Raw genomic sequence first — 68,233 nt, 5'->3', positions numbered from 1 at the left:
CGAGGGAGAAGTTTCCATATTGTCTTCTTTTGGCTTTTCCCTTCGGACTTCTCCTAAATGTTTTTAAAACCTGTTAGGGAGAGGTTTCCATACTCTTATAAAAAATGTTTCATTCTCATCTCCAACCAATGTGGGATCTCACAATCTGCCCTCTCAGGGCCCAACATTCTCGCTGACACTTGTTCCCTTCTCCAATCGATGTGGGACCCCCCCAATCTACTCCCTTTGAGGTCATGCATCCTTACTGACACACCGCTTTGTGTCCACTCCCTTTTGGAGCTTAGCCTCCTCGCTGGCACATCACCTGGTGTCTGGCTCTGATATCATTTGTAACAGCCCAAGTCCACCTCTAGCAGATATTGTCCTCTTTGGACTTTCCCTTTCGGGTTTCCTCTCAAGGTTGTTAAAACGCGTCTACTAGGAAGAGGTTTTCACACCCTTATAAAGAATGTTTCGTTCTCCTCCTCAACCGATATGGGATCTCACAGCTTTATTTAGATGGGGTGCTTTATTTAGATGGGGGAAGAGAGAGCGAAGATAAGTGACTAAATAAATTATTATTTCTTTAGTCACTCTCGGTTCATTGTATTTCTTTGAAAAGAGACAGAGAAGAATAAGAAGAAATAATGCTTAAGCAATCCTAAACTGATATTTCCTAACATATTAAAGTAAACCATCACAACCAAACAGAGAATAAATGTAAAATTGGATTCTGTTTATCCTCAGTGTCTTGGAATGATTCAATTAGAGAAGTATTAACTTCTGTTTGTTGGCTGTTTCCTACAAAGTCATAATTTGGCTGCGTAGAGCTTCAAAGTTCTTCAAAGCTTTTAGATTTAGTTTGAATGGTTCAACTGCATCACTCTTTTCTTTCTCTATTTGAGCAGGTACCATTGCTTGGTGGAGCATTTTGTGCTTGCACATGGCATTTTTTCTACAATTCTGAGTCTCTCGAGGTACACAGAGTTTCAGTTTTTGCAAGATTTTGCTGGACATAATGAAAGAACTAATAGTGTTTAACAGCCTAGCCTAGCCTAAGTCCACCGCCAGTATATATCATCTTCTTTGGGTTTTCCCGCACGATTTTTAAAACTCGTCTGTTAGGGAGAGGTTTCCACACTCTTATAAAGAATACTCTGTTCCCCTCTTCAACTGATATAGGATCTCACAATCCACCCCCTTTGGGGCCCAACATCCTCGCGGACACTCGTTCCCCTCTCCAATCGACGTGGGACCCCCAGTCCACCGCCCTTCGGGGCTAGCATTCTTGCTAGCACACCGTGTGGTGTCCACCCCCCTTCAGGGTTTAGCCTCCTCGCTGACATATTGACTAATGTTTGACTCTGATATCATTTGTAAGGGCCCAGGCCCACCGCTAGCAGATATTGTTCTGTTTGGGCTTTCTCTTTTGGACTTTCCCTCAAGGTTTTTAAAACGTGCCTGCTAGGGAGAGATCTCCACACCCTTATAAAGAATGTTTTGTTCCCTTCTCCAATCGATGTGAGATAGTCACCCCTTTAGGGTTCAGCCTCCTCGCTGGCATATTGACCAATGTTTGACTCTGATACCATTTGTAACGGCCCAAGCCCACCGCTAGCAGATATTGTTCTCTTTGGGCTTTCTCTTTTGGACTTTCCTTCCAGGTTTTTAAAACGTGCCTGCTAGGGAGAGATCTCCACACCCTTATAAAAAATGTTTTGTTCCTTCTCCAACCGATGTGAGATAGTCATACAAAGTTTTATTCTAGTTCTTTATGATAGTGATTTGTTGAAGTTTTGAAACTACTAAAAGATCCACCTAGCCGAAATAGTTTTCTGTCATTAGTATATTAGCCTCTTTCAATTATTCTCATTATGGATAATTCAGACCATCACTTTTTTAGCTGATTAATCTCTTCAAATGTAGTCCTAAAACAAACCATCGATTAGGAAACTCTGCAGATTGCCCAATTTAGTCCAACTGAATCATATGAACACTGCTCTGGTACTGATATTTAGAGGGGTAATACAATGGTCCAAGTGAGAATTCAATATCTCCCGAATCTCTCTCAAAACCAGACCGTAACAAAATATCTGAAGGATGCCTCCCTTCCTACACGTATATCTATACTGTTCTTAATTGGGAGCCTATCATTCAAGTCCATCGGTTTTCAATTCAAACTTTGAATTCTGAGATCATAAGAGAATCAACTCCTTACTGCCTGTTCTGTTATCAGTCAGGACTCTGAGATCCCATTTATATCTTTTAAATTTGTTAACTAATCATTTTCTTTTAGTTTACTACAATACTTCGGTTCCCTCGTTCCCTTTCACTTTCAGTCAAGTATTGAAGCTGGCATGGATGTCCTTATGTTCTGAATTTTTCATGGTGCACTTATCCAAATGGGTTAATACCTGCTAGATGCCAATATTGTCTTTTCTGGGTTTTTCCTTTAGAGCTTCCTCTCAAGGTTTTTAAAACGGGTCTGTTAGGGAAAAATTTTCACACCTTTATGAAGAATGTTTTGTTCTCCTCTCCAACCGATATGAGATCTCACAATCCACCCCCCTTTGTCGGGGGCCAGCGTCCTTGCATCACCACCTTGTGTCCATCCCCTTTGGGGCTCGACCTCACCTTGGAAAGGTTACGGAAAAACCAAAACCCCCTCCCTCTCAAAGTTGATAAGGTTGTAGGGAAATTGACATTGGTTGGGGTTTGTTTGTTGAAAAGGACACAAAATGACATGGAATTGGTGCTTTGAGTGCAGGTTTTGGTGGCCCTTCAGGCAATACTGACGGCTGTAGGAAATGCCACAATGTGCATTGCTGCATTTCGCATATACAAAGCATCACAAGAACGTTCAAGTAAGTTGTAAAGAAACCATATAATATAACTCAACCTAGTAGGGATTTGATAGTGAACCCCAATGGTGAGGTTAGAAATGTGAAGGACAAACCAATGTTTGGTCATTGCTGTCAATGTCACAGCACATATTGGGTTGAAAAGTCAAATAATTTGGTTTCTATTTTCATTTACCCTTTTGGTGAATGGTCAATTTTTATTTTCATTTACCCAACCACCTCCCTCCCCCTCCCTCTCTCTCTCTCAAACAATTCCATCTATTTTTTTTATTTCAATAAATTTCATTTAATATTTTTAAAAATATCTATGTACATTTTGCACAAAAAAAATTATTATTACGTTAGGCATTGTATTGTACTCGACTCTACTCATGCAAAATAACGTCATTATTGTATTTTCATTCAATAATTTATTAAGAAATTAACTTTTTATTGTGCTTTATTATTTTTTTAAATACTTTTTATTTAATTTTTAGTTACATTTACATAATGGTTAATTATAGTCATGAAATATGATGATGGACTCTCTTTTCGTCTAGAGCTAAGTTTTTTTGTATTTCTATATAATTTAGGTTGCCTATTCAAAGTTATTGAAATTCGAGATTCGAACCTCAACCAAACTAACATCGGTTAAATATTTAGATCTAAAAATTGTGATTGGAAATAAAATCACCGAATCAAATGAGTGCGGTTGGTTGGAGGAAATTTGGATAAAAATAAAACGACATAATTAGGGTGGCTACAGCCTAATTTGGATAAATTATAATATTAATAAAGGAATAATTTCGACAAAGGAAACTAAAATAAATAAATAAAATCAAAGTGGGGCCCACGTATTCAACGCTGTGGATCATTCCATGTTTCTTGGCTTTTGGCACTGTCCAAAGGCTCTCTTTTTTTATTTTATTTTATTATTATCCTCAAAACAATATTACTTTTTTTTTTTTTTTTTTTTTTTAATGTCAAACCAAAACATTTGGAAACCTCGTTTACTCAACAAGATTATAAGTGATAGAAAATCATATTTTGAATTAAAAATTATTCTATTTGAATTCATCAAATACTTTATAAAATTAAATTTTCTTTTTAAGTTAAATGATAATTAATTGATTAAAATTAATTAAATATTGTTAAACTCGGCTTAAGAGTCGTTTCATCTTTTAATATATGTTTTCATATAGCACCAACGTTTAGGACATTTGGCTACTACTACTACTCCTGTCTCAACCCAGTATTAAGTCTAATCTATATAGGGTTAGTCGATGTGGCAATTGAGATTATTTGGGTTATTTCAATGATGAAAGAACTTGTTTTTTTCTACCATCTACAAGTATACATAGGTTGGATTCGAAAAACTTGTTTGACCAACTTGAAAGTTCGGGTTAGTTGGATTCGTAACTTGACCAATTTGAATAGAGTTCATAATCCAACCTTGAACCGTCAAGTTGTTTTTTTTTTAATTATTTAAAAAAAATCATATTTGTCCACAACACATGTTATGCTAAGAAATAGAACCTCGTAAAGTTCAAATATCAAATATTCACAACTCACAATGCACAATTAACATCAATTACAAACGTTAAATGTTTCTAATCTTCACATTGCGTTCTATAATTTTTTTTTTAAATAATTTGTTTTCTATTGAGCTATATTCATGTTGGCGATTAAACATTTTGTTCTATTACATCAATAATATATATACGTTGATATTTGAGATGGTTACAAAGAAAAAAACAAGGATAAAATTAGACAATCAAATAATATTCGTTCCAAAAAGTTTGTCTTAACTTATTATGTGTCATTTGCTAGCGATTAATTAAACCTTAACCGATTTATATTTTTATTTATGAATCTAGTTGACTTAATGATTTTCAATTTTTAGAATATGGTTTATAAAATAAATTCGAATGTTTATATGACTTGAAAATTCGACTAATTCCGACTATCCAACCCAAACCAGGTCATAAAGATTGAGTTGAGTTAGATTTTTTTTTTTCTAGTTTAGGATTGGGTTGAATTCTTCGAAAATAAAAAATTTGGTTTGGTCAACCACAACAATAAAGTTACGATTCAACCCTACAATTCGACAGTTCAATCCAACCCAACATAAAAATAGACGGCTAGATTGAGTTAAGTTGTGAACTTTGTTCGGGTTGTTTAAGACACCAATCTAACCAAAGATTTCTCCGATCAAACCTAAAACAAAAGGAATCATATTATATATATATATATATATATATATATATATATAATAATGTAATGATTAGAAATACAACACAAACAAAAACACAAAATCAAAGTGACAACAAAGTTAGTGTACTCTTTTGGCGTATTATTTGTTTCTTATCAGCTATTATATTAATTAAACCTTTAAAAAAAAATCAATTTTTAATAATAAAATGTAGCCCTAATATAGTTTTATTTAATTTTTTTAAATATATATATACACCATGGTTAATATATTATAATATTGGTTAAAAAGTTATTTTTATTTATTTATATATTGGAAACAGTTTTAACTGTAAACAGTTACTCTGGTGGACGGAGGGGGCAGTTTTTTTTTTGCAGTGATGCCACGTCATTGGCGGTGGGGGGGGCAAAATTAGCCGCCAACTTAGGAACGTGATTTCTGACATACCTTGCACGTGATTTCTCAGACAACTCCAACTCCCCTATGGGCCCCACTGCTTCCTCTTTTTAATATACATATTTAACTAATAATAACAATAATCGTAAATTTTAAGACAACAGAATCTTTAAAAAAACTTATAAAGTTGGTGTTTAAAATAAACCAAATTCATTAAAATATCTTTAAATTTTTTATTCACCTATAAATTTTAAAATTTTTAACATAATACCCTTCCAATTTTAGAAAAATTTAACGTATTTTAAATAGTCTTATTAATACCCTCTATTTTTTAAAAAAATATTTAAAATAAAGTAATTTTAAATTTTAAAAATAAAAGATCATTCATGAAAGTTTTGAAAAATCAATAATATTTTTTAAAATTTAGAGGTATTATTTTTTAATTTTTTTTTTAGTTTAAGGATATTTTTTAATTTTTTAAAAATTGAATATTTTTTTTATAGATAAATGGTATATTTAAGGGTATTTTTTATAATTAATTTGGTGTTTAAAATATTTATGAAATTAAAAAAGGGTATATATTTAAAAATATAAAATAAAATTTAAATTTCAAAGTATTTTCTAAAAAAAAATGAAAATTTAAATTTAAGAAAAATAGTCGAACAAAACAATATATGTCGCCCAAAAAAAGAACAATAATAACAGAATTTTCCTTTTTTCTGCTGACCGTTATTTTTATTATAGACGTCTCCCATCCTTTATTCAATTAATTACAAATATAAATAAATAAAATGGCCAATAATTAATATTTATTTTTCACTTCCAATATTTATGCCCAATTTATTCAATTTTCATTTTCATTTACTACCACCAATAATATTTATTCCAATTATTGTAATAAAAATATTTTTAGGTATAATTTTTTTTTTCATGCTTTCGTTGAGTTCTATTTGTTCGACTTCAGCTCCACGTCAAATCAACTTGAAATATAAGCATAATTCATCCTGCACGAGCAATAGTTTAATAGTCAAGTCAATTAATTTGAAACATGATGGGTCGTGTAAGGGTATCATAAATGGAACGACAATGAAATATAATTTTTTTATTTTTTTTTATTTTTTTTGAAATAATGGGTTTAATAAATAATTAAGACAGCATAATTGGGAGAAAAAGGGAATTAATTATTAATATAAATTTCAATTGATTAGGAGCTGTTGTGAGGCAGGCCGGGGAGATGGGTTGTTTCCTTAGGCAAGCGTGCTTTCCACTACCCACGTCACTTCTACTTCCCCCTATTAATTATTATTTATAATCACTCATTTACCATTTTGCCCCTATGGGACTTTTGGACTTGAATTTACTTATTTACCCTTTTCTTTCTACTAATTGGGGGGCAACCATGGACATGTGGGGAAAAGGTTGTTCCCATGTTGGTGCAAAATGTCATCCAATTCTTGTTTAGAGATGTTGTGTGTTGTTTAAAAATGTTCATTTAATTGAGTTCTCGCTTTGAACGGGATGGAGAATTTCTATTTTGAAGAGATTTCTTTCCGTTAACTGAATGAAGTTATAGACAAAGATTATATTCTCCGTCCCACTCGAGATCTTGCCTGAGACGAGGATTATATTTTTTTTAGGGTTTTTTTAATTTATTTTTAATTAAATTTAAATTTAAAGCCAAATTTATAATTTTTTTAAAAAAAAAGGAAAAAAAAGGAAAAAAAAGATGCGAGTGAGTGGCACGTGCGGAGGCATAATTTTGGTCGGCAAAAACGGAGAGGCATTGTGTTTTCAGGTGGGTAGGACCACGTGCCAGCTGGACCGAACAACTCCGTTTCTCTTGGTGGTAGCTCCGGGAATACTATCGAGTCAATTGCAAGCAAACGTACACGTCATGAACTTACGTGGCATCCTTGCTGGACAGTCCAACTCCCACCAACAAAAATCAATGTTGTCTTGCACTAAAATTTAATTATTGAGGTGTAACCTTTATTTAATTATATTAATAATGTATTACGTAAATTAATATAACTTTGTTGGTTAACCCATTTCTAAATATGTATTTTTAAAAAAAACATATTTGGGAAAAAATTTAAATTTAAAAATCCAAATGTATAAATAATCTATTTTCATTTGACCCGAGAACTCGACCAACCTGATTACCCAACCCAAACCATAAATCTTGGGTTATGCTAGATTTTTTTCATTTTCGGGTGGATTAAATTTTTGGAAACTGAAAAAATTAGGTTAGTTCACGTATTTACATTTTTCTTGTCGAGCCAACCACACAAACCAAAAAATAGAGTTACTGTAACATTTGTGTGAGGCGTGAATATCTAATATTTGAATTTTATGAAATTTTAATTATTAATATAAATGTATTTTAAATAATAATAAAAAGAAACATCCGGACAACCCAACCTAACTAAAAGAAGAAGGTTGGATTGGAGATTTATTCGGGTTACTCGAATAACAAACGTTCAAGTTGGTCCAAATTTTTGTCAAATTATGGACAATTATTTTAAATAGAATATATTATTTGTTTTAATTCTAGTGGTTAAAACTTTTTTTTGTTGTGCCGGAAAAAGAAAATAAATTATTTAAAATTATTTAAAACGAATTAAAAATTGAAAAAATTAATGGACAGCAAAATGGGGTAGCAATTAGTCGTACAAAAAAGGAAAACAGGGGCAGCATAATCCGGGCAGGGTAAGGCCATTTATTATTCACTCCGCGGAGCGACTTCTCAGCTCCAGAAACAATTCCACGCAGACGGTAAACAGTTATTCGCCAAAAAGGAAAAAAAAAAAAAAAAAAAAAAGATTTTGAAGATTTGATACGATATTATATAATCATAAATGTTCATCCCAAGAGTACGGGTGGAGATATAAAGATCGAAGCGCAGGGAAAAGGGATTTGCAGGCCTTTTTCGGAACTGAAACAGCCACTGTTTCTTCCAGAGACGTTGTTTTTGGCGATTTTGTCTATGCCTTTTTTCTCAATTCCCTCGCGGAGATTTTTGAACACCACTTTGTTTTTTCTCTTTTGATTCTTAGTTTCACTCGGCCTTAGATCGTCCTTATCTGTCTCGGTTTCTTTGATTTCTCTTCGTCGCTATTTAAGCAACGGTTTGAAGTTGAAAAATCGCTGTGTCGATTTGAGTTTTTGAAGATGATGATGGAGGTGGAGTGGCCTTCTTGTCTTGATGAATACGAGAAGCTTGTTATTAGGATGAACACTCCCAGGTTTGTTCTTTAATTCCCCTGTTTTTTGTTTGAATTTCTTCGGTGATTCCTGATGATTCCCGGCGTTCTCTCCGAATTGGGGCTTATTTGTTTGTTCTTTATTCAGAGTTGTTATTGACAATGGCGCTTGCTCTACGGCCACTTTGGTTAAGGTATGAAGATCTCCATTGAAACGCTCTGTTTTCTTGCGAAATTGTGTTTGATTCTGTGGCTGAAACTTCTCTTTCCGTGGGTTTGTTTTTGATTTTAAGGTTGATAGTGCTAGAAGATATGGAAATCTCTTGGAGGCTGTACAGATTCTTACTGATTTGAACCTTTCAATCAAGAAGGCTTATGTTTCTTCAGATGGAAGATGGTTCATGGATGGTAAGAAATAAGATTATGAACATGAACAGCTTAATTTTGCTCGTTGCTTCTGCCTTTTGAATGTTTTCTTATGGTTGTTTGTCCTGATTTCATTGCAGTGTTTCATGTTACTGATAAAAACGGTGAGAAATTAACCGATGAGAGCGTAATTAGCTACCTCGAGCAGGTGATTAGTAGTTGATTAATTCATTATTGATTGAATTCTCACGATGAACATTAGGTGTTGTTTCGTTGTGAGCTGAAATTGTTAACATTCTGATGCTTGTTTGTTTATGATGGAAACTCATTAATGGATCTCGGGTGTTTGTTTTATTTGGCAGTCGCTTGGGATGACTAATTATCGGAGCAGCGAAGGGTTTAACGGCACCACCACGGCGTTGGAGCTCACTGGGACCGACCGTGTTGGTCTTCTTTCGGAGGTGTTTGCTGTTCTAGCTGATCTGCAATGTGATGTGGTGGAGGCTAAGGTTTGGACTCACAGTGGCAGGATTGCTTCCTTGATCTATGTCAAGGACTGCAACTCAGGTTCTCCTATTGAAGACCGACAGAAAATCGATATCATTGTTGCACGGTTGAGGAGTGTTCTTAAGGGAGACAATGACATTCGTAGTGCCAAGACTTCGGTATCGATGGCAGTCACACACCCCGAAAGGAGACTGCATCAAATGATGTTTGCTGACCGTGATTACGAGAGGAAGCCTATCTTCAAGTCGAATGCCAACAATTCCCCCGCTGTAACGGTTCAGAACTGCACCGAGCGAGGTTACTCGGTTGTGTATGTTCAATGCAAGGATCGAACAAAACTTTTGTTCGATGTGATATTCACCTTGACAGACATGGAATATGTTGTGTTTCATGCCACAATCAACACTGCAGAAGAAAGAGCATATCTGGTATATGTCATTCTCCACGCTTGAGAGTTCAAACTAACCATTTTCGGTTCGGTTTTTGTATCTTATGGTAACGTTTTCGGTTCGGTTTTTACAGGAATTCTACATTAGGCACAGTGATGGAACCCCAATTAGCTCCGAAGCCGAACGACAGCGAGTTATTCAATGCTTAAAAGCTGCAATTCAAAGAAGAGCATCTGAGGTAAATATTGATTTTGTTTTCTTTCTTATCATTCTTCCCAACCCCAAGCTGATTAACATTGTCTATTGCAGGGTGTGAAGCTAGAACTATGCACAACAGACAGGCCAGGCCTTTTAGCCGACGTGACAAGGACATTTCGAGAGAACGGTCTAAACGTAACGAGAGCTGAGATCTCCACCACAGATGACATGGTTCTAAATACATTCTACGTGACCGATGCAATGGGAAGTGCAGCTGATCCAAAAATCATCGAGTCCGTTAGACAAAGGATCGGATTGAGTAACTTGATAGTGAAGGAACTCCCTTCGAGTTATCATCAAACAATAGAGAGGGAAGAACAGACGCACGGAGTTGGCGGGGCTGTGTTGTTTACTCTTGGAAGCATGGTGAGGAGGAATTTATACAACCTAGGACTGATCAAATCATGTTCGTGAAAGAGTTGGGTTCGATTCGATTCAAAAGAAAAGCCATTGAGAGAAGGATTGAGAAGTATTGTTTGCTTCCTCTGGTTATACGAGTCTGTGTATACAAAGAATTTAGATAAAAGAAAGGAGAAAAGGTTGGTTTTAGGGATAGTTTGGTTTATTTTAGTTTCTTAGGAACATATTTTTTGAAAGCTTAGAAGATTGGGTTTGTTGATGCACAATCACAGAGAGATTATTTTTTAGTACACATTTCATCATAGTCATGTAAATACCAAATTTTATATTAAAAAATAAATGTCTTTTAATCGACCCATTTCCATTGGTCACCTCGATGATTCAAGCTGTCCTTTTGATTATAACTATGGGATCAGGCCCGACCAATGTTCTCCTTTCTCATTCTGAAAACGTGGAATGCTCAATGTGACACGTAACTGGAAAGACAAATCTTAACGGGGGAAAGAGCTAACTTAACCTTCACGTGACAATAATAATTTTAAAGCTATAATAGGAAAAGATCGAACATATCAATTATATATTTTTATTTCTTCCATTGAAAAACACAAGGTCCTAGCTTAGAAACTTTCTTCTTGGCATGTCTCATGCAGCTTAAGTTTTAATTATTCATATTTTTTTGCATCTAATGTCAACTCCTACTAGTTGACTTTTCATTTTTCAACCCCTATTTTACTTTATACATATATAATCATTTATCAAAACTAAAAATGAAAAATTCTATAACTTTCTATTCTATGCTACATTAAGTTCCATAAATGCCTTTTAATAAATTAAAATTAAAAAAAAAATGGAATCCAATGTTTTGTGATATATTTAAATATTAGTAGAGATAATTTTATTTATTTAATTTTCAATTTCATGTTAGAATATAGTTTTAACCCTTATATTTTACCTTTTATAATTAATTAACCTTTAAAAATATACAAAACAAATTAAAAAAAATATTATAAGTAATAATTCAGGCCTTTGAAACAAAAATTAAGAATATAAAAAAGCTAAATAATTATAGAATATATTGGTAAAAAGTTATTAACAATAAAAACACATGGCAATAATATTTAGAACATATTAATAAATTATCTTTTAAGCATTTATTCATTTGCTTTTTTGGAATTTTTGAAATAAAATTAATACCTTCAAGTTAAATTACCCTTTTAAATAATAAAGTAACATGCCATTTATAACTAAAATATATTCCAACTTTAATTGAAATAATACACTTTTAAACTTTGGATAAATAATTTTTAAAGAAAAAAAAGCATCTGGTTTGGATTGGATTCAAAGCCAAAATAATGAAGTGGGTATGATAGACTCATATGAATAAAGCAAGCATTTACCTTTTGTACCCACCTCATTATTTTGGCTTTGAATCTAATCCAAACTTGTAAACCCATTAACCTTCCTTCATATATTAGTGCTAAGTGTGTATCGACGATGTCTTGAATTACATATCGTCACGTGGAGTTAGGTAAAAAGACTAATAAATTGGTTCAATTTTGTAAAATGGGAAATAACTCTATGGAGTCCGTTTATAAGAAATGCTGGTCAAAATTGTACTTGGATAATGTGAATAGTTTACCACTTCATTACATTTATTGTCTTATAGCGGACTGCTTCCGCATGCATGATTTTGTGAACTCTCGTACATAATTGGACTTTATGCTTCACTTAGTAAATATGTTATATTTCTTTATTTATTGTTACACATTGATTTAGGGTTTTGGATAGCTTGTTGTTGCTAGTTTTGCCCAGTTATTAGTTGGACTAATTGTTATGTGTCATATTTTGGTCCTAGCACTTAGTCATGAGTTCCATAGTCTCCTTGGGTTGGCTAGGTACCTTGTAGGGCGGATAGGGTACAACCCTTTTTCGTGAACTAACCAACAAAGATTAGGGTCTACTTGTTACACATGACTTAGTTGTCACTCATAGAGGATATTAGTAGCCACAGAGAGTATACTATTGCAGTTCAAATCGATGGTGTCTAGTGGGGAGAGCCATGGTTTCTTTACTGATCCAACCCGAGTGACGTAGTGATAGGTAATTTACTATTCGAGCTAGAAAATGCGAAGTAACATGTAGTTTTACTGTTCTAACCCAAGAGGGTACATGAGCAGATAGTTATTGTTCCAACATGGAATGAGCATAATGACAAATAGTTTACTGATCTTAGGGATAAAGATGTTGCTCGACACCAATAGAGCTCCATAGGTAGATAGGTATGGAACGGAATCACTATGTAAAGCAAAAAATGGCTCATCTATATTGACGAGCATTACCATAGGGCCTTTTCATGGAGTCACAGTGACTCGAGGCGCTCTTCGCGTAAGACCGATGAAGGACCTAGACATACATGAAAGCTATAGTCTAAGAGAAAGTAAAAAACTCATGGGTTGTGAACCTAGGAGGGATTGAGAACTCCTTGAAAGAGGTATACGGAGAGTTAGTTACACATTGAACTATAAAGTTTGGTACAAACATTAAATCGACATTAAGGAGTGTTTGTATACTTAGCTAGGGGTGTATACTTAGCTCTATATTTTCGTTTTTCAAAGTTTGCCATCAATTTTGCGCTAATTGTGTGTGAGTCAAATTGCCTTTGTACTGGACCATCGAGTAAGTCTCATGTGTATGAGGTAAGCCACGATCTATGGATAGACAAATACTTCAACAGCATGTCCCCCATAAGTATACGTCTACTGGGTGCCCCCCATTAATATACCCAATACGACTCCTAGGATCCTTTGTGGGCAACCACTAAACTTTGTATAACAAGTAGATCCTAACCGTCCTAGGAAAGTTCACAATTAAGGGTTACTCCCCAATTATCTGTACCCGACATACCTATGGGACCTAAATGTAGGTTCTATGGCAAAGGAAATGTGATTCATATATCTTTTGGGGGCATACGTGAGTCTTTAGCATGCTCCTCCGAGTATTTCATACATATATAAATGTCTAACATGCTCAAACAAACGTTTAACAATCATACAAGACATGCTCTGAGTCCTAAAATATGTTTGGACTAATTAAGGAAGCCCCTAAGCTTTGGACCTCTCTTAGGTGCAGATTGATTTAATCAATTAGGATCCAAAGACGACCTTTGAGTTAGAAACCCTTAGCTTTCCTCTACGTTCTTGGTGTAAGTTAAGTTATTAAATTAAAGTCCTAGTTGTTCTTGAGACTAGGATTCACAGATTGTAAGTTGTAACTTGTTTGTTTGGACATAAAAACCAGTTAAGTGACTTTACTGCTGCTATGCCAAGTGCTGAGATGGGAATTCGTGAGCTGACTGAAATGCTATGTTACAAATGAAAAACATGATGAAAAATGCTCATCGTTCGTTATTTTCTTTCTCCTTTTGTAAGTTTGAAGGTGTACATTTTGATTCTCTTGTTTCAACTTCGATTTCATTGATTTAATTATGCTCTTCTGATGCCCACTTCCTATTGTGCATGATATTATAGGTTGATTATTCAGCATTGTTTTGGGTTTGGTCCAAATTAGATATTATAGGTTCACATACTTCCTATTGTGCATGGTATTCGTGATCGTTCGTTTTTGAACTTACAAATATCTAATTGTAGTTCAAGTTTTTTTTTAAGCTTACCACCGTTTATTCAATCTTTCTGTTCTTGTGTTTTATAGATTGATGATGATGAGAAGGTCACAATGATCGATTTTCCACAAATGGTTTCTGTCTCGCATCGTAATGCACAAATGTAAGAAGTGCAATATGGAGATTCTATTTTGAATCAAATATTGATTTTTCGGGTTACAATGTTTCTCGTATCATATGAATCCTAAAGTTCATGTTTCTATTAGCTTATGCTTTACGTGACGATCTTTTTAAGTTTCGTTTTTCAATTTCAGGTATTTTGATCGTGATGTTGAATGCATCTTCAAATTTTTTAGGAAAAGGTCAGTGATGTTGTAAGAAACAATAAGAATATTTGATGTTACAAGAAGTTGAAGCTTTCATGTTACATACTTCTCATGGAATTTCTCTTCAGCTAATTTGCATGCAAGATTGAAAATTCTAAAGAACAATATAATACTGCTTTTCGAGATCGTGCAGTTATGGTCTCTGTGTTCTGGTTGCAACTTTTTACGTTCCGTTCTTAACTGGAGTTGGTTAGCATCACGAGCTACACGATTTGTGAGGTGTAGATTAAATCGTAGCAAGTTTAATCGAAGTATGTGAACAACATGTTAGAACTCGACTAGTAGGTTTGCATGTTATCTTGAGGTGTAGCACATTATTGATATGCTAAAGACTTTCAGTTCCTTTCTCTTACAGGTTTAACATGTCATTCCATGAGACTGTGGATGACGAAAATGATGTAGAGATCGACAATGATGAAGGTGCGAGGCCTTGCTTTTCTTCGATATCAAAAGGTGCTGGAAGTCTAGACAAGGAGCTTGCTGCCAGTGGTTTCACACTAAAGGATCAGGAAGACATTGAAAAGGTATAGAAAACCATTTGGACTTAATTGGTTAACCAGTTCATTCTAAACTTATTGGCGATTGTACGACATGCAGTTTTTTGAAGGTGGAATCGAGGGAGATGCAGATTCAGGCGATGAAGAAGCTGAAAGCTTCAAGTTTGATGAAATGGACACCAATGTGGTGGAACAACATCTACACATGTCAGACGAGGTATTCATTTTATCATTTTGATTCCAACGGATCTAATCATATCATTTTATCATTTTGATTCGAACGGATCTAATCATAGTTCAAAATTTAGGATCATCTTTGTAACAGCCCGTTCTTCCTTGGGCTTTCCCTTCCGGGTTTTCCCTTTTGGGCTTTCCCTTAAGGTTTTTAAAACGCGTCTGCTAGGGAGATGTTCCCACACCCTTATGAAATGTTTTGTTCTTCTCCCCACCGTTGTGGGGTCTCACAATCCACCCCCTCCCCCCTAGAGGCCAGCGCCCTCTCGTTGGTATTCGTTCCCTTCTCCAATTGATGTGAGACCTCTCAATCCACCCCCTTCGGGGCGCAACATCCTTGCTGGCACACCGCCTTGTGTCCACTCCTTCATGGCTCAGCCTCCTCGTTGGCGCATCGCCCGGTGTCTGGCTCCAATACCATCTGCTTGGTTGGAAGAATTATTTTATGTATGATGACATGTTTCCGTGACCCTTGCACGTGTCATGTATAATGTTATGCTATGATATGCTATGTTATACTATGATATGTTGTGTTATGCTAAGTGATGTGTTAAGATATGTCTATTCTACCGTATGCCAAGTAAAGCTATGTATGTTATGTTATGTCATGTGATGTTAAATTACTTGAACACGTTAAGTAGAGTTATGATACGTCATGCTATCATATATGAGTAAATAGATGAGTAGTTTACGTTAGGGGTTAATTTCGAGACTTGAACAATGGGACCCTACCTTTTCACTGGCTCGGGAGAGATTTAATTGATGATAAAATTGTTAAATAAAGTTGAGTAAAACTGATTTTGAAGTTATTAATTGAGATTTATTTTATGAAGGCTCTTAATTAATGATTTAATTTTTGTAATAATTTTAATTATTTCCGTTCTAATTTAACACAATAAAAAATTCAAATGTATGAGTACAATACCCTAATTTTGACTTGGACCAAGTCAAAATTTTCAATTATTGACAAAAATAAAAATAAAAATAATAATAATAAAAAAACTTCTCCCACATTGATTTGACGAGTTGAACAACCTTAAATTAATCATAGGTGTATCAAATGATATTAAAATTTAAAATTAATTATCTTAATATAATTCACTTAAATGTAATTTACTCACATTAAATCTCCAAATTAGCTCATTCAAATTCAAATTAATCACCTAAAATTAAAATAATTTATCTAAAAAAAAGAGTAGAACATTGCCTTTATTTCTATTTCCTTATTCATATTATTTTACCCTTAATTTATTTAAGTTGAAAATACAAATAAACACCCATTTATTAATAAATAAACAATTTTAAAACATTCACACGAGGGGCAAAATTGGCAAAAAAAAAAAAAAAGTTATTTCAACCATATAAATTATAATAAGCCTTTAATAAAATAAAAAATTAAAATTGTGTGAAATTACCAAAATACCCATTTTTAAAGGATGATTCATGACAAAAAGTTAGTCAATGCATAAATTATGTTACAAATATTTTATTCTGATTTATTATTTTCAAGAAATTAGATTAAAAAAAGTGAAAAGTATAATACATATTATAATGTAAACCATTATTAGTTGTGGAAAAAACAAATAAAAAAAGAAAAGAAAATGGTGTAAATGTGCATTGAAATTCTCACCCATATGCTAATGCTATTAAAATTTTCAAAAATTAATTAATTAATTAAATAAATAAATAAATAAAATAAAAAACTCTTTGGTTCTTATCTCTACTTTGTTTTATCTTAATGCCTTTTTTGGACTAAAATATTAAATTTAATTTTTTAAAACAAGATGCTTTCTAAGTTTTTTATGCAATTACTTGGTCAATTATTATTATTATATATTTATAATAATTTTTTTATAATTTTGTATTTGAAGATGATGGAGGAGGAAACAAGTGGGTACAAAAATAATAATTAAAATATTTCAATATTCAAAAAGACCAAACAGTAAAAAAAATATTTTTGAGTAAATAAATAAATTTACTTTTATAATTTTTTTATTACAAAAAGACAGCTGATTCCATACAAAACCCTAATTATTAAATTATTTTATCATGCTTTAAATATTACAAGAATTGAATTTCTTCCTCTCTCTCTCTCTCTCATGATTTAACTATTATTAAAATTTTAAATCTTACTTTACACCCTAAACCCTAACCATTAAAAATTTATTTTAATTATTAAATTTTGTATTTACATAAAGTTATTTTAATCATATAATTCAATTTTTTTTTTTTTAATTATTGAACCAGATCTATATTCATTTAAAAATAACGCTCTGTAATTTAAGTAGTTAAGGTTCTCTTAGAAATAATTTATTTAAAAATTAATTGCAAATAATAAAACAATTTATATTAAAATTAAATCTCTCTGTTTTTGGTCATAAATTGTGATAGCAAAGCACGGAGGAGAGGTTTGAGTGGAACACTCTCAGTGTTTTTCTTTGCAGGTGAAATCATAATCCCTCCATTAATGGAGCTTCTAATTTCTTCTCTTTTAATTTTTAATTTTTTTTTATTGTGTTCGGAGGAATTGAGGTTGGAAAAGAAATGGGGTTTTGTTTTGATTACAGAAAATTCTGTATGGAGGTACGAGAAGGGGATGCCGGAAATGGGGTTACGGCGTCGGCTGAGTCAGATCCTTTAAGACCCGACACGACGGCTCCGGTACCGGAAGGTGGTGGTCCTGTAGGTTCTGCGGCTGTGGCGGCGAAGAAGAAGAGGGGGAGGCCGAGGAAGTATGGGCCGGATGGAAAGTTGAATGTGGCGGCGCTGTCACGGAAGACAATATCAGGGTCGGCGGCACTAGCACTGGTAGTGGCACCGGCGGCGGTGATTGATTTCTCGGCTGCAAAACGGGGGAAAGTGCGGCCGGCGAGTTGGTTGAGCAAAACCAAATATGAAGCAGAGAGTTTAGGTAATGAAATTTGATTTAATCTTCGGTTCACTTTCAGCATAACCTCCTCTTAATCGAGATTGCGTTTAGGGCATAGTTCGATACTATGTTAGTTGAACACGACCCTCTACAATGATATGATATTGTTCCCTTTAAGTATAAGTTCTGGTGACTTTGTTTTGGACTCTTTCAAATGTCAGATAATATTCTTGGATTATAAACCAGGATCATTCCTAAGCTTTTATCCGGTCCACCTAATTTTGAATGTAGGACACAAATGAGTTTAAAATAAATGAAAGTAGTGTGCGATTTGGGTTGTGAGATAGAAACTGAGTGCGATAGAAACGTTTGCGATAAATGATTACAGGGAAGAATGAAGCACTCAGTTTAGAAACGTTTTTATAGCAAACGAGTTTGTGTGCGATTTGAGTTGTTACTAATCATTAAATTGAAAATTATAGAAGTTATTAGGTATTTTTAAAAAAATTAGAACTTAGGGCTAATAATAAATTTTGAATTTAAGCAAAGAAATTAAAAAAAAAAAAAAAGTGATTTTGATGTCATTAATTATTGACTTTGATTATTTTTGCTTTGGTAGCCGAATGGGTACCTTTCTCTGTTGGTGGTAATTTTACACCTCATATCATCACTGTCAACTCTGGTGAGGTAACTTAATTATGTTAATTTTTTAGGGTTTAAAAGGTTAATGTTACTTTTTATATTTCATATTTCGATGTAACGATCATATGTTTACTATGTCGTTTTAGGACTTAATGATGAAGATTCTCTCATTTTCTCAACAAGGGTCTCGAGCCATATGCATTCTCTCTGCTAATGGTGTGATTTCGAGCGTCACACTTCGTCAACCGAATTCTTCCGGAGGAACATTAACATATGAGGTTGTCCTTTTTTTCATTTTATAATTTGCAATTGTTTTAGGAAGTGCAAATATGATTATAGGTCAAAAGACTCCTTGTTCCTTCACAGGGTCGGTTCGAGATATTGTCGTTGTCAGGATCGTTCATGCCGAGTGACAATGCAGGAGCTAGGAGTCGAAATGGTGGAATGAGTGTTTCCTTAGCGAGCTCAGACGGACGTGTCTTTGGTGGTGGAGTTGTTGGTTTGTTAGTAGCTGCAAGTTCTATTCAAGTATAAATATCTCCTTTTCTATCGGCTTGTTTTATGATGAACACTTGTAAATTTCTTGAACCTAACAACTTTGGAAAATGTAGGTGGTAGTAGGAAGCTTTATATCTGGGAACCAACATGAACAAAAATCAAAGAAACCGAAACAAGACATGGTATTGCCAGTTTCAGCTCTTCCAATTTCCCCTGTTGAACTGAAGTCATACATAGCAACAACATCATCATTCCGTGCTGAAACTTGGTCACCTTTAGGGCTAGATTTGAGAAGTCAGCCAACGGATATGAACGTAAGTTAATTATTTTTTTAGTACCAAGATCTCTCTTCGTCTTCTCGTTCATCTTGTTTGATATTTCAAGCTCCTATGTCCTATTTTATTTATTTTTTTCCGGTTTATTATAGATATACGGGATCACATAATTTTGTACGTTATTTTTCTATTGCATGTACGTTTCTATAAAGTTGGTGTTAGGAGTAGGGGTTTTAGAGCCTTTTTCCGCCCAAAGGCTGCTACGCTAAACTAATAGTTTCGAAAGTAAATGGATCCTTATCATGGTCTTACGAATCTACAACTCCTTTTAACAAGCCCGACTCTACTTAAATCTAAAATAATATGCCAAAGAGGTTTTGATTCCTGTGTAGACACTGCAAGACCAATATATTTCATAGCAGCAGAACGAGTTCGATCCATTAGGTCGTACGATTTATTCGAAAAAGAAATGAGAGGCAAAAAAACATCTCTTTTGCATGGACACATTTAATAAAGACAAAATACACAATAATTTTATAAAAGAAAACGAGTCTTCATATGTAACAGATCTTGTTTGCTTTAACCCGTTACGTATCGTCTTCAGCCTCATAGTATGCGTGTACTAGGGAGAGGTTTCCACACTTTATAAGAAATGTTTCGTTTCCTCTACTTTGAACCGAAACTCACAAAGACATTATATCACCGACAATATAGTATGAACCTAAGACCTCTCTCGTTTTCCGTCGACATAAAACGGATAATGATGTTTAACACAAAAAAACAGCAAGGTTTTAAGTGGGGTTTCTTATAACCCAAGGCACACGGTTTTAAAAGAAAGTTGTTTGTTTAGGAAAAGTCTTTAAGGCCAAGATTATATATAAAACACTTCTTCCCTTATGTTAATGCAAGAACAATGGCTTCTATTTTACTTTAAATGACAAATCCTCCCTCATATTATGCTTCCAACCTTTCATTACTTCACAAACTCTCCTAATAATTTATTCCCAAAATACCCTCTACGTGAATAAAACGTCCATTTCATTTTTTAGGGCATCCATGATCTTTTAAAACTTTATGATAATCGAATTTTTATAGCAAGTTGTATCAAGTTATAAGGTATTACACTATAAATTGATGCATAAAACGCGTCTACGAGGGAAAATGTTTTCACACCCTAATAATAAATGTTTCGTTCGCCTCTCCAACCGATATGGGATCTCACAATCCACTCCCCTAGAGACTCAGTGTCCTCGCTGGAGATCCACCCCTTGAGAGCCAGCATCCTCACTGACACACCTCCCGGTGTCTAGCACTGTTACCGCCCAAGCCCACTATTAGCATTTTTAGATTTTCACTTCTAGGCTTCTCCTCAAGTTTTTATAACGCGTCTACTAGGGAGATATTTTCACACCCTTGTAAAAAAATGTTTTGTTCTCCTCTACGACTGACGTAAGATTTCACAATTATGGACTTGAATTCTTTTCCTCAATACTACTATGTACCTTAAAAAAAATATTCATAATTTAATAAATGAAAACTAATGATTGAGGGCAAAATAATAATTATAAAAACATTAGGGATCAATTTATAAACTTAGCGAAGTATAAATAGAAATAGGAGGAAGGGTTTGAGGAGGGGAGTGAATGGCAAAATGGGAATGAGAATTATGGTGGGATTGGTGGCTGTCATGGCGGCGGCGGCGGCGGCGGCGGTGGTTTTGTTGGCAACTTCAAAATCATCTCAAGTTTTTCTAAGTAGTAAGCTTCTTGGGAGTCCTCATTTCATGTTCTCAATCTTCAACTCTATAATTCTTCTCATAATTGTGACATACCATCGGCCACCACTTCATCAATCTCCCTATCATATACGAAAAGGGTCGTGCTACCTAGAGTCGTATCAAGGGTACTATACCCCTTGTCAAAACATTGAATTCTATGCTTGTGACGATGAACATGACAGTGACGATGAATATGAAGATGACAGTCAAAATGAGAAAGACGAAATCGAGCAATTAAATGAAGATGAAACCGAGCAATGTGATGAAGAAGATGAAGACGTTGATGATGAGGATGATACTGAGCGATGTGATGAAAAAGACAACGACGATGAACTGGAGAAGAGGATAGAAGAATTCATAGCTAAAGTGAACAAGCGATGGAGAGAAGAGAAGTTACGAGACAATTTGTTTAATCAATTTTGTTCGAGTAATGTTTGTATTTGAAATTAAATTGAAGTGATAAAAATTTATTATTTATGTTTTTTTGGTTTTAATAATAAAAAAAAAAATGATGTTTTTGTTGTTTAATTTGGTTTATTGGTTAAGTAAAATTATAACAATATTTAAAATCAATTTCAAATATCTATTTAAATTCATTTTATTTTTATTTAAATTAAAATGATAAAAGGGTATATTTTATTAATTTACCTTCTTTTTTTTACTTAGTTTTTGAGTTGCAGTCCTTTGAGCGTCCTCGTACGGATCTTCTTCTTCCTTCTTTTCTCGTCCGCTGAAGAACAAACACATCGGTAAGTTCATGCCACTGATTACGCCGATGCCTTATCTCGATCTAGGGTTTTGCGATGTTCTACTATGTATTCGTTTCTCCTAACTTAATTTTACGTTTTGATCGATTTCCTGGATAAATTTTGCTTTGACGTGCTCCGAAATCAGCATCCTTTTGTTTTATTCCCTTATGGAAGTTCAAATTTGTTCTTCTGGGCCACTTTTCGATGATAATCGAATCGGTTAGCCTCTGAGAATTCAATATTCTTGATTAATCACTTGGAAATCGGAATGTAGGGGCTTTCAGTTTTCGTTGCTTGCTGCTTCCCTTTGAGCGTGGACGTTTTGACATCATGGTTAATGCCATTAAAGGACTATTCATCTCCTGGTAATACTTCAAAGATAGATATCGATTTTTTGGGCTGCACTTTCTCTTGTTTGATTATTGAGTGAAATCTAGTTTTCTTCCGTTGGTTGTTTCATCTTCTCTTTGGAATTGTTTTGACATTTGAATAACACTGCTTCTTAGAGATTAGAAACTGCCATTGTGATATTTTCCATTAATCTTTGTGATAGCTATGACATTTGAAATGACAAAGCTTAGAAAGACTAGACTGTGATGTTGTCTTCTAATACTTGGGGTCATGTTCGCTTCTTCTTCTTCTTCTTCTTTTTTTAATCCCTATTTGCTTTGATGATCTCTTGAAACACTGGGACAGAGTCTTTGAGATTATTTTGACATTTGAATTGAGAAAGCTTCTTTAAATACTAGAAAGTTTTACTGTCATGTTGTCTACTTTGGAGTCATGTTGTCTACTTTGGAGTCATGTTCTACGTTTCTTTCATCCCTTTTTACTTGATGATCTCTTTTGGACACTGGGTTAGAGTGTGAGATCCCACGTCGGTTAGAGAAGGAACAAAGTATTCCTTATAAGGGTGTGGAAATCTCTCTCAAACCGACACGTTTTAAAACCTTGAGGGGAAGCCTAGAAGGGAAAGTCCAAAGAAGACAATATCTGCTAGCGGTGAGCTTGGACTGCTACAAATGGTATCAGAGCCAGATACCGAGCGGTGTGCCAGCAAGGGCGCTGGGTCCCAATGAGGGTGGATTGTGAGATCCCACATCGATTAGAGAGGGGAACGAAGCATTCCTTAGAAGGGTGTGAAAACCTCTCCCTAGCAAACTTGTTTTAAAACTTTGAGAGAAAGCTCGGAAGGGAAAGCTCAAAGAGGACAATATCTGCTAGCGGTGGGCATGAGTTGTTACATAGAGTCTTCAGAATTAGTATGGCATTGGAAACTACAGCGCTTTTGATTGACTAGAAACTGTCATAGTGATATTGTAGATTACTTGGGATCTTGTTCATTTCATTTCTTTTCTCCCTGTTTTCTTGATGATTTCTTATAAACACTGGGATAGATTCATTGGAATGTTGCTATGAGTTTTTGTTTCTCCTTGAATGTAAAGAGGTTTTGAAGAATTATGACCTTGGCAGATTCCTTGGTTCATAAAATTTGTTATTTGCAATTGTTTGCAAAGCTTAATATATGTTTGCAACTGCTATTACTTTTCTTTCCCATCTTGAATTGGGGATCCTTGATACAACTTTATCCTAGTTTTACTGAGGGAGTTTTAAACTGAAATTCTAGGGATTTTTTTTTTTTTTTTTCCTATTGAGATAAATTTTATTTTCTAAGAGAAATGATTTTCTTCCTTGGTGCAGTGACATACCTATGGGACAATTTATCATCAATTACAATGCTTCCCTACCTGCATCCCATAGATTTATCATCCATATTTTGGACAATACTCACATGTTTGTGCAACCCAATGTAGCTGATATGATTCGAAATGCCATGTCTGAATTTCGAGATCAGAATTCGTATGAGAAACCTACTTGAACCCCACTGCCCCTCACTGTGTTGGTAGTGAATGACTTTGAAGTTATAGATTTTACTTCTAAAACTTATCTTTCGTCCCAACTGTTTTACTTGTATTAGTGCAATATATCTCAACAAACTTGAAGATCTAGAGTGGTGGAGACTATGAGCTGCCATTGGTTCTCAATCTAAGGACTGATTTTGTTTTCATAAAATATTTGTGAATATTTGATAAGTTTGTGCGTACTTCGACTATGTTTAAATAACAATTGCTTGGCATACTATATTTGGTCATTAAGAAAATATGTAATGTTATATTATAGATAGATGATCATCATGACTTGCACTCATTTTCTCCGGGTCTTCTATTATTCACCATAAAGTCATTAGGTTAACCTAGAGGGGGCACTAAATTTGGTAGCTAGTTTTTTGCTTTGTTTTGCTTTTAAAATGAGTTCAACATGTTGTTAACTAGGTTTGATAAATTAGTTTTTGGGCTGTTCTTGTGGAAGGATTGAATGAACTTTCTGGAGCCCATAGCAAGAGTTAGTGAAAGAAAGTGTTCAATATTTTGATAAATTTCTGGTTGGTTTGATTTGATTGATCTTTTGACAAATGAAAATCAACATATTTTGATAAATTACGGTCTTGTTTTTCATTTTTGCCTTTTGATTTTTCCCTAACTATGAACATTTGTTCTGTAGTTTTTGAAAAGAGAGTTAAAAATGAAATCATAGTTTCTTTTGTTTAAATCTCAACAAAGAACACAGTTTGCAGAGCTAAACAAAATCAATCATTCGGTTCAATTTCTTAATTTTTTGTTACTATCTCCGGTAATTGTAATTAATATATGATATCACTTTAAGTTATGAAATATTTCACGTTATGTCATGAAGCACCATGTATTGTAATAAAAAAAGCTAGAAGACCATTTGATCGATGATATAATATCTTAATTAATAATCCTCAAATTGGCAATACAATTTTTTACCGATTCATCTATCCTTTCATATCCATAGTTGGACAAACATAATGCTCGCAAGTCAAATTTTGTCCAATATATGTTATTTCATCAACTAAACAACCTATGTTGCAAGAAAAATGTTCGAGCTTTTTTTTTTTTGTTCTAGATAACTAAATGTCATACTGGAGTGTTCATTTCCAGCTGCAAATGAAACATATTCATTAAGAATCAATCTCTTTTTCTTGTCTACAGAAAAAAACCCAAAAAAAAATGATCTCAAAGAAAATCACAAGAAATAATAAGTAAAGAATGTGAGTCTTAAACACTTGTTCCCTTTAGACTCAAATTCCTCCATAATTATAAATCGAGTTCATGGTCACATAGGAATTGCCATTGCCTAAAATGTCTGTGCTAGCTTGTGTGTGGGAGGGAGACATCATTCATCATAGTTATTTCAACCATGAAAAGTAACTAACAGAATGTATTGACAAGCCTGATTTGAAGTGGGGAAGGTGCAAATTAGAGCCAGTCAGCGCTAAACCTCTCTCCAAAATAGAACCCAAGTTCCTAGCCCAACAAGAATGTCATTGAAATCTGCAAGGTGCGGGAGCTTCAGAAAGAGATACTGAAGGGTAGAAATTAAACTCACAAGCCGTTAAGTTACAATCAACTGCATGCAAGCAATTATTTCTACTTATTCATCATCTTCCAAAGCATAATATATCATCCTGCAATCACAAATCAGGCAAACTCGGTCAGAGGCATTTAACATTAGAAAAGGCAACAAAACAATAACATGAAAAGGCTTTCCCATCTTGAAGTACCAAAATACAGATAGGAAGAGGAGGAAAACTAGATAGGCTAGTTTGAAAAGCCGTTGCTTCTTTTCCCAGTTTAGCATATTGAATATCTCTGTAACATCTATCAGGTGCTGTCTTCGTAGATACCTGATCACGACAAAAAACTGCTGAGTATAGTGATATGCATATCATATCAAGGTGTGTTTTAGGGGGACGGTAATTTTAGGAAAGCCATTTGGGGTAACTTCCAGGGTTATAATTAGGATAGTAAGAATGTACTAGTGCTTCCTTAGTTCTTTGAGATCAAAAGTTCAAATCCTCACACCATTCAAATCCTCACCCCACATTTATTATACTCAATTAGTAACGGAGTTGAGTTACAATTAAAAGAAGTGAAAAGGGATGGAGGTAGGGAATAGTTTAGTTGATTTAGGCTTGAAAATGCTCAAGAGGGATGTTCCAAGTACCTTAGATACTTGGACGTACTCGGAGAGTTAATTGTATTCCTATTCCTTTATCCTTCTATCTTATAATATAACTTCAAGTCTTTTATTTCTATCAAAATGCTGCGGAGCTGCAAACACGACCACCCAACTATACAGGTAACTGCGAACGCAATAGCTGGGAGGTGAATCACCAAAATATCATAATTGTCATAATGCTTACTTTTCCTTCAACTTTGAGCCAAAGAAGGATTCTTCCTTTGAATGGTGCCTTAACCACTCAATCCGACAGAGTCATGCCATAGTCCAATTCCAAACAACATAAATTGAGTAAACATTTTCATTCTTAGTTATATTTCAAAAACAAAAACAACTGTTCAAAAAATACTTTTAAATGGTATTATCAAGACATTTAGAAATAGTTTTATACTTGAGGATACAAACTAATAGACCTAAAATCCATAAGAAAACTTTATCCTTATTTTCCAAGAAACAGAAATGTTTATGGCCATAGAGAGGGACATGTCCTGGCCAACAAGATCCTGATTCTTTTGTTAGAAAGTGTGGACCAAGGGCTTTAGTGACCAAAGGCACTTTGAGAACAATGAGGACATGTTATATATATGATGAAAAAAGAAAAGGGGAATAGGAGCTCTCTCTTTCTTACCTTCCAAAACTCTCTAGAAATCTTTCAAAGACCCTGTTTGATGACCCATTTGACTTGGCTTTCGAAAAATATATAAAAGGTAGATAACAAAACCATGGAACTCATACGTAGAAACAGTATTAATAGGCTTAATGTTTTTTAAAGCAAATGATTGAAAGGCATAGTATATTAGTTTTTCAATCAATGAAGTTCTGCCACCATTCTACGCTACCACAAGCATTTTCAGAGATGGAAGCCAAGCAAGCTCCAACCCTATACCTTGTAAACACATCAAGGGTAAGTCATATTCCTTGGTCCAGTAAAATGTATTCTACTCAATTAGCACCGATGCATATTCTCCAAACTCCAAATGTACTCTACTTACAACCATGTATCAATATGATCTAAGCCTATCAAGCACCAGCAATTGTAAAATGGCCAAGTGTCAGACATGTCAACACGTGTTCAACACACTGTTTTGCGTGTCTATCATTCTTTTTTCCTTTCATTTTCCGACACGATGAGAACACACTTGGACACAGCTGGGGACACACAAAGACATGACTGACACACAAAGACATGACTGAGACAAGTGATGTTACAAATCTTCAAGTTTTAAGTCTTTTAAGCTCATTTAAAAAAAAGCACAATACCCAACAATTAAAGCCACACATATAAACCTCAAAATACTAAGGTTTCTTTTCAATATCTTCAAACCTTCAATTCACGATTGCATCCATGAAGTGGGGGAAAAAACTCACAGCTGCTCATCAATGACAACAACCAACAACCATTGTCAGTTGTTGTCAACTACCAGTGAAGAGGACAAAGATGGGGAAAATATGTAATCTGTAGAAGGATTGTTTTGTTTGATTCTACCTTGTAGTTTTTTTTACAAGACTTATTGGATATTGCATAATGTTGATGTTGTAGTCTTTTCTTTTTTTTGTGTGTGTGTGTGTGTGAGACTTACTGGATATTGTTGACATTGTTTGTTAATTGTTATCTTATCGTTGTCTATAAATGTTCTTTTGATGTTTAAAGATAGAAATTTATATTAAAAGTATTAGATATTCATAATATGTCCAAATATACACAAATGTATTTTTTAAAAATTAAAAATAACATTAACATGTTACCAACGAGTTATGTCCTACTTTTTTTTGGAAATCAACGTATTGCCATGTTCATGTTGTCTTGTATCTGTGTTGCATGGCCGTATTTGTGCGTCTTAGATCTAAGCTATGCCCTGACAGTAAGCCCAACCCTACAAGGTAGATCTAGCTTTGAGGACAATCATCAAATTTAACATCTGTCAAATCAATGGGAGGCTATGGTTTTTCTGAATGCTCAAAATCAGAAGCAAATAGCCTATATATTCATATTCATGCGTTTCTTTGGTTAAACAGTATAGTACATTACAAATCATGCAAAAACGCTTATCTCTAGGCATCTTTGTAACTTTGTGCATAAAAATTGTAACAGATATTACTTGATTTAGATAATAAGTTCAATTAAAGGTGAGGGATGAGAACACTTACATTCTCACATTGTAATATATGTAGGGCCCACAAAGTATTGACATACCCCAATGCCCCGTTAAAAGATAGAAGAGGCACAAAACTCCCATAGAAATGAACTCCGGAAAAATCACTTTATTAATTCGAGAAGCAGAGTCATAAGGGTTGATATAATCAAACTCGAGATCTGCCAAGCACATGAGCTACACAAAAGATAATGATAATAAATTACTAAACAAGAAGTTGATTTTTATCTTTCATACTTCAAATGTTCAAAGAGAAGCAATTGATTCGTTTAGTTACAAAAGGAAAACTCGATTTGAATAACTTCTAAATATAAATTTAAAATCTATGAATTGTTTCAATACAAGCTCACTACCAGCTTCTTTCAAATTGAGCTTCTACCAATAGATATTCTAACGATCAATATTAGAATACTCAAACTAAGAATCAGCCAACATGCTGTATTGATCCACGGTATCCATATCTATCACATCCATAAGCCAGAGGGGAGATGACCATATGTTCATAAATCTGAACTTTAATTGTCCTCATCATAACAAATGAGATCAAAACTTCAAGAAATTGGGGAAAAGCAATAAAAAGTTCAAATTATTAATACAAGAACACCAGAGAGCATGGAAAAAAGTTAATAATTCGACGTGAAATCCGAAGAAAGTAATAATAACAACAAGTAAACAAACAAAAAACAAGGATTGACAGCCGCTACTGGAACACTCAATACAAATCTAATCCAAGGTGCACTCGAGATTTACGCTTTCTATAAAAGTACTTCCAAATTGACAAGCGAAGACGAATATGTGAACATAATTGTGCAAAACACTAATCCCTCCGAGCTGAACAAAACGTGAATCGAAATACTAATTTACTTCAAATTAACGATCAGAAATGGTAAGCAATGTATCCGCCTACGAAATTTTGACATAAACCGTCTTTGATTCAAACAGATTCTACTTTACCAACTTGAACTGAAGATAATTCGAGAAAAACAGACGAGATAGGGTTTCAAATTTACCTGATATATAAGGACAATCAGAAGAGCTATGAGAAAGAAGAATGAAACGAGCCACACATATAGATCCCCCATGCTACTCCTCTCCTCTTCCGCTGTCTCAGGCTATATTACCAGTGATTTTTGGTTAAAGGCGAACAGAGTGATTGAAGCAACACCATTTCCGAGCAAGATGGCAGCTGAGTGAAGATGCAGTAGAGAGAGATTAGGGCTGAACTGGAAAGTGGGTTAGGATGACCGGAAGAACTCGACGTTGCCGAACGCCGTCGCCGATCGGTTAGCGAGTCAAATTTCAAACGATCCTTTTGGACGGAAATGTTTTCCGGCCTCTTTAGAAATCAAATACTTAAATTATAAATTGATTGATATACTGTTTCGATAAAATATATACTAGATATTAAATAATGAATGTAATACCATGTACTATTATTACAATGATACACGAATGATCTAAAATATATATATATATATATATATATATATATATATAATATATATATACTCTCGTAATTCTTTAAATATTAAATAAGTATATAAATTCTTCGTATATCCACAAATTCATGTATCTAGAAGTGCATGAAACAAATTTAATATCTAATAGAAAATGCTCGATTGTGTATCGACATTGCATGATTTTACAATGAAACTGTCACCATACAAATTGCCATGTTAGAATTCAATAAAAGTTATGGTTATAGAAAGAAGTGCGGGTAATGATGTTTCGACCTCTTGACACATTCATACTTAAACGTTGTAATTGGTATCCCACTTCTAGCAATGGGCACACTGAATTAAAGGTTGTTCTTCAGGTTCTTCGTGTTCTTAAATTCAATAATTTGAGCTAATCATTGGAATTTTTAAATATATAAGAATTTAACCATTTATAAACCATTGGAATTTGTATGAAGAAAGAAAAATATTAAGAAGAGGAGTGATAGTGAGAGTGAGAGTTGTAGAGGCATGTGAAAAAGCTTTGGAAGGCGTGGCCATGGTGGATACCATTTATAACCAAACATTCCATCTCCCTACCATTTCATGTTCTTCCTCTTCTTTTCAAAATTCCCGCATTAATTTAACTCCCTCTCTCTCTCTCTCTCTCTCACCCCTTTTCGCCGCTTCGGTGGATTCCTCCACCCAATGTTGCCTTTTCACTCCCTCTCCGCCGCCCAGGCCGCACTCGGCCGGAATCTCACCTACTTCGAAACCCTCTGGTTTAATTACTCCCATGACAAATCCAATTACTTCCTCTATTGCCACAACATTCTCTTCCTCTTCTTGATTTTCTCTCTTATTCCTCTTCCCCTCATCTTCCTCGAGCTCTTCCATGTCTCTGGGATTCATAAATACAAAATTCAGCCCAAAGTTCGATTACCCTCCGCCGAGATCTTCCGCTGCTACAAGGATGTCATGCGTATGTTCTTCCTTGTTGTTGGCCCTCTTCAGCTCGTTTCATACCCTTCCATTAATGTAAATCCTGGGTTTCGATTTTGCGATTTCCCCCACTTATTTATTTATTTATTTATTTTATTTGAGATTTTGATTGACGATGATTGTTCTTCTTTGTTTTGGATCATTAGATGATTGGGATCAGGACGGGCTTGCCATTGCCTTCTGGAGGGGAAATCGTTTCCCAGTTGGTAGTTTATTTCATGGTGGAGGATTATACCAATTATTGGGTTCATAGATTCCTCCATTGCGAATGGGGGTATGAGAAAATCCATCGAGTTCATCATGAATACACTGCTCCAATTGGATTTGCAGCTCCTTATGCTCATTGGGCTGAGGTTTTGATCCTTGGAATTCCCTCTTTTCTTGGTCCGGCTATGGTTCCTGGTCATATGATCACCTTCTGGTTATGGATTGCTTTAAGGCAGATTGAAGCAATTGAAACGCATAGTGGGTATGAATGCTAAACCTATTATCTCTCTGTTCTGCTTTTATTCGACTGCGACAGAATGATGCCGCCTTTAAATTTTCTGCGTTCTTTTATCTCTTTGCCAATGCCCCTTTGTGTTAAAGTACTTTTAATCTCAAGGATCTTGGATGATGAACATGCCTTTTGTTGACTAGGACTGGAATCTGCTCTATTGCTTTCTTCTTTTTTTAAATCTTCCTTGCCCTTTTTCTTATTATATATATTTATCTATAGACATAGGTATATGTTTACCCTATCATTACTGCATGAACTTATTGCATACTGAATCATTGCTCCTACTAACTTGATATAATGAAAGTTTGAAGTTGTTGAGATACATTGAAAAGATTAAATTTGCCCTTCTTTGAATTTTCTAGTTTCAACTTTCTTAGCTTTCACATTCTTCATAAAGTTATGGGAAAGGCCAAGCCACCGCTGCGGGTAGATTTTGTCCTTTTTGAGACTTTCCCTCAAGGTTTTTTCTCCTCTCCAATGATGTGGGATCGTGTGAGATTCCTTACTTAGCTTAAGAGGATGTATAAATCTTCTATGAGAATCCCAGCCTATGAAGCTTGATTCTTATTTACTAAACTAATAAGGTCCCACTACCTCTTTATGCTTTAAGGTTATGGACATAGACTATAGATGTTAGAGTAGAATGAAGTTAGTGTATGAGGAAAGGAAAAACAAAAAGTGGTTTTATGAGTGTAATTGCATATAGAGTAGGTAATTACAATGAAATGAAGGGAGGAATGCTGCAAGGATATCGACGAGCAAAGATCATGAACAAGATCATAATTGATCCAGTTCAAACATTCTTTGCTTTAAGGGAACTTTTAGCTCACACCCATTCTTAATCCTCCTGATCTCACACTCCATTGTGGTTGTTTGTGAAGCTTCAGGTTTACCCCTTGTGGAAGTGTGTTCTTCAAACTTAATGTTCAAATTTTGTAGCCTTGGGATTGTTGGGAAAAGGGGGGAAAAGGGAGGAAAAGGAACAAGGAGCTGATTTGTAGAAAGACATCTCTAGAGAACTGCATCTGGCACAATGGAATAGGTTATTCCTTATCAGAGCTCGACATCGGGTGATGTGTTAGCAAGGACGCTGGGACATCAAGGGGGTTCATTCTGAGATCCCACATCTGTTGGAGAGGGGAACAAAACATTCCTTATAAGGGTGTGGAAATCCCTCTCTAGGAGACGCGTTTTAAAACCGTGAGACTGACAACGATACGTTACGGGCCAAAACTGACAATATTTGCTAGCGATGGGCTTGGACTTAACGGAAGCTCTGTTTTTCATGTTGACTGTCCTCGTTAGTAAATTTAGACGAGTGAAGGGAAAGAAAAGTAAATTGACATTTGAAAGGGGCCAAGCTTACTCAAATAAGAATCCTTTGACTTGACCTCCAAATAGTTCAGTCGGGATAGAAATGAAAAGTAATTGATGGCAAGGCTTATGGCTGGGAATAAATGCGGTGTCAGATAATCATTTTCTTTGGTCATGTAGGACATAGCTTCCCTCTTGGTGGGTGTCCTGTGGCTGAACATTCCCCGACCCTTTGGTTGAACATGAATAGCTTTATGTACTAATATTTCATATTCTCTGGAGTTTCTTTCTTTCGTCTCTTTCATACAAAGACTGAGATAACTAGATGTTCATAGCTTTCTTCCGTGCCATGTTTTCTATAGACATGATAGAGAGGAGTGGTAAACTGATATTTAGTGTAAAACCATATGGGAAGGTCACTATTTCTATCTCTACCATGTCCACGAAAACATACTACAAGAGAACGCTAACATCCAATAAACAAGAACATAGATGTAACGGCTCAAGTCCATCGCTAGTAGATATTGTCCATTTCAGTCCATTACCTATCGTCGCTAGCTTCATAGTTTTAAAACACGTCTTCTAGTGAGAGGTTTCTGCACCCTTGTAAGAAAATCTCATAATCCACCTCCCTTGGAGGTCAGCGTCCTTGTTGATACACTGTCCTATGTCTGGCTCTAATACTATTTGTAACCGTCCAAGTCCACCGCTAGAATTTTGAGATCTTACATTCGTTGAAGAGGGGAACGAAACCTTACTTGAAAGGGTGTGGAATTGTGAGATTTCCTTATAAGGGCGTGGAAACCTCTCTTAGAAGATGGCATTTTAGGAAAATATGAATATGAATGAAGTGTTGTTTCTTTTCGTTCGGATTGTGCTTTTATAATGAGGGTAGAGATCATCCCTGGTTTCATGAATTGAATATTATTATATTCAGGTATGATTTCCCCTGGAGTGTAACCAAACTCATACCATTTTACGGTGGTGCGGACCATCATGATTACCATCACTATGTTGGAGGACAAAGCCAAAGCAACTTTGCTTCAGTATTTACCTACTGTGATTATATTTACGGAACTGACAAGGTAGTTATGCAATGCTGCTCTTCTTATAATTTTACCTCCCACTTGTTCTTCCAGTAAAATCCTCCTCATAAAAGTTACTCATTTGTTTACTTCCTCAGGGGTACCGCTACCAAAAGAAGATCCTTAAGAAGGTAAGCCTTTTCTTAAGGATCATATATGTTACTGCTATTTTTCTCATGTTCCTGATCGATATAATGTCTGCTTTGCGGTCGGTGACTCGTTCGTGCTAATTGTTTTTTGTTCATGTTATCAGTTGAAGGAAGAAGCGAAGATCAGTGAAGCATCATACTACAGCACAGCCCAAGATGTTAAATCAGACTAGACAATGAAAAGGGATTCATATGTTGAAAGACAGGTTTTTCCGGTTGGTATCGATGTTACGTAATCTCCGATTTGAAGATGACTTAATCGGGATCCATATATCGTCGTCAAGGTAGTTAGGGAACCGACTGGGGTGGGATGGGAAGGGAATTAGCTAGGGGTGTGTGTGGTTTAACCTTGTTGTGCAGACAATACTCTTAATATAAATATGTATTTTGCTTGTGAAGCTTGTTATGTTATATATCGATTTTGTTTTGATGGGGTGTTCGTAAAAATTAAGCTTATAAATTTTACTCGTTTGAAAATTTGAAAATGGTCTAGTAAAAGGAATCTAAAAATTAAAAATAAATATATACAACTAGTTAAATGTGATGTCATATTAGTTGGAGAGGAGAACAAAACACCTTTATAAGGGTATGGAAACCACGGATGCGTTTTAAAGCCTGAAAGTGAAAGCCCAAAGAGGACAATATTTGCTAGCGGTGGGCTTGGGCTTGGGCCATTATAAATTATATTAGAGTCGGACACCGGACGATGTGTCAGCCTTTTCGCTGTTCTCCGAAGGGGGTAGACGCGAGGTGGTGTGCCAGTAAGAACGTTGGGCCCTGAAGAGGGTGGATTGTGATGCCTCACATTGGTTGGAGAGGAGAAAACACATTATAAGAGTGTGAAAACCTGGGCATGAAGGGGGTGGATTGTGATGTCGCGTTGTTTTAAAGCTTTGAGGGAAAGGTCGAAAGGGAAAGTCCAAAGAGGACAATATCTCGGAAAGCTCAAAGAGGACAATATTATGTTAGCGGTGGACTTGGGCTTGGGCCATTACAGATGTCATGGTCATGCTTGTTTAGGGCGTGTTGCTTATGACTGTATGCTCGTTCCAACTTCCTTTACTTGCTTTTATGTTAGCTAGTTCATTATTGTTTAAGTCGTGACAATTCAGGGGTGTATGACCACTAACCAAAATCATGTGTACTGCTCAAGACTAAAATATTTTAAAATGTATTATAAGGGATGCTACTAATTGTCTATTTTTTCCTATCCGAATTATATGTTATCAAAGTTTAGCCTTTGTGTTGCTTATGTGTTATTTGTGCATTAAACATTCATCCAATCTAGCCTTTTAGGCATTTCAACTGTACGTCCACTTACTTTGATAGACTTAATTTGATAATTATCTATTTTTATGAGGTAACCGAAGCTTAAGTCAACCTTAGCAAAGTCTAATTTCATCTACGACATTAGAAAAAAAAATGATCTTAAAGCTCGTTCATAAAACTACAACTACTAAATTTTCCTAAAATCATCTATATGAGAAACACTACTCCCAACTCGCTTAAACCAAGGTTTTGCACCTCTTCTTCCAGCAAAGGTCGATGACGAGGATGTGCAACGACGAACCTTTTTCAATGGTAGATGATGAAATGAATCTCGAAAGGAGCTAAATCTTCCAATTTTGCTAACATTTTTATTCTAGTTTTGTTAGGTCTCTAAGGGATCTCGAGCACTTTTTCTTCTACCTTTTTTTTGAAATTTATCCTCTAAAATTCTCAATAAAATTTCGAAAGTTTTATAAATAAAGCGAGAAGTTAAGACAATTTCATACTTGATGGACTCGGATGTTACAGTTCACAATCCATAAAATGGAAGTGGTAACCGGGATCGGTAGATATTTGTCTATTCTAATTCTTCTTTTGAGTGAACAATAATGGATGGTTCTTTAAGTTTGAAAGCTGTAAAAGGCTAAAAGAAAGTTAGATTTGACTTAAAAAAGACAACTTTTATTCATAAAGGCGTTTCTTTTCTTCCTCTAGCTTTAATGCTATAACTTCGAACCAACGGATCAAAAAAGCTTTTCAATGTTTTAAGTGCTCAAAAACGCTATACATCATGCACTAATTAACAAAGTGCACAATATAAAGATATTCTACGACTTTATTATTATATTCAAATAGCTATTTGAAAATAAAATTGTTTTCATGACTGAGAAGCAATTATCAAGTGCGAATTTATTAAAAGTAACATAAAGATATTATAAAATAATTGATAACGATGAAATCTTAAGTAAACAATGAATTCAAATTCTTTGTGTTAACCTAAATGTCGGAGCGGGTGTGTCAAGCACCACTCTAATGTGTAGTTTTTCTTCTTCTTTTACAAGTCATGTTCTTCTCCCGGCTGCTATCATGTGAAGGTTAGTAGTATTTCTTATTCATATTTTGACAACTAGCTAAGAGCATTGTGGGGAGGAAAAAATTTGCTAACGAAAGCTGCACATCGTATTCAATGATGAACAAAAATAGAAAAGTAAAATTGAAACCTAAACGAGAAAACGATTCGAATAGAAAATTAGGATTCGAAAACTAAAAAGAAGTCACTTTGTAATTGGTGGTTGAGACGACCATGCTACCTTAGTTGCAAGGCAGCTTGAATTAGAAAAATTGCATGTCATAATAATAAAAAACGAGGTCAACCAATACCTCGGCCGACCTGAAGAGCTAGAGGTTGTCCAAACTATTGTATCTACAAGATACTTAAACTAGAAGGGCAACATGGTGGAGTAATCAATAAGGAGATCATCTCCTCAACCCATTCGAGCAACTCGAAATCAACCGAAGCATGACTAGTAAAATAAGTAAAGTTAGATTCATCGAGTATAGAATGTCGAAGAAGATAGAACAAAATTACTCGACACATTGAAAAATTATATTATAAATAAAATTTAATATTATGTAAAACTAGAAACTACTAATTAATTTTTTATGAGATTAGAAAATCTAAATTGAAAATTCTAATAATTAAACTATAGAAGAAAATGAAATTAAAAATTAAATAAAAGTAGAGAGAAAAATGAAAAAATAAAAAAACAAAAATTAGAAAAATTAGAAAATAAATAATTTCATTTTGAAGACTAATTATCAAGATTAGCGTGGTACCTACACAGAACCTTACACTTAATCAAATTATCAAACACATAAAATCCCGGCGACACCATGATTCTTACCGTCGCCGGAGCTACTTCTCTGGTTTTATCTCCGGCGATGTCCTCCATGTAAACGCTGTCGAATTTCACGCCGGTCTCCACTCTGAAGATAGGCAAGCTCGGATGAGCGGCGGTGGAGATAAGATGAACAAGCCAAACGCTCTTCGCCGCCGCGAAGAACGCCTGCAGCAGCGGCTCCGGCCAGGCTCTGTTCCACTCGAGTATTGCAACAATGTCGCTCATCTTTCGATCGCAGAATCTACTGAACTCCTCACTGAAATGCCTCGTTCCTTTGCTAAGAACCTCCTCCCAACTCAGCCGGTGGAGCCGATTGAACGACGCGATGTTCGATTCAGTCCGATTCGAAGGGTTTAGAATCTGATTCGGTGAGTTCTTCTGAAACCCTATCGATTCAAAGTCCTCGAAGAATGCTCTGTTTAAAATCGCTTCGAGATGGAACAAAAGTGAGGTTCTAGGGCTTTTCGATTTGAGGAGAATTTGAATCCTCTCGTAGGTTTTTCCTCCGACGTGACGGAGTTGCATTGCCAGTGATCGACTTAACTGCCGCATTGACGATCGCGACTCGGAAACTGACGACAAGAAATTCGGAATTAGTTTATCTGGAATCGGATCGCTGTTTGTTGAAATTTCTTGTTTAGGTGTTCGCGGATTTGAAGCGCATTCATCGAGTCCGGATTTCAAGGTATGGCAATAAATTTCGAGTTTATTTAGTTTCTTCTCCAATTCCGCCATGGAATTTTTCAACCTCGAAGCTTCAAGAATCGCTTCATCTCTTCTCCTCGTCGCATGAATCAGTCTATGCGAAATTTCCCCTAACGCAATCTTCCACTGCTCTTCTCTCGCCGCCCAATCCGTTTCTTCCTTCATAGATTTAGGGCTTTTTCTTGTCAACGATGTCACAATCGATTTCAACATTCCACTAGGGCTCGCCATTGAGAAAATTTGTTTGGCGACACCATTGCTATCCAACGGAACCACAGAGAACTTTTCTCGAACATGTGGCCGGCACTTGGTACAGGACACCGAACCACCGCCGTTGACGGAAGCCGCCAACTCCTGCCGTTTCTTGGTGCTGCGTTTGGGAAGAATCCCGTCGCTACCACAGCCGTCGAGAGAATAGTGGTGGAGAGGCGTCAGGGAGGCCGGACGACTTCTTGGAGTGGCTCTGTTGAACTCATCTTCTTCCTCTGTTCTCTCACTGTTGTGAGTGATCTGCAAAACAAACAGAGAAACAAAAATCACAGAGATTATCACTCAATTTGGTTAGTCATCCTCAAAGATTTGAAGAAGAAATGAAAATGAATTTAAGGTTAAATCGACACAGAGAGATTTACAGAGGAGAGAACTGAAGACCGGCAATGGTGGAGAGGTGAGGGAGAAGGAGCGATATTTTTCATATTTTTTTTAGTTTTTTTTTTCTTTTTATTTTTCTGAACTTGGGTCTTATATACATCTAGAGTTCGAATCTGTTTATTTTATTATTTTTTTAAAAATTGTTTTTTCATTATTTTAGACATTTTTTCTTACTCTTAATATTATTATATATTCAATAATATTATATATTTATAATAAATGAAAATCTTATTTTTTTCCAAAATTTTTTTATTAAAAAAATATCTTATTAGATTGAAAATTAAAAGTTAAATATATTTTATGGGATATTAAAAAAATAAATGAAGTCAATAAAGTAGTAATCCAAAATGATTATTTATTGAAAATTTAAAAGTCTTCTCAAAAAGTTCAAAATGAAATTATATTTTGGTCTTTCAAAAAAAGCAATTGAATTATTTATTATTTGTGTTCCCTTTTATACTTATATTCTCTTTTTTATGAGTATATTCCGTTTTTTTATAACATAAAAAAGAGAAGTATATTCTGTATTTTAGAGTTTTGTTGTTAACGGTAAAAATTATTTTAAAATATAATTCAAAGTTTAAGGATGCAATTATTTTTAAATAAACACAGAATATGTTATTTAATTTGTTTTATTTATTTAAATTTTTTAATAATTAATTAGAAATTAAATAAAATTGTGGGTGAAGGAAAAAGAGCAAGTTGGTCAAAAGAAAGAAATAATGTAAAGAAATGCTTTCATTTTTTATGCAATTTTTTTTTTTTGTCTTTTTTGGTTTAGGGTTTTGAATTTATTCAAATATGTTTATAATTGCATTTTGACCTTTTTATTTTCAGCTCCTTCTCACTTTATTTTAGTCAATTTTGTTGAGGTCAAGTCTTAGCTACCATCATGAAAATTCGTATTAATTCCATGAAATTGAAACTTTACCGTAAAATATAGCTCATATATCAAATTTATGGATAAGCATCAGTTCAAGAAAATAAATAGTTGTTGTCTCTAAAAAAGATGCTTTGTGAGATTCCACATTGATTGTAGGTGGAAACCGAGTGCCAACGAGGATGCTGGGCATCGAAGAGGTAGATTGTGAGATCCCACATCGTTTGGAGAAGAGAACGAAACATTTTTTATAAGAGTATGGAAACCTCTCCCTCAAAGACAAGTTTTAAAAACCTTGAACAGAATTCTAAACGAGAAAGTCTAAAGAGAACAATATCTACTAGCAGTGGACTTGGGTTGTTACATATTCAACTAAAGCAGCATAGACTACCGAATCTAAATTGTAAATTTTGGGTTGTGTTGGATTTTTGGAGAACAAAACAATTTTGATTTGGTTTTTCGGGTTGAAATTTTTTATAGTGCATTCAACCCGACCAACTAAAATTTTTGGGTATATCCAAAAGATTTTCTAACTCGATCCAATCTATGTATATTCTTAATTCTATAATTGTTATGAAAATTAAGACTATTTTACCTCAATATTAAAGGGCTAATTTATGAAGTAATAACAAATATTATTGTTTTATAAAAAATAATAAAAAATGGGTGAAAAGATATTTTTACTGAATTTTAGTAACATAAATTAAAATATATATATATAGAAAAAGAAGCCAAAGGGAGTTAAAAATATATTCATAAATGGTTGAGTATGTGAAACATTGTATTTTGTGGCCAATATTTATGACTTTGATAGCAACTCACCAACCCTATTTATTTCTCCATGTCTCTCCTCCATATACTCCCTTAAAAAACACCCACTATTTATTAGGATCCGTTCAATATAGGTTTAAAATTTCACTTATTACTGATGATCTTCTTCTTAATTAGTCAATGTGAGACTCTAACCATCCTCGAACAAAATACATCCTTCGTTCTCTATTGCTCTCGAACAGTCTGGCATGACATGTGAAAATAATAAATGGGACAATGAGATGGGGAAGGAGAATAAGAGTGGCCCATAAATGCAATACAAGAAATGATTGTGATGTATAGAGGGGGTAATTTCAAATTTTGATCCCAAAAGTTTCGGTTTCGGAGAAATGACCCTTTTTTGAACTGTTAATGTGATGACCGTTTATAACCTTAAAAATAAATGTTAGAACTTATGATCAATTGAAAGATTGTAACTTTTATGTCCATCGATTTGCTAATTAATTGTAACTTAAAACCTTAAAAATAATACTGAAACATGGAATTTTGTTATAACATCTTTCTGACATGATTAAAACACTTTATTTCGACCATATCTTATTTCATATATTACGATATTCTATATTTTGGGAGCCCAAAATAAATTTCATTGACGTCCACATCCACGTCCTTCTCATATAATGAAGAGAAACGTATTTTCTCCACATTTTTTTCATATATTCTCTCCATGTTAACATATTCTAGTGAGCCACCTTCAGTTATTCTAATGTTTAATGATGTGGTGGCATATAATTTAGGAGACGATGTGGACCATGTGTGGTATCATTTTGTAAGACTGATTTTTCTGCCGCTTCCGTTATTGTTGCTGGATTGGCCGTTGGGCTTGCTTCTATTGGACCTGGGGTTAGTCAAGGTACTGCTGCGGGCCAAGTCGGAGTTCATGATTGAGGTGAAAGAGATAATGAGTCGGATGAATATGACAATGGAGTACTTGAATGTGTCGAACAAGAGAAAAACAACAAGGAAATAATGGCCCCCGAACATGTGCATAACACTAAGGTTCCTTCTACACTGATGAATTAACAAATCATGCGTTGGAAAATTTAACACCAATTCTTGTTGTCGCAAATCTTATTCATTAATTCAATCATCATGTCATGTACTAATTCAATCATTATGTCTGGTAAGTATTAAGTCTCGACTCCTCAAATTTTGCTCGATTTTTAGAACTTTGTTTTGTTTTAATCTTTTTGGATTGTTTCGGAGTTATTTCTTACGTAATTAAGATTAGTATAGCTATGGTTGTTTAGGATTGATTTAGGCGAATTAGGTGAAATTAACTCCATGAATAAGTTCTAAATTTGATAATTTGAATGACACAGGAGAAGTTAGACTATGTCAAGCAAAATTAGATCACACCGAGCTAAAGAAAAATTAGGGATTTAGGCATAGAAATTGTAAGGGAGCTTATTATTGTCACGTCTAGAACTAGGTTGGATGAACAACAATAACTCACTACTCTACTAATGTCAATATAAGTATGAAAGGATTATATGCATCATCTTAAGATGATTTTTAGTACAATACCTCATGCATGTTGCTTGTCATATGAACATGGATCACTTTTCTAATATGTTACATTCGAACATGTACATCATGCTATTAGTATGCTCCTTTCTTTTTCATTTTCAACAAAGTGAGCATTCGCTAACCCATAATTAGACCTAGGTGGTACGTTAACAAGCTTAGTGGCTTCATGCGCATGTGGGAAATGAGACGAGAATGTTGATTGAGCAAGCTAGGGGTGTACATTCAACCCGGCAACCCGACAACCTGAACCAACCCAACTCGAACTATAAAGGTAGAGTTGGGTTCATTTTTCTGAACCCGAACTGAATCGTTTCGGTTTTGGGTTCATGAGTAAAATCTTCGGATTGACCCGAGCCAAATAAAAATATATAAAATATATTAAGAATACTCCTGTATTAATGGGTTTACCAGAGTGGTACTGAGTTCAGTTCAGTTTAAGGATATGTATTTATTTTTAATTTCTTTGTTTTGTTTATATTATTTTTTTTATTTTTAATTTCTTATATATAATACATTTTGTATAAATTTTTTTATATTATTTTTTTATTTTTAATTTCTTTATTTAGTTTCTTTTATATACATATATTTTAATTTCTTTATTTAGTTTCTTTCATATATATATATATATATATATATAGAATGGTACTCGAATCCATTTACGATCCCGAGTTTCCAGACACATCGCACTTCCACTCGGGGCGAGGCCGCCACTCGGCCCTGGGGGTTCATTACGAGTGGGCATGAACTGTAACCAAACAAAGAAAAGTCAACCAAGGAAAGTTCAGTAGGTTTTCTTTTCCTTCCAGGACCGGAGAAGGTCAAACTCTGGGCGGGCTGCCAGGTTTCGCCTACGCTATGGTTGAACAAGATTGAACCTTTTTTCTTCAACCGATGTAAAGGAGTTCCCACGAGGGAATGGGCTTTCATTCCTATTTTTGGACTGACCAGATCGGTCACCCCTCAGCCCCCTATCACAACAAGGCAGAGCTAAAGGAAGATATAAAGGTCTCAACTCCACTACAACAAGAAGATTGGTTGCTCGCCCGGGTACATATTCACCGCGGCATGTTGATCCGCGATTACTAGCGATTCCAACTTCATGTTCCCGAGTTGCAGAGAACAATCCTAGTGGAACAAGGGCGGTTGAAGAAAGTCGTCCGGAGATTCGAAGCCTATATATTTTAAAAATACCATAATATTTCAACTATTTTTAAAACAATTTAGAATAAACTAACATATAACTTATTAATAAATTTTATACCTATATATTTATTAATTATAATTTATACATATATTTAAGAAAATATTCTAAATATTTTTATTTTTGGTTTAGGTAAGGTATAAATAAGTATATTTCAATTAAAATATTTTTATATATTTTTTATTTTTGTTATATATAAATACTATTAAACTAATCATTTTTATTATTGTTTACTTAATTTCATGATCTATATTTTTATTATTTTAACCAATGTTTAAAAGAAATATGTTGGTAACCAATTTTTAAAAGAAATGTCGGTAACCAATTTTTAAAAGAAATGTTTGTCTCGTTTAAGACAATATTGAACTATGTTATAATTTGCTATGTTACAATTTTCGCTTGTTTTTTTTTAATTTATTATTTTTTTTTTGTCAATAATCATAGATCAATTTATATTTGTTTGTGAATTTTTAATATATTTTAGATTCTATCTAAATAATGATAAATAAAACTTAAATTTTTTTTTTGACAACACGAACCCAACCCGAAAAGTTTCGGGTTGGGTTAGGTCGTGAAAGGGTTGGGTTGAGTCAGTGAAAAGTTTCGAGTTGGGTTATCAATCCAACTAACCCGAACTTTTGTGTTGGGTCGAAAAAAATCTTCAAACTCAATTCAATCGGAACCATGTACCAACATGGGAGGAAAGAAGTTTGGAATTTCAATTTTGGACCCACCTACAAATTGAAGAAAAATTCAAAAGGGTTTAAAATAAGTATTACCATTTTTTGAAAGAGTATTTTTTTCCAAAAAGAAAACATTGGAAGGCTATTGCTCAAAATACCATTTGGTATTACCGCTGACCAATGGCATCTAAAATTGTCTTTTTTTTTGTTCTTTATTAACATTCACGTGTACTTTGTATCTTCCTTGCTTCATTTCCCTTTCAAATAACCGACTTTCACTACAATTTAATATTCATTTTGAATTTGGTGGCTGTGAAGAATTCGCACTGAATATAGACAGTATCATCTTCATTCAATTTCTAAGAATGCCATTTTTCTAACACAACTACTCAGTTTCATCAAACTGCAATATGAGAAACTATTTAGTAAAATGGATTCAACAAAAGATGCAGAGCATAGACCACCTTCCATATCAGGCCTGTACTTGCGATTCCACAAGTTTAGGCACTCATGTACCTTGCATCTTTCCTGCTTCTGTTCGCTTGCTGTGCGCGGGAGGATCTCGGGTTACTGCTGCCTTCCCCGGCTGTCCTTCCAGCCACTTGAGGATGCTGAGCGGAGAGAACTGCCAACCCACCTTGGTTAGTTTGGCCATTTAGACCCATGCCACCAGCTGTCGACGGGAAATGAAGTTAGCAGACACTTCAGTATCCATAAAATTTTAGTAGTAGCAATCTGGAGTTCGATAGTAATAGTTTTGAACATTAGCTTCTTAAGAATTCCCTAGACTAAACTTTAAAAAAATTATCCAAAGAATAATTTGGTCACTACGCGAGTTTTAGTGTAACATCCTCTTTGAGCTATCACTCAAGGTTTTAAAACGCATGTCAACTAGAGAGAGGTTTTCACACCCTCGTAAGGAATGTTTAGTTCCCCTCTCCAACCGATGTGATCTCACATTTAGTACTCAAGTTTCCAAAATAAAAATAAAGGTGGGACTGTGGGAGGAGGCAGACAAAAGAATCAGATCATAGAAGTAAAGTTTAATTAAATAGTAAAGTAAAAATAATAAAGAATGATTATAATAATTACCAATATTATCAAAGCCATTTGAACAACCAGGCCAGCCAGGCAAACTTCTTGAATTCCTTGCCCAAGCATTTTCAAAACTTTCAAGCTCATCTGCATATTTACAACAAAAATGTTTGACATTGTAGGCATCCAGCTTACAGGCAAACCCGAAAAATAGTTCAGTATGAATAGTTACATACCTCCATTAAGATTATGCAAAGTTTGCATGGTATTCACCTTACCATCAGGATTTAGTTTCCTTGTAAATGAATGGCCCTAAAAGGAATATCAAACAAGATTTTCAACATGAATTAGTAATTAATAGATACAACTACAGAAAGGCATTATGAATCTCAAGGGATCAAATTTTCTTTGTCCATACCTTATTATGAAGTCCTCTTGAAACTTTATGGGTTGCTTGTCTGGTTGCGGTATCAGCTTCCTTGCTTTCTTCGAAAACCACCTATTTACAGAAGATAGATAAATGAGGAAAGAAGTCAATTTAAGAGAATCAACTCCTTGGTGGCATTAAAGCTCACTTACACCATCACTTCCAGCCCTCCTCGTTCTTGATGAAGTATAATATGTCCCATTCGAACTTCCATAAGTTACAGAGGAGCTCTGAAATGTGAAGCTATTAGCTTGGGGTCGAACATGCCTCTGATTTGGTCTACTATGATGATCCACGAGCTGCAAATGTTGGTTCCCCTTCTCTGAAACAACAAAGAAGGAAACACCCTTTGATACTGCAACACAGATTGCACTGAATGTGCATAAAAGCAAGAATACAAACATAATATTGCGGACAAGTTGACTCTCACCTTCATCATCAGGGCCTTCAACAATAGGCTCTTTGGAAGAACTCTTTGTATTTTTACTTTCTTTTTCTGCTTCTTTTTCATCATCTGAATTTATTTCCTCAATAATTAGACCCCTTGGTCTTTTAGGCTCGGGGGGCTGATGATCAAGGAATCCAGACGCATGCATGTTAGCAAAAGGAATTCCAGAACCACCAAAGAAGCTTGATTCAAACATGCTTCCAAATGGACTTCTGAAGAAAGGATCATCAAATGGATCCCTTCCACCAAAAAAATCAGAAATTAAGCTTCTTTGACCCGGAAATCCTCCAAACCCAGCAAAGGGATCGTCAAAATCAAAAAAAGCCTCCCCACCACCTCTGCTCCTTCTATGCATCGTTACAGTTCAAAAAAAATGCTCTGGAAAAAAGACAAGACACGTCAATGAAAAACTTACACAATGCCAACAAATAAAATACAGCATGATCCGCTTGATCACGTAAACTGAAACTTCATAATCAAGTAACTCAAACACGAGGAAAACTATTTCATGATTTTCACGAATCGAACATCAACAAAAAAAGAATACAAAAATCACCAAAGATAATATCAAGAACAGTAATGCAAGAAGCCAGAAATCCATAACAAAGTATAATCAAAGATTCAAAATAACAAAGAAATTATAAAATCCACCATTTACATAACATGCAACCAAACCATTTACATAACATGCAACCAAACTAGCATGAGCAATGCTAGAAACCAAGTTCCACATAAAAAAATAAATAAATAAAAAAAACGACGGCATAACACAGTGATATAAAAGAAGTGCTCGAACTACAAGAAACAAAGCCCAAAAAAAAAGTACAGACGAAAAAATAAACATCATCAAAATTCTTGAAACATAACACAAACCCTAGCTGATCCGTTCCTGTTAGAGAGAGACGCGGTACCTTAAGCGAACAAGATAGGGAGAAATTCGCCAGAATCCTACGATCGTTTCAAAGAAATTTCAGAATTTCGCAGGGAACGAAAGGGAATTCCGGAATTTCACCCGCGGAAAAAGAAGACGAAAGGTGTGGGACGTTCGTCTTGAAATAGAAGCTTCCAGATATGTAATGCGTGACACGTGTCAAGTACTGATTGGTATCCTAACAAAACCAGAATAATTGGTTTGTTAGTTTGGGCCTTCCTCTTATATTAACCCATTAAATATTAAATTATTTTCAGCTTTATTTACACTAAATTTTATTTAGAATATTTTTTATAGTGTTTAATATTTTTAAGAAAATCACTCTTGAATTTATTATTAACTATAAATACCATATTTAAAGTATATAAAATATATAAAATAATATATACAATAACATGAATACAAGTTTGGTTGTGAAATGTAAATTCAAAAAATTAAATAATGAACTCAACTCCGACTAATAAAGTTGGTATTATGATAAAAAATTTACATGTAAAAACCTTCATTTAAGAAAATTTAAAGAACCATAACCATGTTATGGACTTACGGTAATAATAAAATATTTAAAATAACGTACCAAAAAATAAATAATGTGTAGTTTAAATAACATAATAAAAAATAAATAAAATAATGCCCTAATCTAAGTTAAGGGCTACAAACATGTGCATGTACCCTAACTTCAATTTCATGGTCACAGTGTCGTGAGCGTTCATGTAATGTCTTATAGCGGGAGTATTTCAAATAATACTTACTAATTAACTCCACTTCTAAGTCGGAAAATATAATCACATGTAATCATGTTTGGAACCTATCATTTTATAAAAACATCATAACATGGTACTAGTCTCTACTTGAATTAGATGTGTAATACTTCTCTACACATGACCCACCTATGCGTACATGGACTCCCAAACGAGCTCGTATAAGTAGCCTTAAACCTAGCCTTCAACTAACGTACACTAATGCAATCGATATACTACGAAAGGATGAGATTGCATATAGTATCATGAAGAGAAAGAAACAAAGGTATACAAGTTGAGACAGTCATTGTACGGGTTAAAGCAGACATACTTACGAAGGCCTTGTCAAAAGAAGAACTCTGTACTTGGCATTTGCAACTTTGAATCAAGGGGAGCGTTGAGATATGATTCAAAGTATTCAAAAGTACGAAGATCTTAGAGGATTGTGAGTAGATTTTTTTTGAATCAAAGGGAATGTTGAGATATGATTGAAAGTATTCAAACTAGCAAGATTCTATAGATTTTAGGAGGTTGTTAGTAAATTTGAATTTATCTAGATTTCCATAATTTACTATTTATAGTCGAGTGTATAAGCCTATTTATCTACATTTCCATAATTTACTAGTAGTGTATAAGCCTATAAATACTAGAATTATGTAACCCAGTCAGAAATTAATAATAAAGCACTGAAGCTTTGATTTATTTTATCTATTCCTATTTCTTTCACTACTGCCGCTTTGATTTATTTTATCTCTTTCCCTATCAACCATGTCTTTTGCGGATTCGGCCACATTCCGCTGCAATCTCCATCGCTATGACGGTCCCGATCAGCTTCTCCAAATTCGAATAGGTCATTCAAGCCGTCTGCTCACCGGATCGCCATTCTCCGGATATCCTTTCAATATCGTCTATGAAACTCTCCCTACTACAATAGCGGATGCTCAGTTCCCCTTTCCTCTGCGAGAGCTCGAAGATCCGTTGTTTTGTCAAGCTTACATCGAGGAATTTCTGAGCTCTTACAACCTTGGCGCCACAATCAACAACGCCATTGCTCGGAGGATTGCCTCGTTCGTCGTTCAAATGGCATGCGGAAACTACGAGAAGACGTTCTACATCGTTGCGGAAATCGATTACATCCAGATATTTTGGTTGGACCAGAGTGCGATTGCAGCGGAGGAGGATGAGGATGAGGAGGAGGAGGAAGAGGACGAGGTGATGGAGATTTTTTACGACTTTTCGGGGAGGAGAGGGGCACCGGAGACAGCGATAGAGAGGCTGAAGAAGGAGAAATTTGATGGGGTTGGGGGAGAAGATTTGGGGAATTGCAGTGTGTGTTATGATGAGATGAAGGACGGCCGGGAAGAAGTGAGCAGAATCCCCTGCGGACATGTGTATCATAAATCTTGTGTTCTCACTTGGCTTCAAAGGAATAACTCATGTCCTCTGTGCAGAAAAAAACTAGCTTAGATTCAAAGTTTTTTTTTTTTTTTTTATAGGGTAATGTAATTTTTTGGGGTAAAAATTTAACTTTTGTATCATTTTTTTATCCACAAACTTTTATTTTAAGAAATTATAATTGAAATTTAGTCCCGATGTCATTTTTTAAATAATTTGGGCTTTAAGTCAAATTTGACGGGTTGTTGTTTTAAAATAGTTTGTTTGGAGATTTCTATATTCTTGTAAAAAAAAAATATTTTGTTCCCTTCTTCCATCCATGTTTTGGTTCGTTACATGTTTTTGTCTTTTTAATTTATAATATTTTAAATATTATTGGAGTAAATATATATTTGTGTGCACGAAAATTACTGTCTTATTATTTATCTGTATCTGTATGCATGAAAACTACTCAGGTGAGAATTAAATTAAATTGTATGATATGAAACCGTCATGCTTTTATTACATTTTTTAATTATTTACTTTCAAATTTTAGTAGACCCTTTCATTCATTTATTTATGGAGTTTTTTTTTATTTTAAAATAATTTTGTAGGAATTTTATGATTTGCTTTTAAATGGATACCTTTAGTTATTTCTTTGAAATGTATGAGTTTATGATTTGCATGTTTTTACTTTAAAATGACGTCAATATGCATTTGGTAACAAATTCATGACGATCTAGAGCTTAAGAAAGTCGGGTGGATACAAAATGTGTTTCTAAAATTTATGAAAAGACTTTGGATGTATATCTTGAAAAAGATAAATGCCTTTAACTAAGCATGAAGGTTTGAAAATAAGATAACTGTTCCACAGAAAATAATATCTGAATTTCATATGAATAAATGGTATCTGAATCTGCCATTTGATGTCTCGCTCCGTCATTCGATTTCGAGGGTCCGACACCGTCAAGTTACTCCACGGCTTATTGACCAATGATGAGCGGCGGTTTGGGGAACCTCTGATTGACAGAACGTCGTCATTTCCAACCCAATTTGGTGCCGGTCTCGGTTCTGCCTATGTGTGCCGCGATGTTGTGGCCACAGGGGAGGCTTTTGTATAGGGCGCCTAGGGTGGAGGAGAAGCTTGGTCGGCCGAAGAAGTGAGCTCTTTGTTAGTTCCTCTACATAAACGGTTCTTTCTTGCTTTGGTTGAAACTATTTGTTTGTTTGATTGATTTTGGTGTTTGTGAAGAAATTCATTTCGAGTTTGGTGATTTGATCGTGTTGGGTTAAGTTGAATGAATGATCTCACTGCTATTGTAGAGAGTTGGGAAACTTCTTTGATCAACAATATATTTCTGTGAGATTTCATTGGAGATGGGAACAAAACATTATTTTGAAGGGTGTGTAAACATCTCCATAGCATACGGGTTTTAAAAACCCTTTACGGGAGGTCCGAAAGAAAAAGCCTAAAGAGGACAATATCTGCTAGTGGTGAGTTTAGACGGTTATAAATGGTATCAGAGCTAGACATTGGGCCCGTGTGTGTTGATATATGATTCAAAGTATTCAAACTATCAAGATTTTAGAAGATTTTAGGAAATTGTTAGTAGATTTAATTTATGTACATTTCCATAATTTACTATTTCTAGTCTAGTGCATAAGCCTATAAATACTGAAATTGTGTAACCCTTTATACATTGAGTCATAAAATAATAATAAAGCGCTGCAGCTTTGATCTATTTTATCTATTTCTATCTCTTTCACTATCCCTTTTCCCAACAAATTTGGTATCAGAGCCAAGGTCCTTTAACACGAGGGTGAGTGATTATTTTCTTTCACAAAACAAAAAATGGCAGTAGCTGGTTTTACCAATTTTTAATGGTGAGAAATATGAGTGATGGAGCAATAAGATGAAGACCTTGCTCAGATCGCAGGAGCTATGTGACTTGGTGGAGCACGGGTTTGTTGATATATTAGAACCCACAATAGAAGAAAAGGAGAGACTAAGAGAAACCAAGAAAAACGATGCCAAGGCTCTATTCACTATTTAGCTAAGCAGTTCATGAGACTATCTTTTCACGAATTGCAGCATCAACCACATCAAAGCAGACATGGTCAATTCTACATAAGGAGTTTCTAGGAGATTCAAAGGTCATAATAGTGAAATTGCAATTCTTAAGACGTGATTTTGAAACTCTACTCATGACGAATGGTGAATCAATTACTGACTTTTGGTCAAGAGCAATGACAATAGTCAGTCAGATGCGTATCTATGGAGAGAAAATTTCAGACGACACAATTGTTGCAAAGGTGTTCAGAAGCTTGACTCCAAAGTTTGACCATGTGGTGGCTGCCATAGAAGAAGCTAACGATCTATCCATACTCTCCGTTGGTTAACTGATGGGCTCGCTTTAGGCTCATGAGACAAGAATCAATAGAGCATCAGAAAGAAACGAAGAAAAGGTACTACAAGTGAAGGAGACAACCAACAACGAAAACAACGAAAGAGAAAATATTCATTTAGCAGGTAGAAGTCGTGGAAGAGGAGGATTTTGCAGCTTCCATTGTGGTCATGGTAACCAGGGTAGATGGAGAAGTAATGAACAGAGACAATTCAATGAACAAAGGAATGTCATACAATGTTACCATTGCAGAAGGTATGGGCTGTTGTTTTCAGAGAAATTCGGTGAGAGGAAATTGGTTGTTGGAAGAAAAATGCGTAAAAAAAGAGAGAGAATGATGAAAACTTTGACTGCGTTTAATAATCAGGTAGTTAGATATTCTCAACAAATTTCCTATTTAAATATAAATTTTCCTAAAAATGGCTGGAGAGTGACCAACTAAATTTGTGCCACTCCCTACAAAATTTCCGTCTAAAATTTTGGTGATCCATTCGACGTGTTTTGTCAAATGGTCAAACGGAGATTCTGAAATCATGTAAATAACGAAAAACTGTAAAAACTCAGGTTTTATCTAACAATCTCCTCCTAAAACCTGTAGTATATCTACCTTATTATTTGAACTCCGATCTTTGAGCGTAGTTCTTCAAATTTCACCCGCGCCAGGGATTTGGTGAAAATGTCCAAGTTGTTCCTCTGTTTGGATGTAATCAATCTGGGAGATCGTAGCTTTGTTGTTTACGTATAGCATTGGTGGATCACTTTCTCTCCCGATGAGTTCTTCCATTAGTCGCGCAAGCCAGATTCCTTGTGTTGCTGCCATCGAAGCGGCGATGTATTCTTCTTCGCAAGAAGACAAAGCAACTACCTTCTGTTTTGTTGATTGCCAGCAGATTGCGCCGCCTGAGAGAAAGTAGATCATTCCGCTAGTGCTCTTACGATCATCAACTTCACCGGCCATGTCACTATGACTGTAGTCGACCAGCTTGAGTTTCTCCTTTCCGCTCCCTGCGCATTATCTTACACCCCAGCCTCTGGTTCCGGCTACATAGCGCAGGATGCGCTTGACAGCCACTAGATGCTCCTCTCTAGGTGCTTCCATAAACCGGCTCACATATCCAACAGAATAAGCAAGATCAGGACGAGAGTTTACCAGATAGCGCAGACTCCCGACAATGCTGCGGTAATTGGTGGAGTCGACTGTCATCGTAGTGTCGGCCTTCCTTAGTTGGAGTCGGGCCTCCATTGGCGTCCTTGTAGGATTACTGTCCACAAGCCCAGTTGTGTCTAGCAGCTTCTTCGCGTATGCACTTTGGCAGATGGAGATGCCGATAGAATTCTGTTGCACTTCGATGTCGAGATAGTAGCTGAGCACGCCGAGATCGCTCATTTCGAAGTTTTTCGACATCTCCTCCTTGAACCTTCCGAGGACTTCCACGTCACCTCCAGTGATTATGAGGTCGTCGACGTACACTCCCACGATCAGTCGCTTCTTGCCATGGCCGTGCGTGTACAGTAAAATACTGTCGAGCTTTGCGTTCCAGGCTCGTGGAGCTTGTCGAAGCCCTTAGAGTGCCTTGTGCAGGCGCAGTACTTTACGTTCATATGGTGAACCTCCCAAGAGTAATGTGCCGCAATTGCCAGCAAGAAACGAACGGATTCTAACCTTGCCACTGGCGCAAATACCTCTTCGAAGTCCACTCCTTGCTTCTGGACGTAGCCCTTTGCCATCAGACAGGCCTTGTGCTTCACAACTTCCTTTTTCGTTGCGCTTCAATTTGAAGACCCATTTGAGCCCCCTATGGCTTGGTGTCCCGGCGGCACATCCTCCAGACTCCACCGTCTGGTTCTCGGTGATGGATGTCACCTCCTCCTGCATTGCCTTCAACCAGCACGGGTTCTTTTCTGCTTCGGCGAAGGTGTTCGGTTCATCTGGCACTGATGGCATGTAGTTCGGCCACTTCTTCATCCGGTACCTGGCCTCTAAATCAGTATTGTCCAGGTGGTTGTTGCTCGTCGTCCCGCTCGACGATTTGAGCGAACACTCGCACCTCCTCCAATTGAATTGGCTCCATCTCCGTAGATAATGGGGACACATGCACTTACCATGAAGAGAGCTGGGCTCGTCCTCCTCAGATTGAGCCACATGAGCCTTTTCGGCCTTCTCCCTGTTCCTAAGCTTGCTCGTGAAAGAGTGAGTGATCCTGCCAGAGATGGGCCCCACGATGTGAGATCTGTGTATTGTTAGATCGATGTTCTAACCACTTGAGCTATTCAACTTGTTTGTTGATAGATTGGCTCCTCTGCAATGATATACACCGATGGCTTCAACCTGGCTCTCATACCACTTGTTGTTTTCAGAGAAATTCGGTGAGAGGAAATTGGTTATTGGAAGAAAAATGCGTAAAAAAAAAGAGAGAGAATGATGAAAACTTTGACTGCGTTTAATAATCAGTTAGTTTGATATTCTCAACAAATTTCCTATCTAAATATAAATTATCCTAAAAATGGCTCGAGAGTGGCCAACTAAATCTGTGCCACTCCCTTGCAAAGTTGCGGTCTAAAATTTTGGTGATCCATTCTACATGTTTTGTCAAATGGTCAAACGGAGATTCTGAAATCGTGTGAATAAGGAAAAACTCAGATTTTATCTAACATGGGCACACAAATTCTAATTGTTGGTACAAAAATCAACGAATGAATTTTCCAGCAGAGAACGAAGAAGAAAAAGAAAAATTGTTTATGGCGTGCATGGATACGAATTCGAAAAATGGTGACTTATGGTTTGTTGATAGCGGATGCCCGAACCATATGACAGGCACCAAATCCTTATTCAAAGAGCTTGATAAGACGCAAAAAATTAAGGTGCAACTTGGAAATACAAAAAAGATGCAAGTTGAAAGAAAATGTACAGTGAAAGTCGAAACCAGTCATGGTAAGATAAAACAATTAGATCATGTTCAATTTGTATCTGATTTATGGTACAATTTATTGAGTGTTGGACAATTGATGACCAGAGGACATTCAACATGTGTCATTACACATAAGAAATCAGGCCATAAACTTCAAATTGCCATGACTTCAAATAAGATGTTTCTAGATCTTTCTAACATGGAGGATTTTGCTCTTACTGCTAGCACGAAAGATGACTCAACATTATGGCATCTCAAATATGGACATCTTCATATGAACAGCCTGAAAATACTCAGGGATAAAGTATGGTTTTCGATTTATGTGAAGGATGCATTTATGGCAAGTAGACTAGGAAGTCCTTTCCTGTTGGAAAAGCTAAAAGAGCTTCACATTGTCTAGAACTAATTCATGCTGATTTATGTGGGCCGATGCAAACGAAGTCCTTAGGTGAGAGTATATACTTTTTACTATTCATTGATGACTATAGTCGCATGGGCTGGGTTTACTTCCTACAACATAAGTTAGAAACTTTTCAGAAGTTCCAGATTTTTAAAGCTATGGTGGTGAACCAAAGTGGCTGTCACATTAAAGTTCTTCGCACAGACAGAGGTGGCGAGTTAATATCTAAAGAGTTCAATCTGTTTTGTGAAGAAGAGAGCATCCAAAGGGAGTTAACAGCTCCCTACACTCCAAAACAGACTTCCAAACCAATTTTGGGCAGAAGCTGTAGTAACATCTGTTTATCTATTAAGGTTTCTCACCAACAAAGGCTGTTATGAATCGAACTCCTTATGAAGCATGGCATGGAAGGAAACCATATGCAAGTCATTTACGAATCTTTGGTAGTGTTGCTTATGCTTTGAAACATCCTCAAATTCGTCAGAAGCTTGATGAAAAATTTGAAAAATGCATTTTCATTGGCTATTGTACTCAATCAAAGGCATACAAATTATACAACCCCTTAGTGAAAAGATTTTAGTTAGAAGGGAGGTAATATTTAATGAAAACGTGAGTTGGGATTAGAGTAAAGAACAGGAGCAGCAAAAGATTACCGTTGAAGTTTCCCCAAATGAAGAGACAAGGGTCAACTCCAGTGCACCTCCCAGTGCATCCACTACAACACAAAATGTGTCAAATTCATCATCTTCGGCATCACTAACAACAATTCTTCTCTTGAAGAACTTCCGGATAAGACACCTCCAAGGAAGTATAAATCTTTAGCTGACATATATGCATTATGTCAATTTGCTCTTACTATTTCAGACCCTATGAATTATGAAGGAGCAACTGAAAAAGAGGACGGGAAGAAAGCCATGACAGTAGAGATGCAGTCCATTGAGAAAAATGGAACATGGGATATGGTTGACTTGCCAAACGAAAAGTTCTATGGATATTTACATGGGACATGCAGCCCATTGCGGTGGCCTGTTTATCAGTTTGATGGAGATTTACAAGAAGAGGTTTATGTAACACTGCCAGGGGGATTCATAAAGGAAGACAAAGAAACAAAGGTATACAAGTTGAGACAGCCATTGTACGGGTTAAAGCAGACATACTTACGAAGGCCTTGTCAAAAGAAGAACTCTATACTTGGCATCTGCAACTTTGAATCAAGGGGAGCGTTGAGATATGATTCAAAGTATTTAAAAGTACGAAGATTTTAGAGAATTGTTAGTAGATTTTTTGAATCAAAGGAGAATGTTGAGATATGATTCAAAGTATTCAAACTACCAAGATTCTCCAAGATTTTAGAAGGTTGTTAGTAAATTGGAATTTATCTACATTTCCATAATTTATTATTTTTAGTCTAGTGTATAAGCCTATAAATACTAAATTGTGTAACCCTTATGCATTGAGTCAGAAAATAATAATAAAGCACTTCAGCTTTGATTTATTTTATCTATTCCTATCTCTTTCACTACTGGAGCTTTGATTTATTTTATCTATTCGTATCTCTTTCCCTATCAACCATGTCTTTTGCAGATTCGGCGACATTCCGTTGCAATCTCCACCACTACGACGGTCCCGATCAGCTTCTCCAAATTCGAATAGGTCATTCAAGTCGTCTGCTCACCGGATCGCCATTCTCCGAATATCCTTTCAATATCGTCTATGAAACTCTCCCTGCTACAATAGCGGATGCTCAGTTCCCCTTTCCTCTGCGAGAGCTCGAAAATCCGTTGTTCTATCGAGCTTACATCGAGGAATTTTTGAGCTCTTACAACCTTGACGCCACAATCAACAACGCCATTGCTCGGAGGATTGCCTCGTTCGTCGTTCAAATGGCGTGCAAAAACTACGAGATGACGTTCTACATTGTTGCGGAAATCGATTACATCCAGATGTTTTGGTTGGACTAGAGTGCGATTGCAGCGAAGGAGGACGAGGATGAGGAGGAGGAGGAGGAGGAGGAGGAGGAAGAGGACGAGGTGACGGAGATTTTTGACGACTTTGTTGTATTGTTCGGTGAGCGGAAATTGGTTGGAAGAAAAATGTGTAAAAAAAGAGAGAGAGGATAACTGAATTCTGATTGCGTTCAAAATCAGGTTGTTTATTCTAAACAATCTCCTACTTAAAATATAAATTATTCTAAATATGGCTTGAGAGTGGCCGACTAAATCTGTGCCACTCCCTACAAAATTTCCGTCTAAAATTTTGGTGATCCATTCGACGTGATTTGTCAAATGGTCAAACGGAGATTTTCTGAAATCGTGTGAATAAGGAAAAGCTATAAAAACTCAGGTTTTATCTAACAATCTCCTCCTAAAACCTGTAGTATATCTACCTTACTATTTGAACTCCGATCTTTGAGCGTAGTTCTTCAAATTTCACCCGCGCCAGGGACTTGGTGAAGATGTCTCCAAGTTGTTCCTCTGTTCGGATGTAATCAATTTTGATGAGCCCTCGATCTGCACATTCTCGAATGTAGTGGAATCTGATTTCTATGTGCTTGCTTCGTTCATGCAAAACTGGATTTTTGATCAGGGAGATCGTAGCTTTGTTGTCTACGTATAGCATTGGTGGATCACTTTCTCTCCCGATGAGTTCTTCCATTAGTCGCGCAAGCCAGATCCCTTGTGTTGCTGCCATCGAAGCGGCGATGTATTCTGCTTCGCAGGAAGACAAAGCAACTACCTTCTGTTTTGTTGATTGCCAGCAGATTGCGCCGCATGAGAGAAAGTAGATCATTCCGCTAGTGCTCTTACGATCATCAACGTCACCGGCCATGTCACTATCACTGTAGCTGACTAGCTTGAGTTTCTCCTTTCCGCTCCCTGCGCAGTATCTTACACCCCAGCCTCTGGTTCCGGCTACATAGCGCAGGATGCGCTTGACAGCCACTAAATGTTCCTCCCTAGGTGCTTCCATAAACCGGCTCACATATCCAACAGAGTAAGCAAGATCAGGACAAGAGTTTACCAGATAGCGCAGACTCCCGACAATGCTGCGGTAATTGGTGGAGTCGACTGTCGTCGTAGTGCCGGCCTTCCTTAGTTGGAGTCCGGCCTCCATTGGCGTCCTTGTAGGATTACTGTCCACAAGTCCAGTTGTGTTCAGTTGTGTCCAGCAGCTTCTTTGCGTATGCACTTTGGCAGATGGAGATGCCGGTAGAATTCTGTTGCACTTCGATGCCGAGATAGTAGCTGAGCACGCCGAGATTGCTCATCTCGAAGTTTTTCGACATCTCCTTCTTGAACCTTCCGAGGACTTCCATGTCACCTCCAGTGATTATGAGGTCGTCGACGTACACTCCCACGATTAGTCGCTTCTTGTCATGGCCGTGCGTGTACATGCCATGCTTAGAGGCGCAACGTTTGAATTTCAGTGACAGTAAGGTACTGTCAAGTTTCGCGTTCCAGGCTCGTGGAGCTTGTCGAAGCCCGTAGAGTGCCTTGTACAGGCGCAATACTTTATTGGGGTTGTTGTTGTCCAGGAAGCCAGGTGGTTGTCGGACATAAACAGTCTCCTTCAGCTCTCCGTTAAGGAAAGCAAACTTTACGTCCATATGGTGAATATGCTGCAATTGCCAGCAAGAAATGAACGGATTCTAACCTTGCCACTAGCGCAAATACCTCTTCGAAGTCCACTCCTTGCTTCTGGACGTAGCCCTTCTCCTTTTTTGTTGCGCTTCAGTTTGAAGACCCATTTGAGCCCTATGGCTTGGTGTCCCGGCGGCATATCCTCCAGACTCCACGTCTGGTTTTCGGTGATGGATGTCATCTCCTCCTGCATTGCCTTCAGCCAGCACGGGTTCTTTTCTGCTTCGGCGAAGGTGTTCGGTTCATCTGGCACTGATGGCATGTAGTTCGGCCACTTCTTCGAGCTCGCGCACTGCCAGTTCAGGTGGTTCACCTCCTCCTACTAGGTCGTCCATCCTCCGGTACCTGGCCTCTAGATCAGTATCGTGATCGGCATCCAGCGTCGAATCCGCAGTCCGTGGTGTTGCGAATTTCACTAGTTCAGGGGTTGCACCTGCTGGCGGCAGTGACGGCTGCTGATGCTGGGCTTCTCCTTCTTCTGGCTTGGTGACGAGGTACTCCACCGTAAATTGATTTGGATTATGGTCTGCCTCGATCACGTCATTCCACTTCCAGAAGGTGCTTTCGCCGAAGACGACGTCGCGAGACATGTGAGCTCGCCCCCCTACAGGATCATATAGTCCGTACGCCTTGCTCCCGGGTTCATAGCCGATGAAGACGACCTTCAGCCCCCTGGGATCGAGCTTGGCGAGGTGGGGACGTGTTACCTTCATGTATGCGACGCAGCCGAACACGCGAAAATGATGTACCGCTGGTTTTTTGTTGTACCAGGCCTCATATGGCGTCTTCCCGTCAAGGCTTCGGGTTGGTGACCGATTGAGGAGATAGACGGCCGTCATTACTGCCTCTCCCCAGAATCTCCCAGGCATCTCGGCCGTCACCAACAATGACCTTGCTGTCCCGACGATGGTCTAATTCCGGCGCTCCACCACTCCGTTCTGTTGGGGGGAGTAGGGTGTCGTTAGGTGCCGTTGTATGCCGATTTCGTCACAGTACTTACCGAAACTTGTCGAGGTGAATTCTTCGCCTCGGTCAGTGCGCAGCACTCGCATCTTCTTCTCACATTCGGCCTCCGCTCGCGCTTTAATGCACTTAACCGCCTCTGCCGCCTCACTTTTCGCTTGCAGCAGGGTCAGCCACATGAAGCAGCTTTTGTCATCGACTAACAGGAGGAAGAGACTCTTACCACCTGGGGTCGCCGGCTTGATGGGCCCGCAGATATCGCCGTGTACAAGCTCCAACGGCTCATCGGCTCGATAGGATGTTCGAGATGGAAAGGGTGTGCGCCTCGTTTAAATGCCCGTACCTTGCGTGCCACCTCCAAGATACCTCTTCAGTCTTGGCCGAGAGACTGACAGGTTGCTCTATCTCTAAGTCCAGGATGTAAAGACGGTTTGTCGTGCGCCTTGCCTGCGTGAGCAGCCGTTGATGGAGATGAAGCAGCCTGTCTCATCGAGTTGACCCAGGCTCACAAGGTTAGCCTTGAGCCCGGGATGAAATAGACATCAGTCAGCTTGCGATACTCGCCTCCCTTGCTGGCGAACAGGATGGTGCCGCGTCCTTCGATCTCGACGACTGAGCCATCGCCAAATTTCACCGTCCCACGGATCCTCGGAGTCGAGCTCAGAGAATGCAGATCTAGCCCCGGTCATATGGTTTGTTGCCCCTGTGTTTAGGATCCATCGTCGGTCCTTGTGTTGCTCGTCCCGAATTGGGTCCCTAGCTGGTGCCACCTTTGCTACGCCCAGCTGGAGCTCTTTCTCGAGTTCAACATCGTTGTCGATTACCTCCATCTTCGTGGATTTGGAATCGACCATGGGGACACATGCAGTTACCATGAAGAGAGCTGGCTCGTCCTCCTCGGATTGAGCCACATGGGCCTTTTCGGCCTTTTCCTTGTTCCTAAGCTTGCTCCAGCAATTCCTGCTTAAGTGTTCTCTCTTCCCACAGTTCGAGCAGATCGGCCTGCCATTGGTCAACTCCTTCTTTTGATTCCCATCTTTCCCGCGCATGCGCCCGTGGGAGATCCATGGCTTCTTACCGTCTTTGCGGCAGGAGGAGGACCCATTGCTCTCGCCGGTGTTGTCACGGAGCGTTAGGCGTGCAAGCCATTCCTCCTCAGTGAGGAGTAGACGACCCTCCTTGTCGACAGCTGAAATGTTAGGTCAAAGCTCTAACCACTTGAGCTATTCAACTTGTTTGTTGATAGGTTGGCTCCTCTGCAATGATATACACCGATCTTCAACTTGGATCTGCTACCACTTGTTGTATTGTTCGGTAAGAGGAAATTGGTTGGAAGAAAAATGCGTAAAAAAGGAGAGAGAGGATAACTGAATTCTGACTGCGTTCAAAATCAAGTTGTTTATTCTGAACAAATCTCCTATTTAAAATATAAATNATTCTAAATATGGCTGGAGAGTGGCCAACTAAATCTGTGCCACTCCCTACAAAATTTTCGTCTAAAATTTTGGTGATCCATTCGACGTGATTTGTCAAATGGTCAAACGAAGATTTTCTGAAATCGTGTGAATAAGAAAAAGCTATAAGAACTCAGGTTTTATCTAACAGACTTTTCGGGGAGGAGAGGGGCGTCGGAGACGGCGATAGAGAGGCTGAAGAAGGAGAAATTTGATGGGTTTGAGGGAGAAGATTTGGGGAATTGCAGTGTGTGTTATGATGAGATGAAGGACGGCGGGGAAGAAGTGAGCAGAATCCCCTGCGGACATGTGTATCAAATCTTGTGTTCTCACTTGGCTTCAAAGGAACAACTCATGTCCTTTGTGCAGAAAAAAGTTTTTTTTTTTTTTTTTTTTTTTTTTTTGATAGGGTAATGTAATTTTTTGGGTAAAAATTCAACTTTTGTATTATTTTTTTATCCACAAACTTTTATTTTAAGAAATTATAATCGAAATTTAGTCCAGATGTTATTTTCTAAATAATTTGGGCTTTAAGTCAAATTTGACGGGTTGTTGTTTTAAAATAGTTTGTTTGGAGATTTCTATATTCTTGTAAAAAAAAATATTTCGTTCCCTTCTTCCATCCAATTTTTGGTTCGTTACTTATTATTTTGAAACACTCTATTTGCTGGGATAAGTTAATTAATTAATTCAGTGGTTTTGTCTTTTTAATTTATAATATTTTAAATATCATTAGAGTAAATATATATTTGTGTGCACGAAAATTACATTAAAATGGAAGATAATTATTATTTATCTGCATGCATGAAAATATATAGTTGGAATTGGAGTAAAGAACAGGGACAGTAAAAGATTAGAATTGAAGTTTCCCAAAGGAAGAGACAAGGGTTAACTCCAGTGCATCCACTGCAACACAAACTATGTCAAATTCATCTAACTCTAGTGCATCCACTGCAACACAAAATGTGTCAAATTTAACATTTTCAGCATCACTAAAGTACAATTTTCTCTTGAAGAACTTTTGGATGAGACACCTCCAAGGAAGTATAAATCTTTAGCTGACATATACGCATCATGTCAATTTGCTCTTACTGTTTCAACCCTATGAATTATGAAGGAGCAACTGAAAAAGAAGACGGGAAGAAAGCCAATAGAGATGCAGTTCATTGAGAAAAAAGAAACATGAGATATGGTTGACTTGCCAAATGAAAAGTTTTATTGAGATTTACATGGGACATGCAAACCATTGCGGTGGTCTGTTTATCAGTTTGATGGGAAGAGGTTTATGTAACACTATTAGGGATTTATTGAGATATATTATTTAGAGTATATATTATTTATAGAATATATCCTAGATATTATATCTTAATATTCTTTATTTATGATTTGATTTACATTATATTTTATTTTTAGTCCAAGTATTTATTTATTTTATATTTTCCTCTTTTGTTGCTAGCTTATATCCTATTTAAAAGATATCAATATGAATGAGAAGACACACCTTCCCAATTTTATTTCTATTTCTATTTCTCATTCTTAACCTCGTATCAGAGCGCCGATTTTGGTATTCTTAAATATCAAAATTTTCTCTATGGTGGAATCAGCCAAATTCAGCTTCAAAATTTCGGATGTTGATTTAACACATTATTATTATTATATTCATCACTCTAATCAGCAAGAAATTCACTTGTTCCAATCAAATTAAAGGAAACAAATTATCAATCCTGGAGGAAATCAGTTATGCATGCTCTTATTACCAAAAAGAAAATTGGCTTCATTGATGACACAATTGAATAACCGTCTCAAGATGCAAATTCAATCGAATTTGAACTATGAAATCAGTGCAACAATATGATAATATCTTGGTTAACTCATTCAGTTCAAGCAAATATCGCTAAGGGTAATATTCACGCCGAGACAGCTCATCAAGTGTGGGTTGATCTTCACGATCAATTCTCACAAAAGAATGCTTTAGCAATTTTTCAGCTACAAAAGTCTATAACAATGATGTCACAGGGAACCATGACACTGTCAGTATATTTCACCAAGCTCAAAGCACTCTGGGATGAATTGGAAGCATACCGCACACTGTCAGTATATTTCTCCCCGTTTTAAATTTCTAGCTGATCAATTGCATCTTAATAATGCGACTCTTTCTCATAATTGTAGTATTTGCCCATTAGCAAAACAAACTAGGTTGTTTTTCCCAAAAAGTTCAATAACAACTCATTCTGCCTTTGATTTGTTACATATTGTGATGTTTGGGGACCACATAAAATTCCAACCCATTCTGATTTGCATTTTTTTCTCACTCTTGTTGATGATTTTACTAGATGTACTTGAGTTTTTTTTATGCAACACAAATTAGAAGTACATCATTTGTGAGTAAACTTTGTTAAATTTGTTCAAACTCAATTTCATACTACTATCAAGATAGTTAGATCAGACAATGGGACTGAGTTTCTATCTTTGCAACCATTTTTTACCTCGTGTGGCATTTAATTTCAACGCACTTGTGTCTAGACTCCACAACAAAATGGAGTTGTAGAACGCAAGCATCGTCATATTCTAAATGTAGCTAGGTCTCTTTTTTCAGTCACAAGTTCCACTTAATTTTTTGGGAGAATGTAGATATACAGAACACCATCACCATTGTTATCTAACAAGACACCCTTTGAAGTACTCTACAAACGACCACCTACATTTCATCATCTTAAAGCTTTTGGTTGTAAGTGTTATGCAACTGTAGTACATCTTAAAAAAAAAATTGAACCTCGGGCAATTGCTTGTGTTTTCGTAGGATATCCTTGTAGTCACAAAGGTTACAAGTTGTATAACATGCAATCTAAAAAATTCTTTATCAGTCGTGATGTTAAATTTTGTGAAGATGATTTTCCTTTTTCATCAGCCTCACAAACTTTGACAGTAGTTCCTTCAACTCCAATTTTACCATTTCATGATCCACCCTACTCAAACATCCATTCTGATCCTTCTATTCCTTCGTCGTCGCCTCCTCCCCCTTCTATTCCTTCTCCAAATTCATTAGTTCCAGATTCACCAGATTCACCTACTAAATCTAATCTTATCCTACCTGATACATCAGTTCCACTCCGACGTTCTACTCGTACCAAACAACCTCCAGCTTATTATAATGATCATGAGATGTCTTCTGGAGCCAATCATTTAACCTCTAGCTCAAGTCTCAACACTGGCACCAGGTATCCCCTTCATCATTACCTTTCATTCTCTCGTTTTTCTCCTACTCAACATGCTTTTCTAGCTCTTATTACAGCCTAGACAAAACCTAAAACCTATGATGAGGCAGTTGGCAACCCATTATGGCAGCAGGCTATGAATGATGAAATTGCAGCTTTGGAACGTAATCATACTTGGTCTCTCGTTCCTCTACCACCTGGCCATAAACCTGTTGGTTGTCGTTGGGTAGCAAAGGGATAAACTCAAGTTGAAGGTGTTGATTACAAAGAGACATTTTCTCCTACAACGAAACTTACTATACTTCGTTGCTTACTCACTATTGCTGCTGCTCGAAAATGGTTCACTCATCAGTTGGATGTTCAAAATGTCTTTCTCCATAGTAATCTAGACGAGGAAGTCTATAGGTATTTACCACCAGGTATTCGCCGACAGGGGGAGAATACAGTATGTCTGCTCCATAAATCTCTTTATGGTTTAAAACAAGCTTCTTGCAATGGTTCTCCATATTCTCTACCACTATACAAAATGCAGGCTACACTCAGTCCAAAGCAGATTATTCTTTATTTACTAGGAGTAAAGGTACTTCTTTCACTACAACTCTTATCTATGTTGATGATATTCTATTGACAGACAATGATATCAAAGAAATTCAACATCTCAAGACTAGTTCACTCGAGAAATTCCTTATCAAAGATTTAGGGAATTTGAAATATTTCTTAGGTCTAGAAAAGAAATCTTTATGTCTCAAAGGAAGTATGCTCTAGACATTCTTCAAGACACAGGTCTTACAAGAGCACGTCTAGAAAAATTTTCTATGGAGCAAAATCTTAAACTTTCTTCAACAGAAGAAAAGTTGAATGATCCAAGTAAATACAGACGGTTGGTTGGCAGATTAATATATTTAACCGTTACTAGGCTTGACATAGTGTATTCAGTTCGTATGCTTAGTCAATTTATGCATGAACCAAGAAAACCACATTGGGAGGCAGATCTTCGAGTTCTGAGATACATCAAAGGTACCCCTGGTCAAGTACTTCTACTACCATCTGAAAATAACTTGAGATTACAAGCATATTGCGATTCAGACTGGGGTGGTTGTCGAACTTCCAGACGGTCTATTTTTGGGTTCTACATTTTTCTTGGAAATTCAATTATTTCTTGGAAGTCTAAAAAACAAATCAATGCCAGATCATCAGTAGAAACCGAGTATCGAGCTATGACAAATACATGTTTAGAGTTTACTTGGTTAAGATATATTCTCCAAGTCTTGAAAGTTTCACTGTCCGAACCAACATTATTGTACTGTGATAATCAAGCAGCATTACACATAGCAGCCAATCCAGTTTTTCACGAACGTACAAAACACATTGAAATAAATTGTCATATACTTCGAGAAAAATTACAAGCTGAAATCATCAAACCGTGTTATGTTTCGACTAAAATGCAATTGGCAAATATTTTCACTAAAGCTTTGGTAAGACATCAATTGGATTTTTTGAAAGGCAAGTTGGGTGTGATTGATATACACCTCTCCAACTTGAGGGGGAGTATTGAGATATAATATTTAGAGTATATATTATTTATAGAATATATCCTAGATATTATATCTTAATATTCTTTATTTATGATTTGATTTACAGTATATTTTATTTTATTCTCAGTATTTAATTATTTTATATTTTCCTCATTTGTTGCTAGTATCCTATTTAAAAAGGATATTAATATGAATGAGAAGACACACCTTCCCAATTCTATTTCTATTTCTATTTCTCATTCTTAACGGGATTAATAAAGAAGACAAAGAATCAAAGGTATACAAGCTGAGACAGACAATGTACAGTTTAAATCAAACATACTTACGAAGGCCTTATCAAAAGAAAAGTTATGTACTTGGCATATGCAACTTTGAATAAAGGGGAAGTGTTGAGATATGATTCAAAGTATTAAAACCACCAAGATTTTAGGAGATTTTAAGAGATTTTTTGAATCATGTCTAGGAAGCATGACGTTTTAGAAATATCATGTCTAAGCCTGCCAGACATGAAATAACTCAGAATGTACTATAGGGGAATACAACTAGTTGTCAACTTCTCCCTACCCAAGGTTATATATTGTGCGCCATTGTTATTTCTCTCTTACTTGCTTATATAACGTCTCTTTCAAAAATCTCTCTCTGCCCTCGTTTTCTAAAACCTTCTCTTAAAACAGAGGTCAGAGGCTCGAGCATACGTCGCTTGGCCGTAGGTGATGCAAGAATGAATTGGCTTAGCTCACTTGTTGTTGGAAAGTGAGTGTCGCACAATCGCAAGTCCACTGCCATCAAAAGTGCGATTGTGACACCTAGCTTACGGGTTTTAAAAACCTTGAGGGGAGGTCTGAAAGAAAAAGCCTAATGAGGACAATATCTGCTAACGGTGAGTTTAGACGGTTACAAATGGTATCAGAGCTAGACATTGGGCCGGTATGCCAATGAAGACGCTAAGCTCCGAAGGAGGTTGACATCTGATGGTGTGCCAGCAAAGATGTTGGACCCGATGTGCCATCGAAGACGTTGGCCCTTAATGGGGATAGATTGTGAGATCTTATATCGATTGGAGAGAGGAACGAGTGTCGGCAACGACGCTAAGCCCCAAAATGGGTGCATTGTAAGATACCACATCAATTGAAGAGCATCAAGTGTCAACGAGAACGCGGGCCCTAAAAGATATGGATTGTGAAATCCCACATCGATTGGAGAAAGAAACGATACATTATTTATAAGGGTGGTGAAGTTAGTTAGTCCAAGTTTCACAAAAAAAAAAAAAAGAAACTGCTGTTCTAAATGGGAGGTGTAGCCAACTCATGTTATTATACAATAAGATTTTCCACATTTACATGTTCTTCTTCCTTATCAATATGCATCTCAGTTTGCAGAAGAAGATTGAAGCTTCCAACCATGAAGGCTCAGTTCGATCATCGTCGGCCCGAGAGAGAGAACCAGAATAAAGGTAACTAAGTTTTGGTTAGCTCCTTCATCAAATCTTCAATGGTTGGTGTTAAAGATATTTAGTAATAAATTATAGTTTACCATATATATCATATTTTATATTTTATTATAAGACAAATATCTAATATTTGCCTTATTAACATAGGTATCTTTCCATATTTATTGTTATTTCCATTTATTAATATTTCTATATCCTCGTAATTTATTTGATTATAAATAAGATAACTTTCACACCATTTAGTTGTGTTGGATTATGCAAACATTTACATGGTATCAGAGCCCTTTCATCAGTTTAACAACCTCGATTCTTTCTTTTCAATGGCTTTTGAATCCACTACTCTTCTTCTCCACCACCCATGCTGGCTTTGACACCGCACGGGCAGTCTTCATGGCTGCCGCAGTCGGAGCCGATTGATTACTCTTCGGCTCACCCTATGATCTCCAAATCACCTTTCGCCATACTCTGTACATACAACCTCACATTTTCCAACCCAATCAGTTTTCCCCTTAGCCGAAATAGTCTCTTTCATTTTCTTCCCAATTTTCCCTTCACCCTTCATCCTTCACAGAAACCCTAATCTTAGGATCTTCATCAGCGTTTTCTTCGGAAATATACAGAATCTCGATAAGCCCATCGATCTTATGCAGAGATTTACCTTTGGAATCTTGGCGCCGCACTGGCCTCTTCGCCAACCAAGTTCTCGCTGGCCTTCTCGCCAAAATTGGCTCCTTCGCCCAATGTGGCAACTCTTTTGGCTTCAACATTGTCTTTATCCCTTGCTCTAGGTTTCCACTTCTACTTCTTGAGGTTAGACATATTCTCACCAGAGTCAAGGCAGAATTGTCGCTAAGTAACAATCCCTCTTCATGGGTTAGACATATTCTCGCAGAAGCCAAGGCAGCATCGTTGCTGAGCAGCGATCCCTCTGCAATTTTCGATGGCCAAGAAAGTGTTTTTTTACGCCTTCTCCGAACCAGGTTGTTGACATATTCATGAAAAATGTTTCTCAACCTCTTTTTGAATTTTTCAGATCCAAGCTTCACGTTCATTCAAATTCGACACTCAGCTTGCAGTGGAATGTTAAGGATATTTAGTAATAAATTATAGTTTACCATATATATCATATTTGATATTTTATTATAAGGCAAATATTAGATATTTACCTTATTAGCATATGTATATTTCCATATTTATTGTTATTTCCATTTATTACTATTTCCATATCCTCGTAATTTATTTGATTATAAATAAGATAACTTTCACACAATTTAAGTGTGATTGATTATGCAAACATTCACAGTTGGCCGGTTGAGGGGGCAGCTCATTGGTACATGACAATGCAAGATTGGCTAGCTTAGTAGCTTGAGCTACATAGAAATTTCCCTTTAGGTTCTTATCTATAAAATCCTCGAATTTGCAAACTTAGGCTTCCAATAGAAGAGACGTTGAAAGTTTTCGTGTCCTAGAAAGAATTTGAAATATGACGACCCCATATGCGTATATGTCACTCTTCTCTGTAAAACAACCGATCGTAATGTATTCAGGTGCAAGATATCCCATGGCTGCACTCGTTTTGAGTGACGAAAAGATAATGTTATCGGCAAGAAGTCCAAAGATGCTAGTGTTCGACATCAACGCATTGAGCTGATGATCGATGAGAATCTTCTCAATGGATATGTTTTGGTGTACCATGGCCGGTTTGTCTAATTCTTGGCTATGTAAATATGCAATGCCCGACACGAAAACAAGAAACGACCTTAGAACGAATCATTTGAGTATCGATTATCGTATGGGGGATGAAAATAGTATCAAACCTTTTGCAATGCCATTGATGATAGAAACTCTCTTAGACCA

The 68,233-nt window shown here is 36.3% G+C and overlaps 10 protein-coding genes, 1 long non-coding RNA gene and 1 pseudogene across 18 annotated transcripts in view; 7 read left to right on the top strand and 5 right to left on the bottom strand.

The window, feature by feature from the left end:
- LOC111498561 overlaps nucleotides 1–1,612 on the bottom strand; it is a 1,734-nt gene extending 122 nt beyond the window's left edge. The window contains exon 1 of the long non-coding RNA XR_002720806.1: nucleotides 1,569–1,612. This is a non-coding gene — a long non-coding RNA (uncharacterized LOC111498561). The remainder of the gene's footprint in view (nucleotides 1–1,568) is intronic.
- Nucleotides 1–3,046, top strand: part of LOC111498507 — a 4,289-nt gene extending 1,243 nt beyond the window's left edge. Inside the window, exons 3-4 of the mRNA XM_023149788.1 lie at nucleotides 888–956; nucleotides 2,747–3,046. Coding sequence (XP_023005556.1) covers nucleotides 888–956; nucleotides 2,747–2,854 — 177 coding nt within the window. The 3' untranslated portion in view covers nucleotides 2,855–3,046. The remainder of the gene's footprint in view (nucleotides 1–887; nucleotides 957–2,746) is intronic.
- A 5,214-nt stretch (nucleotides 3,047–8,260) lies between these two features.
- On the top strand, nucleotides 8,261–10,827 carry LOC111498405 (ACT domain-containing protein ACR8-like). The gene is made up of 7 exons (XM_023149638.1): nucleotides 8,261–8,672; nucleotides 8,779–8,824; nucleotides 8,924–9,038; nucleotides 9,137–9,204; nucleotides 9,359–9,931; nucleotides 10,026–10,130; nucleotides 10,202–10,827. The coding sequence occupies exons 1-7, from the start codon at nucleotides 8,599–8,601 to the stop codon at nucleotides 10,562–10,564; spliced, it is 1,344 nt and encodes a 447-aa protein (XP_023005406.1). The 5' UTR covers nucleotides 8,261–8,598; the 3' UTR covers nucleotides 10,565–10,827.
- Nucleotides 10,828–14,118: 3,291 nt separating this feature from the next.
- LOC111498539 (serine/threonine-protein kinase RIO2-like) lies at nucleotides 14,119–15,267 on the top strand. 2 transcript variants are annotated; one of them, XM_023149832.1, is made up of 5 exons: nucleotides 14,119–14,164; nucleotides 14,197–14,292; nucleotides 14,444–14,491; nucleotides 14,871–15,039; nucleotides 15,113–15,267. In XM_023149832.1, the coding sequence occupies exons 2-5, from the start codon at nucleotides 14,243–14,245 to the stop codon at nucleotides 15,248–15,250; spliced, it is 405 nt and encodes a 134-aa protein (XP_023005600.1). In that variant the 5' UTR covers nucleotides 14,119–14,164; nucleotides 14,197–14,242; the 3' UTR covers nucleotides 15,251–15,267. The 2 variants fall into 2 exon arrangements, with proteins under 2 accessions (XP_023005600.1, XP_023005601.1); XM_023149833.1 differs by having other exon boundaries at nucleotides 14,855–15,039.
- A 2,374-nt stretch (nucleotides 15,268–17,641) lies between these two features.
- LOC111498457 (AT-hook motif nuclear-localized protein 1-like) lies at nucleotides 17,642–19,775 on the top strand. Its single transcript, XM_023149719.1, has 6 exons — nucleotides 17,642–17,690; nucleotides 17,814–18,157; nucleotides 18,735–18,802; nucleotides 18,904–19,035; nucleotides 19,124–19,285; nucleotides 19,369–19,775. The coding sequence occupies exons 2-6, from the start codon at nucleotides 17,824–17,826 to the stop codon at nucleotides 19,576–19,578; spliced, it is 906 nt and encodes a 301-aa protein (XP_023005487.1). The 5' UTR covers nucleotides 17,642–17,690; nucleotides 17,814–17,823; the 3' UTR covers nucleotides 19,579–19,775.
- An 858-nt stretch (nucleotides 19,776–20,633) lies between these two features.
- On the top strand, nucleotides 20,634–21,774 carry LOC111498513 (acidic leucine-rich nuclear phosphoprotein 32 family member B-like). Its single transcript, XM_023149801.1, has 2 exons — nucleotides 20,634–20,638; nucleotides 21,166–21,774. The coding sequence occupies exon 2, from the start codon at nucleotides 21,182–21,184 to the stop codon at nucleotides 21,749–21,751; it is 570 nt and encodes a 189-aa protein (XP_023005569.1). The 5' UTR covers nucleotides 20,634–20,638; nucleotides 21,166–21,181; the 3' UTR covers nucleotides 21,752–21,774.
- Nucleotides 21,632–24,208, top strand: LOC111498544 (RNA polymerase II transcription factor B subunit 5). Of its 3 annotated transcripts, none has more exons than XM_023149839.1 (3): nucleotides 21,632–21,699; nucleotides 21,974–22,056; nucleotides 23,758–24,208. In XM_023149839.1, exons 1-3 carry the CDS (start codon nucleotides 21,685–21,687, stop codon nucleotides 23,933–23,935), a joined length of 276 nt encoding a protein of 91 aa, XP_023005607.1. In that variant the 5' UTR covers nucleotides 21,632–21,684; the 3' UTR covers nucleotides 23,936–24,208. The 3 variants fall into 3 exon arrangements, with proteins under 3 accessions (XP_023005607.1, XP_023005608.1, XP_023005606.1); XM_023149840.1 differs by lacking the exon at nucleotides 21,632–21,699 and adding an exon at nucleotides 22,331–22,421 and having other exon boundaries at nucleotides 21,971–22,056; nucleotides 23,758–24,205; XM_023149838.1 differs by lacking the exon at nucleotides 21,632–21,699 and adding an exon at nucleotides 22,341–22,421 and having other exon boundaries at nucleotides 21,975–22,056; nucleotides 23,758–24,205.
- Nucleotides 24,209–25,181: 973 nt separating this feature from the next.
- LOC111498534 (protein cornichon homolog 4-like) lies at nucleotides 25,182–29,676 on the bottom strand. The gene is made up of 4 exons (XM_023149827.1): nucleotides 29,324–29,676; nucleotides 28,309–28,490; nucleotides 25,703–25,825; nucleotides 25,182–25,606 (listed from the first exon to the last, which is right to left on the bottom strand). The coding sequence occupies exons 1-4, from the start codon at nucleotides 29,393–29,395 to the stop codon at nucleotides 25,573–25,575; spliced, it is 411 nt and encodes a 136-aa protein (XP_023005595.1). The 5' UTR covers nucleotides 29,396–29,676; the 3' UTR covers nucleotides 25,182–25,572.
- Nucleotides 29,677–30,234: 558 nt separating this feature from the next.
- LOC111498458 (methylsterol monooxygenase 1-2-like) lies at nucleotides 30,235–34,203 on the top strand. The gene is made up of 5 exons (XM_023149720.1): nucleotides 30,235–30,787; nucleotides 30,898–31,220; nucleotides 33,502–33,649; nucleotides 33,748–33,780; nucleotides 33,903–34,203. The coding sequence occupies exons 1-5, from the start codon at nucleotides 30,458–30,460 to the stop codon at nucleotides 33,969–33,971; spliced, it is 903 nt and encodes a 300-aa protein (XP_023005488.1). The 5' UTR covers nucleotides 30,235–30,457; the 3' UTR covers nucleotides 33,972–34,203.
- Nucleotides 34,204–36,840: 2,637 nt separating this feature from the next.
- LOC111498403 (IRK-interacting protein-like) lies at nucleotides 36,841–38,421 on the bottom strand. Its single transcript, XM_023149636.1, has 2 exons — nucleotides 38,306–38,421; nucleotides 36,841–38,183 (listed from the first exon to the last, which is right to left on the bottom strand). The coding sequence occupies exons 1-2, from the start codon at nucleotides 38,366–38,368 to the stop codon at nucleotides 36,879–36,881; spliced, it is 1,368 nt and encodes a 455-aa protein (XP_023005404.1). The 5' UTR covers nucleotides 38,369–38,421; the 3' UTR covers nucleotides 36,841–36,878.
- Nucleotides 38,422–43,756: 5,335 nt separating this feature from the next.
- LOC111498450 lies at nucleotides 43,757–46,412 on the bottom strand. Of its 5 annotated transcripts, none has more exons than XM_023149705.1 (7): nucleotides 46,271–46,412; nucleotides 45,342–45,737; nucleotides 45,064–45,233; nucleotides 44,903–44,983; nucleotides 44,721–44,796; nucleotides 44,542–44,631; nucleotides 43,757–44,122 (listed from the first exon to the last, which is right to left on the bottom strand). In XM_023149705.1, the coding sequence occupies exons 2-7, from the start codon at nucleotides 45,712–45,714 to the stop codon at nucleotides 43,950–43,952; spliced, it is 963 nt and encodes a 320-aa protein (XP_023005473.1). In that variant the 5' UTR covers nucleotides 45,715–45,737; nucleotides 46,271–46,412; the 3' UTR covers nucleotides 43,757–43,949. The 5 variants fall into 5 exon arrangements, with proteins under 5 accessions (XP_023005473.1, XP_023005475.1, XP_023005476.1 ...); XM_023149707.1 differs by having other exon boundaries at nucleotides 43,757–44,119; XM_023149708.1 differs by having other exon boundaries at nucleotides 44,569–44,631.
- A 12,693-nt stretch (nucleotides 46,413–59,105) lies between these two features.
- LOC111498818 overlaps nucleotides 59,106–68,233 on the bottom strand; it is a 10,071-nt pseudogene continuing 943 nt past the window's right edge.

This window comes from Cucurbita maxima, unplaced genomic scaffold (assembly GCF_002738345.1).
Source record: "Cucurbita maxima cultivar Rimu unplaced genomic scaffold, Cmax_1.0 Cma_Scf00025, whole genome shotgun sequence".
Taxonomy (NCBI): Eukaryota; Viridiplantae; Streptophyta; class Magnoliopsida; order Cucurbitales; family Cucurbitaceae; genus Cucurbita; species Cucurbita maxima.
This window is presented reverse-complemented; position numbering and strand designations above follow the sequence as displayed.

Bases quoted from the DNA above. Each gene is read 5' to 3' on its own strand.
- LOC111498405 (XM_023149638.1), top strand. From the start codon at position 8,599: ATGATGATGGAGGTGGAGTGGCCTTCTTGTCTTGATGAATACGAGAAG. The intron at 9,039-9,136 runs GTAAGAAATAAG...ATTTCATTGCAG, and splicing joins TGGAAGATGGTTCATGGATG to TGTTTCATGTTACTGATAAA. The intron at 9,932-10,025 runs GTATATGTCATT...CGGTTTTTACAG, and splicing joins CAGAAGAAAGAGCATATCTG to GAATTCTACATTAGGCACAG.
- LOC111498403 (XM_023149636.1), bottom strand. From the start codon at position 38,368: ATGAAAAATATCGCTCCTTCTCCCTCACCTCTCCACCATTGCCGGTCT. The intron at 38,184-38,305 runs GTAAATCTCTCT...TTTGTTTTGCAG, and splicing joins GGTCTTCAGTTCTCTCCTCT to ATCACTCACAACAGTGAGAG.
- LOC111498450 (XM_023149705.1), bottom strand. From the start codon at position 45,714: ATGCATAGAAGGAGCAGAGGTGGTGGGGAGGCTTTTTTTGATTTTGAC. The intron at 44,797-44,902 runs GTATGGACAAAG...TATTCCTTTTAG, and splicing joins CAAGAGGACTTCATAATAAG to GGCCATTCATTTACAAGGAA. The intron at 44,632-44,720 runs GTATGTAACTAT...GTAAATATGCAG, and splicing joins TTTGCATAATCTTAATGGAG to ATGAGCTTGAAAGTTTTGAA.
- LOC111498458 (XM_023149720.1), top strand. From the start codon at position 30,458: ATGTTGCCTTTTCACTCCCTCTCCGCCGCCCAGGCCGCACTCGGCCGG. The intron at 30,788-30,897 runs GTAAATCCTGGG...TTGGATCATTAG, and splicing joins TTTCATACCCTTCCATTAAT to ATGATTGGGATCAGGACGGG. The intron at 33,781-33,902 runs GTAAGCCTTTTC...TCATGTTATCAG, and splicing joins AAAAGAAGATCCTTAAGAAG to TTGAAGGAAGAAGCGAAGAT.
- LOC111498513 (XM_023149801.1), top strand. From the start codon at position 21,182: ATGGGAATGAGAATTATGGTGGGATTGGTGGCTGTCATGGCGGCGGCG.
- LOC111498544 (XM_023149839.1), top strand. The intron at 22,057-23,757 runs GTAAGTTCATGC...TCCTTGGTGCAG, and splicing joins GCTGAAGAACAAACACATCG to TGACATACCTATGGGACAAT.
- LOC111498539 (XM_023149832.1), top strand. From the start codon at position 14,243: ATGATCGATTTTCCACAAATGGTTTCTGTCTCGCATCGTAATGCACAA. The intron at 14,293-14,443 runs GTAAGAAGTGCA...TTTCAATTTCAG, and splicing joins TCGCATCGTAATGCACAAAT to GTATTTTGATCGTGATGTTG. The intron at 14,492-14,870 runs GTCAGTGATGTT...TTTCTCTTACAG, and splicing joins TTCAAATTTTTTAGGAAAAG to GTTTAACATGTCATTCCATG.
- LOC111498534 (XM_023149827.1), bottom strand. From the start codon at position 29,395: ATGGGGGATCTATATGTGTGGCTCGTTTCATTCTTCTTTCTCATAGCT. The intron at 25,826-28,308 runs GTAAGTGTTCTC...TGTCGTGATCAG, and splicing joins ATATATTACAATGTGAGAAT to GTATCTACGAAGACAGCACC. The intron at 25,607-25,702 runs GTACTTCAAGAT...TTGTGATTGCAG, and splicing joins CTCTTCCTATCTGTATTTTG to GATGATATATTATGCTTTGG.
- LOC111498457 (XM_023149719.1), top strand. From the start codon at position 17,824: ATGGAGGTACGAGAAGGGGATGCCGGAAATGGGGTTACGGCGTCGGCT. The intron at 18,158-18,734 runs GTAATGAAATTT...TTGCTTTGGTAG, and splicing joins ATATGAAGCAGAGAGTTTAG to CCGAATGGGTACCTTTCTCT. The intron at 19,036-19,123 runs GTTGTCCTTTTT...GTTCCTTCACAG, and splicing joins GAGGAACATTAACATATGAG to GGTCGGTTCGAGATATTGTC.